Below are 70347 nucleotides of genomic sequence, written 5' to 3'. Positions count from 1 at the left end.
CGATCGCTAATTATTGTTAACGAGGCAATGGCCCAGAGTATTTCGAACCTGATATCAGGTCAATTTCGTGTCAAGTGCCTTTACCCTTCGGCAACTCTCACGGTTCGCATTAAGGAAAAAGATCCATAAATTCGCTCAAATCCTTGTACTAAAAAGATTTGTCTTCAAAGACTTCCAGAATTGAGACGTAAACCATTTAATTCGAGTCATCTCATCGAAGATACTTACAGTCATCGATGAGTTGCTAAGATTTCGTTCGCTCTCGAAAATATTATTGCCGACCGAATATCGGCCACGTACTTGTCATCTGTGACATGTACGCAAATCTGCTTGACTTGACACGACGGAGATCACACTGGTATCGTTAATGGAACTCGTGGGTGGGAAGGACCGTTTACATAGAACGGAATATAGCCTGTAGAGGCATGGACAGCGCTATTTACACAAACTCCACCACTGGGAGCATTGAGCTCCAGCGCTTTGGTGTCTGAGCACACACGCCGCGTAAAATGTCTTTAATGACGCGATTAACACGTTCATGCCCATCAACATCTGTTTGTAACAGAGCAGTGCCAATGATAAAATCTGATGCGTTACAGACGACACTGAAAGGCCAATTTGGGTTTGGCAGTGCCAGAATCGGGGCATGGATAAGACTATCCTTAACTGCTCGAAATGCATTATTTTCGGTGCTATTCCAGCACCACTCTGTATCCCTTTTAAGGAGATTAAAAAATGGCCTAGCCATATCAGCGTAATTTCGCTATATTTGACGAGACCCAACCACTTACGCAAATCCTTTTGGTTTTTAGGAACCGGCCAATCTACTATGGCTTTTACCTTAGCGGGATCCGCTCTAAGGCCTCGCTTTCCAATGAAGCATCCCGAAAAAGGAATTTCGGCTGCGCCAGAAATGCATTTACATGCATTGGCATACAGTTTATTTGTGCGCATACACTCGAGCACTGCTCGCAAATGGTCTAAATGGTTCTCCATATCCGGCCGTGCTCCGCACGACTATGGACAAAAATGTCATCGAAATAAGTCTCTGCATAACCTCGATGAGGGCGAAACAGTTGTGTCACTAGACGATTAAATGTTGCCGGGGCGTCGGAAAGCCCTTGCGGCATAACCAGCCACTCCCATAACATGCCGCTTGGGATGCTAACCGCTGTCAGCGGGATATCGCTAGCTCGCATGAGCAATTGGTAGTAACCATCGACTAAGTCCAATGACCATTCCGGTAATCCGGAATCGGAAGAAGCCTCGTACTGATAGTACGGGCGGAGACGCCTAACATAAAACGTAGGATGCGTACGAATTCTACGCATCGCCTTGGCGATGTACTGTACATTGTACATCCCACCATATTATTCTGAAGAACATCCTTTCTAGGAATGGGGGTTTGTGCTGGTATAGTGACAGCATTAAGCTTATTATGAGCGTGTACAATGCGCCATTTGCCATTTGGCTTTTTGACACAAAATGTCGGTGTCGAATGAGGAGATTTGCTCTCTCGTACCATTCCAACCTCGTGTTTAGCACGGAAGAAATCGTTAATGACGTTACACTGTCCCTTTGGTAAAGGCCACAGTCGTGTGACACAGTATTTGGTCCCCTGAACCATGTCAATTTCATGACAAACACCTCTATCTGGAGGTAAAACAGATCGTGGATAATTACATACCACATCTTAGAATTCCTTAATTAAGGAATAAAAAGGATCCGTAGGATCTTTAAGGATCGACGACCCATTTCGCGCACTAAGTGCAGCTTTTGTGTCATCCAGGACAGCTTCGTCTAGAAGTGACAATGAGTTTAACTCGATTGTTGGTTGAATGACCACCATCTCAGATAAGTCGCCAGCCTTTAAGGCTCGGCCGCACTCATCAATAGACACTTCGTCTAGCTCTAAAAGACCATGTAACGAAGGGATTGCCGCAAGGCTGACTTTTCCCTCAATGTTACCGGTAATACCATTAACAAGCATGTGTAATTGCTCACTCGTATCACTTCGGGAGGGAATACACGCTTCGTGTCTCTCCTGTCTTGGAATGGAGACAATACTTCTCTTAGAGGCCGGGACATTCACATCCCCGGGTTTTTCAGCCTGTATTGGTTCTATACAAGACTTGGTGTCTAATTTGACATCCGACAAGGAGTTAGATAACTCAACTTCCTTATCCAGCGAACGTTTACGTGTCGCTTCACGTGCATTAGGATGGTTTGACCCAAAACGTCCTGGCGAACTGCCAATAGTGTCACTATTGACACTCAGTATGGTGCCACCTCGGCCGACCACACTCGGTGGACTTAGACGTGCCACTCCACGTATCTAAGGGATATTGCACCCTTGATGAGTCGGCGTTAGGCCAACAATGCTTCCAGCATTCAGTTAGTCGTTATTATAACGAGTGTCACTCGACGGAGTATGTGCCGTTCCACTTCTTTCTGCCGAGGCGGACTCAGAATTGATGTTTTTAGCATTGGAGTATATTAATACAAACATTTTAAAGTCCTAAACACTGACAGGCTCATTTAATGATCCGCGCCAATAGCGCTTTTGTTGCCTAGCAAAGGTGGGTTCATGACTCTTCAAAACTTTGCTAGGAACATTGCGCGTGGCGCCTAAGGTCTTAGACCTCCAATCGATCCATAACATATGGGGTTTCAGCCAAGCAATACCAAGGATGAGATCATATCTCGAATCCAAATCAAGGACGAGACAGCGTTCCATACTATCAAAGTCCAGAAACTTTATGCCTAAATTCAATGGAACCTTAGAAACAGAAACGCGAGTCCCAGTCGCTAAGTAAACAGTGATTGTATCGCTTTTATGCGCTTAACCGCCTCAACGTATTGTTGACTTCCTTCACAGGAAAGACGTCGAGCATCATTGTAAGACGCCGCTGAGTCAATTAAATTTGACCATGGCTTACCAAAGCCCTTCACGGTCGCTTGAGCGAATAACAAGCCAGGCTTGTACTCACGCCCCGTGCCATTACGCACTGAGTTAATTGAGGCTAGGTCCTGTTTACTCTAACCTCCTAAAGGTCAACAGAGCCTAGCTCTTCCCCAGTAGGGCGCCCCGCACCTACTGGGTATCGACGTTTTCCCGCATCGTACCAGATCCCTGGTATAAGTCGGAATTGGAGCTCTTTCGGGCTTTACGCGAATTGCGTAGGGGGCAGGTCGGACGTAAATGTTTCGTGCTTCCGCACATATAACATATACGGATGTTCACTATGTTGTTCCGCAGATTGAAAGGTCTCTTCTCCTTCCTTAACGAGGCTTAGATCCATTGATTCCGGTCTATTAGACGGAATCCATGTGCTCGAAGAGCTTGTTCGGTAAACAGGCGTGCTAACGCGAGCAGACTTAAAGTCGAACATAGCGCGTAGCGCTATGACAACTGCCTCTTCGAAAGTAGCAGGATGAGATCGGAATAATTCCGTCCGGGCAACGCCCTCATTAAGACGCCCCATAAAGATTGTTACGACAATTCCATATTGCTCCGGGTCTTGATGCATAGATGCAATGAGAGTTCTCAACTCCTGGACAAAGTCCCCTAGGGTTCGTTTACCCTGTCGAGTCGTAGGAGCCGTGCTCGCATGCGAAAAGCCTGATCAGGCGGTGCAAACATGCTGATCGTTTGCTACTTCAGCGAATCCTATGAGGGAAAGCGTCGTTTATGGACGTGCTACACAATACTGCCCACTCCATGGCTCTACCTCCAATCTTAGAAATGGTCATAGCCACCTTTTGCCGTTCTGTTAAGAACAAGGCGGAATCAATTGACATTTTTATCTGCTTAATCCAAAAAGAAGATTTTCTCCCTCTTTCCCCTCAAATGTTATAACATTTACAGCTAGATGGCGAGCCCTCGGCTCTGAATCAGGTACAGAGATGTACCGGGTTGGCATAGATGCCGCTAATGGTCCTGTACCTGACCGATCAGGGAGGCTTCGTACCGCATGAAGGCTTCAAGCCTTGCATGCAGGACCTCTGGTCCCCGGGAGATAATAAATTTCACGTGCTCAAGCCCGAATAAGGTTTAGAGCTTGTCATAAGCGGCGCGTTGCGCTTCTGACAATTTTGGAACCTCTTCATTTTAGTGAGAAATAAGTCTTGTAAAGACTCAGGCGTAGATTGACTACAAGTGCTACCAGGTGTAGCGGAGCTCTTTCAGACTCAGAGAGTCACTTAGCTCTATTGAACTAATGGGTTTAACAACTCAGGGAGTCGTACAAGCTATTAATGCTTAAGGAATCCTAGTTCAAGGTATTAGGGGTTCGTAGAACCAAGTGACAACTATGCCCAAGAGGATATACCTTAGAAAGGCTTCTATCTCTTACAGATCAATGCGCAAGCCTTAGGAAGGCACTTAACGCTTTAAGATCAAAAGGGGAACTGCACTTTATTTAATAATTTAATCTAAAAATCTTACCCTGGCTAATTTTAAATAGATTTCGGCCGCCAGATATAAATCTGGCGGCGACCATATTTGTTACCCATAATAAATGGGATTAAAGTAATTAACTGTTTTAGAATAGGATAAAAGTGTATTTCCCATAAAGCAAATGTACCACAACAACGGTTCTCCAACCGATGTGTGCCCCATTACAAATGACGTGAGGCACCACTCGCGCTGAAGCACTTGTACTGAAGCAGTACAAGTCGGCAGTGCCCCGTTACATGCCCCGTTACATCTTGTCCCCACGCTATTTAAATGACAAGTTTGGAATGACGCAAGCAGTTTCTTATAAACTAACGTCATAAAACTTACGATATAGTCATTTCCAAAACATCACAAAAGTCAAACCGACTAGTTTACTTTACTGCATAGTTTAAAGCGATTTCTTTGAGGACAAGGTAACAAACAAGAAGCTTATAATGTTGCCCGCTAGCCATTTGTCGAATGAACGGATTGCTTTTTTTAACGTGGATTCTGAAAGAGACCAAACAAATAAGTATATGTTTTAATTGACCCGCCCAGATTTCGAAAGGGCCCAACTTAGGAGTGCAAAGCAAGTAGCGCAATTGCCAAGCATGGTCTGCATGATGCACATGTGGAAGGGACAACGCGTTATTTTCGTTGCCGTTTCTTTGCGCGTTCAATGAATTTTCACTGCATCTAAAATTGCCAGTATCAATATTTGTGAAGATCTGGTAGAGTAGGCTATCAGTCTTAATGTAATTCTTGGAAAAGTATCAGAATCACTATCTTTGAAGGTAAGATATTTATGTGTCATGTCCTGTATCATAAAATTGGCTCAAAATTGCTTCACCAGAAGAATTTTAGAGGCCAAAGCTAGCTATCGCCAGCATTGCCATACCTTTCCGTCGAGGGTCTAGTATTAAAGTTTTACTTTTGCAGTAAGCGTATAAAAACGCTCAGTAACTTCAATAAAGACATAAAGAGAAAAAGTGTCTTATGACGCAGCTTATCACACGACGTGTCCAAGTCGCTTTACCGATGCGATTGTGAGCGCTTTTTCATGCTGGTATCGTTCCCAAGATTCGAGATAAACGAATAGTTTGGTTCTGTGTGTCGATCGTCTTCACTATCATTAGCGTTACTCATTTCGTGTGAAAATGGGGGACACGCGACCTCACTCGGAGACTGAGGCTCAAACGCATCGCTTAAATTGTCTTGCAATTTGTTAACACAAACGACGGTGCGAGCTTCAGATATGACGCCGACTTCCTTTTGGTTGGCAAGATGAGTTCGTAGATCGACGCCGAGGAACGTACCTAGTGTAGCGACAAACATCCGTTTGCTGCGTTGGCATGCCGACCACGTCGTGGCAAATCGCACACAGTAGTCCAGAAACGTTTCAAGCATTTGCGATCGATCTTGAATGTCCTGGAGCCTCGGAGGAAACAAGGTTCGGTGTGGGAACTTGACCGCAGCAAGCTGGTGGTAAGTAGACTTGCATACGGTACACTGGGTGCCACGAGTGCGTGTCAGCAGGGAGACTAGCTCTGCTCCGGCTGATAGTGGCGGCTCGTCGTGAAGGCCCACACCGGCGCTTTTCTGAGATGGCCATTGATCATGACAGGTCTTCAAGATCGCAAGCAGACGCTTGCGTAGCAAATAAAAGCTTTGAAAGCGCTGGATGCAGCGAGTGTGTAGCTGCACGTCATCGACGGTAACGTCCATGGTATAACGCACATGCTTCGATTCCGTGGGGCCGCGAACGACGTAAAGTCCCGAGAATTGAACCATGTTGTCTTGGTCGTTTCGAAAATGATTTTCTTTATTTGATACATTGATCGCGGTACTTGCGTCGTGGGCTCGGACACCAAGCGCGCTTGTCTGATGAGTCCTCATCTTCGAGTCCGGCTCCCAGGTACTAAGGGAAGAGCTATGCACAATTGTATCAGCAGAACTTAGAGGCGGTGTGGAATTAACGACGATTGGCATAATTGTGATGTCTGTTGCAATTAAAGCAGATGGAAACTCCTTTGCCGAATAGAACAGGGATGTTGTACGCCGCTGAATGTTGTAATGTGAGGCGGAGGCACGACTGACTAAAGCATGAGGTGCCGTTTCAACTTCTCACGCTCTGAAACCTACGTGTCGTCCTCGTTACAACTGCTGGCGCAAACGTCCGTACAAAATAGAGCCGGAAAAATGTGTGTGATATCTTTGCCGTCAATAGGGTGTCTACCTTTCTTGATCCAGGTTCCTGATACAGTTCGAAATTTGCACTCTGCAATGCGTTTGCTATTCTACTGTACCTTTCCTTCAACTGCAAGTTCAAAAAGTATGCGGAACTTACAAATCATTTCTCACATAAAATTAAGTGTCAGGTTGTGGCTTAATGTGATTTTTAAATCTGTAACTTAAATGTTTATTATGTCACCTCAGAATCTTGCCTTAGCATAGGTGCGTGCCGTCAGTTGCACAGCGACATTGAAAAACCAAAACCTGGACTTCTCAACGGCTATAGGTACACCGTACCTTTCTTAACCATCTCATAGACATGCAGTGCGAATGAGCGTAGTTGAAAGTCAAATGAAAACAAAATCTTAAACTTTACGTGAAACCATAAGACCAGTTGCTCCTTTCCGTGAGTGCCCCGAGCACATTTTGATCAAATCACGCATGAGCTAATCGTGTCAGATTGTGAAGGCCATCACGGCGGTTTTGCTAACCGTTAATGTGGTGTGGTTCACGTTAGGGATATTATGGAATGATTTAGGTTAAATCATGTTAATCACCAGTTAGAGATCTTGGTGGCAGGGTCTGGTTTGTTTTGAGCATTGACAGCAGATTCTTCAGTAAATTTGAGTCATTTATGTGCTTCGAAGCTGTTTTTATTGCGTTGAAGTTGCAGGGAGGACTAGCAAGGAAATTCAGTGAGGTATTATTGTTTCAAAATTCCGGGATAAGAAGAAAAAATAGCCAATCAGAGGTGTTTTGTCTATGGCAATAGTCAAAACGTCTGTGGCACTAGTCGCACTTTTTTTTAAATAATCCAATGTAAAATACATACAAAAACGTATCTTATTAAAAATAAATTCCGATCAAATGGTCAAAAGCAAATAATATCACCGGCAGGCGAATTACAGCTCAAAACACCCTTTGCTAGTACTGCTAACAGTGCTAGACAACCTACACTGATTACCGTAAAGGCAATGTGGCTCGTTACATCACGTAAACGACGTGCAGAGAAAGATTACAAGTAGCTAAGTGCCTTAGCTACCAAAAGTCAGTTCTAAGGCTTTAAAATAGAGAAAAAGTAGAACGGTTTTAATACATTAAGTTCCTATATAACGGGGCACTGCCGACTTGTATTGTTTCAGTACAAGTCCACTTCGCACTGCTTCAGTGCGAGTGGTGCCTCACGTCACTTGTAGGCGGGCACGTCGTAATGTTGCCACGCTCAACTTAGACACACACCCTAGTAAGGCGAGGAAGCGGTTAGACGGATTCTCTTGCGTGCAGTGAGGTAGTTGAGGTGTGCGCCTTAGCAACCTCATCCAATGCACGATGTACTCTAGTAAAGTGTCGTCACGGGAGCGGTAATCCGGCTCCTTGTGCGCCCTTACTAAGTAGAAGTAGTTTTCAGACTGATTTGTATTTAATCGCATTAAAAATATAAATACCTATTTTTACCAATCAAAAATGTCATCTCCGTAGATAACACTTCTATGTTTTGCGAGCGTATCTTTCTAGATACCTTGCGTAACGGACGACGCTAGGCGTCATCACTCCTAATGTGAATGCACCTATGTGCATCACATACACAAGAATTGTTTTACGAATGTAAACCACACCCAAGTGGTTGGTCTAATTACTTTATTTAAGGAATTGACCATCCCCTTAAGTACACCAAGTTCACTTAACGGGGACTGTGTACATTAGGGCAACTTTAGCCCGTTACACCATCCCCCTTAAAGAATGAGTTTACGTTATAAATTCGTCAAAGAGAAGCGAGGAACTACGAGCAGCTTTACGCACCGCTAGTTCACTCAATCGCTCTAGCGACCTGTATTCACATGCCCAGCGGCAAAGATGCCATCGAATGGGTCTACCTTGGTGGGTCGTCTGCGAAGACGCCCACTCAACCTCGCACTAAGCGCACGCGCCGCATTAACACGGCAGCGTCTAATGCCGAAGTCTAAACACCAACAGCTACTGCTGCTGTTGCGTTAACAGGGCTTAAGGATCTATCCCACTTATATAGTGAGGATGTTAATCCATCGCTCATTGTCGACTACATTGAATCGACACCGTTGCCGTCACCTCACAGTAGTGATGCGGACAACGAGCTTATTAGGAAGGATGATGGCGCATTATTGCCCATCCAAACTTCTCTCATGGCTCACAAATGGAGACAGCAACATTTTCGAATGCTGTCTCGTCGTCTGCGCTGGATAGCGCAGCGACCACTAATGAGAGCGCTGCCCATAAAGGCGCATTCGCTTCTTCATTGGGTAAAAACCACGACGCCTTATGCTCAGACCATAATCTATAATGGTTCTGACTTTGAGGACTCCGAGCCTAAAGCTCCGCCAACGGCACGTGAACGTGCTCAGTCAGTGTCACAAGCCCGTCGTTTAGAACGTGGCTAATAGACGGGTGGTATATCACTGATGCCCCCTCCATCTAAACGACCTCATTTAAACAGGCCAAGAGCGTCGCTCCTAGAGCGCGCTCTTCTAGACGCACATAATTATTATGACGTCTTTAAGTCACGGACGGCTCAGGAAAATCGCTTGGGCGTATTTTCCCGATCCCGGTCGTGTTGCGATCAAATATAACGCCCGACCAGTACAAAGCAGAATTATTGCGCCGCATTCATCTGCATTCCGATGCGATGAAACAGCGGTCGCAGCGAATTAATTTCGCCCGCTTGCGTGTGAAAAAAATCATGGGCGGTACTGTACCCCCTGTTTCTTCTTACAATGCTGCTTCTGCTAGTCTTTATGAGACTAGCGAAGAGGCCTCAGCTGGTGCTACTTTTCATAGGCAGCCACCATGCCGGGCACATCAATACGTAGGATATCGATCGGTTCCCAAGAGTCAAAACTCTTCGGGTAACCTTTCCATCGACGAGGATCTGATACCTTTGTCTCACGGAGCGGTGGGCAAGCAACCTTACAACAAGAAAGCGTTGATAACCACCCGCATCCATTAGTGCATGCGGCGCCCGATAGGAGTGGCGATCTCGCCCACCTACTCGCGGCTGCCTTACCTTTGTCCGTTCAATCACAGGCGTTTAGCGCTGCTGAACGACGTATTGCCGATATCGTGGGTCAAGTCTCGCGTCTGACCTCGGATCTTTGTGATGTCCGAGCGAAGGCTCGTCAGGTTTATGAACGCCTGAAGACTCGCTTGGACCTTTTTGAGCGGATAATGCTGAGGGATCCGCGTTACTCGCGTGATGTTTCTCGCCCTCCGAGTCCTGTTCGTGGTGGGAGGAGTCGGTCGGCTGACAGTTTTTCGCCTTCTCTGCCGCCCTCACCCGAACGACGATCGAATTACAGTCGGCGTCACCATCGGTCTGCTTAGACGGACAGGAATATGTGACCTCATTTGGGTGTACACACCGTTTCAGACGACCCACGTAAGATACGGGGTGCGTCTGCATGTACGGGGGAAGAGTGAGCCTATAATTTAGGTCTCCAACCTCTTCTACCACCGTAAAGGGCCCAATGAAACGCGGCAGCAACTTCGTAGTATCTCCAGGTAGTACAGTAATTGCATTTTAAGGTAGGGTAGCAGTACTTAATAGTACGTTTTTTCACCCACTCTAAAGCGTTCATTATTTTTGCGACCCTTTCGGTCCGCATATTCTTTTTGCTTGTCCTGTGCGCTTGCCATCGTGTCACGGACTTTTCGTGTGATGGCTAATCGCTCATCCACAAAGCGTTGAGCTTCGTTCACGCTTTTAGCATCAAACTCGCCTATGATACCGCCAAGAGGTCGGTCATAAGACGTAGTTTTAATGACCACTGCAAAATTGACAGGGTTACTAGGGCAAGTTCTGTCGTGAAGATGATACCCTCGCGGGTCATCGTCATATTGACGAAACTATATCCCTCTTTCGCACCGAGCATAGTGAGGGGCACTCCCCCACTAAGACTCGGGCTGCGTACAAACGAGACTGGCGTCCGAGGATGGCGTCCGAGGATGGCGCAGTCCGTTAATATAAAACGGTGTCTCACCCGTACTGGCGTGGATATTGTTATTATAGCGAATTCCACAAAGGGCAATTGCTTGCTTCACTCTTTGGGGGTTGCTAAAGTGCGTAAGACATCCGCCACGACCCGATTGGCACGTTCTGTTTGGCTCTCGGTCTAGGGTTAATCTGCGGTCGACATGTGGAGCTTGTTACCTAGCAGCTCGAACACATGTCGCCAAAATTCTGGCGTAAAACGTGGATCCCGGTCCAATACTATGGACTCGGGCAGCTGCCTCCTTGCCTGTGATCGATGTTTTACATGGTGCGAAATGCATTATTTTGCTCAGTCTGTCTACAATGACGACGAGCCCCATCCGACCCTTATGATTGGGCGGCATGCTAAACATGAAGTCCAGGCTTACTGACTTCCAACAGTTTGTTGGAATTGGTAGCGGCTTTAGTGATGCACTGCTGGACGGTGCAGGCTTGGTGCGCTGACACTGGGAATATAGTTGGCCACCAAAATTCTGTGACACTCGTAAGAATGTCTGTTCACGGCCTTGATGCTCATTGAATGAAGCATCATGGAGCTCGTGAAGGATCATCAGCTTGACATCTGTGTCATGAGGCACATAGATTCTCAAGGGATCACAAGGTGACAGCTGATGCCATAACAGGCCATCGCTGTAGCTTAAGCGATTTAGCTTAGCTTTCAGGTGCGACGGAAGGGTTACCTTTTGTCCACCAAAGTGATCCAACAGCATGCGACAATGGTCGTCCTGACTGTAGCTCTCTTTTATTTCAGAGGCTAATGAGCTCGTCACTTGGTATGCTTTTATTGCTGCCAACATTGACGGCTGAAATTGTGCTTCAGTACTAAACAGACGCTTTTCTAAGGTCTTACCTCCAAGTCTGGTCTGCGCGATAAAGCGTCAGCCAAGTCATTCGACTTATTCGGCTTGTATTCAATTTTGAGATTAACAGAAAAGAATCTAAGCCATCTTACCATTCTAGGCGAGAGGTGCGGTGAGTTTATTGCGGTCCGCAGTGATGCGTGATCCGTATAAACCACAAATGCTTCGGTGCCCAATAGTTGCACACGAAATTTGACAAGAGCAAACTTTTTTTAAAGTAGCTCTTTGTCATGCACGGACTAATTCAGTTCAGCGGCTTTTAAAAGCCGGGACTGATAACAGATGACGCGGTCAACGCCGTCGTCATCCTTCTGCATGAGCGCGCTGCCGATTGCAAAATTACTTGCATCACAGACGACGCTAAAGGGTTTATCCGCGTCTGGCAATGCCAAGACCGGTGCCTCTACAAGAGATTGCTTCTCTGATGTGAACGCATCATCTCATTGTATTAATCAAACCCATTCTGCGTCCTTATTAAGGAGGTCAGATAATGGTTTAGTTTGTCAGCAAAATTCTTGCTATATTTATGCAAGTAATAAGCGAGCCGTAGATATTGGCGCAAATCCTTAACATGTCGTGCTATTGGCCATTCCTTTACCGATTCACCCTGTCTGGGTCTGTTCGTGCACCATGTGTACCTACGATGCAGCCCAGCACTGGTATCTTAATGACCCCTATGACGCACTTTTGCAAGTTGACGTATAATTGGGCGTCCTTCGGAGTCTGCAACACAGCGTCTAAATGACGCTTGTGCGACTCCATTGCGCTCAGCCCGTCCTCGGTCGTACTATGCACGAATACATTGTCAAAGTAATGGGGCGCGTAGGCACGGTGCTGACGCATCACGTAAGCCACCACCCGGTTGAATGTCGCCGGTGCGTTTTTCAACCCTTGGGTTATCACAAGCCACTCCCAGAGCATACCGCTTTGTATGCTTACAGCTGTTTTTGCTACATCGGACTTTCTCATGAGTACCTGATACCATCCTACAAATCCAACACGGAAACTGTAGTTTCCTTACCCGTGGAGTTCAACAAAACATCTTTCCGTGGGATTGGCGTTTGAGCCGGTATGGTCGCCGTGTTCAGCTTATTGTAAGCATGAACCACGCGCCGTCCGCCTGTGGCTTTACGCAAACAAAAGGTCGGGCTGCAGTGAGGTGATTTGCTCTCACGCACATGTCCCGCCTTGGCTCGCTTGTCAAAGAGCTCATCGATATAATCGACTTGTTCTTTCGGCAACGGCCATTGCCTGGTCACACAATACTTGGTGCCAGGTTCGAGGTCTATCTCGTGCCCGATGCCCCTATCTGCTGGTAGGCTGCTCGGCACTTCTTCTGGGAACACATAGCAATGTTTTCACACAAGCTCAAAGAACAAACTGTCTCTCAAGGCATTCCATCCTTGACCAGCGAGCTGTTTCTTTTTGTCCGATTCTAGGACGCTCTCGTCCATTGTGGACGACGAGCAACAGTCCACCAAGTTCTCTTCTGGAACTGGTGTGAATATTTCGTGGATCTTCCTTCATTTAATTCGGCAAGGAACAGATCACACGACATCTCCGGTAGATTAATTATCTCTCGGTAGATTTTAAGACTTGCCGGAGCACCCCAACTGAGGATGCTTCCGCAATTTCGTCTTTGGCGGCCTCGAATACCTCGTTCGAAGGCCCATCCTCTTTATTAGGAGCTGATCCAAAGGTCACACGTTTAGACGTGCCTCTGATCGTTTTAATCTGTCGGGTATTTGTTCTTCGAGTCACCACGACCTCTTTCTGGGAAGCGGGTGCCGTTGCTCTCCTGGCTAACGCACCCTTCACAGCCGCACCAGGCTCTAGGCACTGTGCCGGTTATGCGACGCATGACTTCCTGTCAGCTCGCTGTCTACTACCACAAGCTCTCAGCTCTGTGCAGGACTATGAGACATATGACTAATTGTCATTGCCATTTTCACTACCTTAGTCTCCACGAGCTGGGTAGGAATTGGTGACGTTTGACATCTCGTCAGCGCACCCACAACTGTGTTCGACACGACCCCAGTTGCATACGTCTCCTCTCCTGTGTCCTGCGTAGAGCTCGCAACTGTTCGTGTACGCCAGTCTATCTATTGTTGGTGTTTGCCAACCATGGCATCCTAGGATGAGGTAATACGAACTCTCCATTCCTAGCACAGTGAGCTTCTCTTTACAAGAGAAGTCACTAAAGCTGAAGGCGAGTTTCAACCTGAACTCCCTCAGACTTAACGAGCGCGCCGTTAGCTAAACGAACGGTCGCCTCTTCTCGCTTGCCATCCTGGCAAAGCGACTCAAACATCGCCGGTCTCTTTCTTAGAGCCGCGAGTTTCACAAAATTTTGTGATGCACCCGAATCCACTAGGAGGGTCATCACCTGGTCATAGCCTCTTACATGAGCGCTATAGACCAGCAGGGTTGAGGTCCGAAAAAAAAAAATTTCGAGACCTCAGGGACTATGCTACCCATGTGAACGACAACTCTGAACTTAGGGGTAGCTTCAGAGTCACCGTCAGTAGGGCATCCCGCCCCTACTGCGCACCTGCAATTCCCGATCCCTCAGTGGTCGATGCAGAACTCATGCGTCACGCTCGCTGGTTCTTGCCATCGCCCTTTGGAAAGGGAGTCCTCTTTCTGGGCATCTTTGCTCCAGCAAGGACCCTGGCATAGCAGCTAGCCATCATATGGCCGCGCTTGCCGCATTTAAAGCAGACAACGTCTGGATTGTCCAACTTCATGGGAGTGGCATCTGACTTCTCGGCCGACGGCTTAATACCAAGCTGTCGCCGAGGCAATGTTGTAGGATTGCTCCTCAACTAATGCAATTTGAATTGCCTCTTATATCGTTGACGGTACCTTTCTGAAAAGGACCTGTCGCAATGGCCATGCCGTAGTCCGTTCATATGCGTGGGCTCCTTAATGTGCTCCGGAATCGGACCTACGGTAATGGACGCCGACAGCGAGCGCATCTCTTGCCCATACTCTTGTAGAGATCGCTTCGCCTGTCGCACTCCAAAGAAGCGCGCCTGAAGCAACACTTCGTTGTTCGGCGGCTGGCGCAATTTTTTTTCTTAAACATCGCTCATGCAGGGAACGCCTTTCTGTCCGCCATAATCGCCGAGTAAGCCCACTCTAAGGAATTACCGCGCAGATGCGACATGGCGTACGACACCATCTGGCTGTCGTCCTCGATGAGCTGCGCGAAACCGCATCGCTCCACGGCTAAAAGCCAGTGAACAATCGTGGGCGCTGCAGTTCCATCGAACTTGGGCAGTCCATCCGAATAGGCCCGGTGGAGAGTATTTCAACAGTCCTGTTGAGAGCCTCGCTCCGAGCCTGCTCACGCCTTAGCTCATCCTGAGTCTGAGTGACGCACTCCGCCGCAGCATGGCTCTGTGCCTCGGACGCGGCTCTCCGCTGTCCGAGCACGAATGCGTCAAACTACTCCAACTGAGCAACATGTTGCTCAGGAGAATTGCCCATGAGACTTGTCAGGGCTTGTTCACCAAGTCTCTGCGCCATAAGCCCTGCCACCTCCCTATGAAGTTTGGAAAGGTGGAAGAAATGAGCCCAATCAATATTGAGGCTCATCCTCACGTACACACGCAGGGATGCGGGTCGTGGGAACGATTACAAGTGCTACCAAATGTAGGTGGGAACGTCGTAATGCGGCCACGCTCTACTTAGGCACACACCCTAGCACAGCGAGAAAGCGGTTTGACCGTCTTCTCTCACGTGCAGTGAGGATGTTGGTGGGCGCTTAAGCGACCTCACCCAACGAACTAAGTGCCTTAGTTTAAGTGTCGTCACGAGAGCGGTAATCCGGCTCCTCGTGCGCACTTGCTACGTAGAAAGTAGTTTTAAGACTTATTAATTTGTATTTATTAACATTAATAAAGAACTTTTATACCAAATCATGAAATGCCATCTCTATAGATGTGCATCTCTACATGGCGAGCGTTTTGTTCCGAGTCCTCTTGAAGACAGATCTCTATGACTTCAAAACACGCTTACTTTTGCGTGAAAGCCTTACCGTAACCACTTGTGCAACGGGAGAGCTGCCTCGTGCTACACTCCCGTTAAGTACACCTAACAAGGAATTTAGTTGCTTCATGTGAAGAAATTTATCCTGTCACTGGGGATGGTAACACAGTGACCCATTCTTGTGTATGCGATGCACATAGGTGCATTTCCATTGAAAGGGATGACATATAGCGTCATCCGCGAGCTTACGTATTTAAACAACCCAAAGTACTGTGAATGTGATAATCTCGCCGCAATTATGACTAGAAAAATAAATTATGACCGCTAGAATTTATTCAGACTGTCAACCTACTCCTGCAATTCGACAAGAAACTCCACAGCACGCTCGATTAAGATGTGCCTCAAGTTGTTATGAAGGTCTATCGATCGCATCATTCACGAGATATCTAGCGGAACGGTAAGTCCGATATCCGAGATATAATAAATCTTTCAAGGCGAATTGTTGGCAATTTTAGCGTCTGTCTCGCTAGCGTGTCGTTATAATAGTTCGGTATCGACCGAATTGAACATGCATATTTATTTATTACAGTATAAACAATAAACAGTCCATTTCCTAAGAGATATACCTGAATCTTATCCAGTGCATATTTCATTGTAAGGAGCTCCTTGTCATGCGCTGAACAAATTGCGTTCAAGTGATTGAAGCTGACGCGACTGATAGCAAACGACGCACTCTGCGCCGTCAATGTCTACTGCATTAATGCACAGCCGATTGCAAAATCGCTGGCGTCGCAGACCACATGGAAAGGTCGGTCTTAATCAGCAATCGCCAGGATTGGCAATGGCACCAAACTTTGCTTGTAACCTCGAAGGAACGCTGACAATCAGCGTTACATGACCACTTTACATTTTTCTTTGGTGAAGAAGAACGATACTATCATTTCGGCTTAATTCGAGAATACTTATGTGAGTACACTGCTAAGCCGAAGGATTTTCAAAGTAGCTTTAAATCGTGTGGCACAAGCCAGTCGGTGATCGCCTTGATCATTTCCGGACCATAACGTACACTAGGTTTACCCACGATGCACCCAAGAAGTGGTATTTTGCTTGCAGCGACATGCACATGCTGAGATTTGCATATAACGTATGCTTACGCATAAGTGTAAGAACATTTTGAACGTGGGTACGATGACTTTAAAAGTCCGACTTTTCGTTCATGGCTCGGCTATGTTCGAAGCCATTATCGAAAGTTGGGGATGCTGTTTCTGATTCAAGAGAAACCATTAACATATTCAAAAAGAGTAGCTGTAGATAACACGGGGCGAAATCTTGCACCTATCTCAACAGACTGGTTAGACACCTGTTGAATGTTGCAGAGGCATTACAAAGCCCATGTTACATAACTAGCCACTTCCATAGCATTTTGCTTGTATGCTAACAGCTGTGACAGGATATCCTGTTCGAATAAGGATCTGACACTGATCCATTAACGGATGGATGGTACCCTTTGGCATAGTACAATGATTACGTCTTTTCGTGGTATCGGTTTTTGAGCCGGTACCGTTGCAGCATTAAACGCATGCACAATCCCCCACCCTCCTGTTGCTTTTGCACACAAAAGGTCGGAGAGCTACTTGGAAGGCTGACTTCCTCACATGGTCAGCTGCGAAGCGATCGGCAAAGAACTTGTCGATCGCTAATTATTGTTAACGAGGCAATGGCCCAGAGTATTTCGAACCTGATATCAGGTCAATTTCGTGTCAAGTGCCTTTACCCTTCGGCAACTCTCACGGTTCGCATTAAGGAAAAAGATCCATAAATTCGCTCAAATCCTTGTACTAAAAAGATTTGTCTTCAAAGACTTCCAGAATTGAGACGTAAACCATTTAATTCGAGTCATCTCATCGAAGATACTTACAGTCATCGATGAGTTGCTAAGATTTCGTTCGCTCTCGAAAATATTATTGCCGACCGAATATCGGCCACGTACTTGTCATCTGTGACATGTACGCAAATCTGCTTGACTTGACACGACGGAGATCACACTGGTATCGTTAATGGAACTCGTGGGTGGGAAGGACCGTTTACATAGAACGGAATATAGCCTGTAGAGGCATGGACAGCGCTATTTACACAAACTCCACCACTGGGAGCATTGAGCTCCAGCGCTTTGGTGTCTGAGCACACACGCCGCGTAAAATGTCTTTAATGACGCGATTAACACGTTCATGCCCATCAACATCTGTTTGTAACAGAGCAGTGCCAATGATAAAATCTGATGCGTTACAGACGACACTGAAAGGCCAATTTGGGTTTGGCAGTGCCAGAATCGGGGCATGGATAAGACTATCCTTAACTGCTCGAAATGCATTATTTTCGGTGCTATTCCAGCACCACTCTGTATCCCTTTTAAGGAGATTAAAAAATGGCCTAGCCATATCAGCGTAATTTCGCTATATTTGACGAGACCCAACCACTTACGCAAATCCTTTTGGTTTTTAGGAACCGGCCAATCTACTATGGCTTTTACCTTAGCGGGATCCGCTCTAAGGCCTCGCTTTCCAATGAAGCATCCCGAAAAAGGAATTTCGGCTGCGCCAGAAATGCATTTACATGCATTGGCATACAGTTTATTTGTGCGCATACACTCGAGCACTGCTCGCAAATGGTCTAAATGGTTCTCCATATCCGGCCGTGCTCCGCACGACTATGGACAAAAATGTCATCGAAATAAGTCTCTGCATAACCTCGATGAGGGCGAAACAGTTGTGTCACTAGACGATTAAATGTTGCCGGGGCGTCGGAAAGCCCTTGCGGCATAACCAGCCACTCCCATAACATGCCGCTTGGGATGCTAACCGCTGTCAGCGGGATATCGCTAGCTCGCATGAGCAATTGGTAGTAACCATCGACTAAGTCCAACGCACTGTACATTGTACATCCCACCATATTGTTCTGAAGAACATCCTTTCGAGGAATGGGGGTTTGTGCTGGTATAGTGACAGCATTAAGCTTATCATAAGCATGTACAATGCGCCAAGTACTATTTGGCTTTTTGACACAAAATGTCGGTGTCGAATGAGGAGATTTTCTCTCTCGTATCATTCCAGCCTCGTGCTTAGCACGGAAGAAATCGTCAATGACGTCACATTGCTCCTTTGGTAAAGGCCATTGTCTTGTGACACAATATTGGTTACCGGAACCAAGTCAATTACATGACTAACACCTCTATCCGGAGGTAAAACAGATGGTGGATTATTACATACCACATCTTGGAATTCCTTAATTAAGGAATAAAGGGATCCGTAGGATCTTTAAGGATCGATGACCCATTTCGCGCACTAAGTGCAGCTTTTGTGTCATCCAGGATAGCTTCGTCTTGAAGTGACGATGAGTTTTACTCAACTTTTGGTCGAATGACCACCTTTTCAGATAAGTCGCCAACCTTTAAGGTGCGGCCGGATTCATCAATAGACATTTCGTCTAGCTCTAAAAGAGCATGTAACGAAGGGATTGCCGCAAGGCTAACTTCACCCTCAATGCCACCGGTTACACTATTTACAGGTGTATGTAATTGCTAACTCGTATCACTTTGTGAGGGTATACACGCTTTGTATCCATCCTATCTTGGAGTGAAGACAATACACCTCTTAGAGACCGGGACATTCACGTCCCTGGGTTTTCCAGTCTGTATTGGATCTATACAAGACATGGTGTCTAATTTGACATCCGACAAGGAGTTAGGTAACTCAATTTCCTTATCCAGCGAACTTTACTTGTCGCTTCACGTGCATTAGAAGGGTTTGACCCAAAATGCCCCGGCGAACCGCCAATAGTGTCACTATTGACACTCAGTATGGTACCACCTCGGCTGACCACACTCGGTGCCTTGATGATTCGGCCTTAGGCCAACAATGCTTTCAGCATCCAGTGAATCGTTATTACAACGATTGTCACGCGACGGAGTACGTGCCGTTCCACTTATTTCTGCTGAGTCGGGCGCAGAATTAATGTTCTAACATTACAGTTTATTAACTCAGACATGCCAATGTCTAAAACACTGACAGACTCATTCAATGATCCGCGCCAATAGCGCTTTTGTTGCCTAGCAAAGGTGGGTTCATGACACTCCAAAACTTTGCGAGGAACATTGCGCGTGGCGGCTAAGGTCTTAGACCTCCAATCGATCCATGGCTCATGGTGTTCTAACCAGGCCATACCAAGGATGAGATCACATCTCGAATCCAAATCAAGAACGAGACAGCGTTCCATACTGTCAAAGTCCAGAAACTTTATCCCTAAGCTCAATGGAACTTTGGGAACAGTGGCACGAGTCCCAGTCGCTAAGCGAACAGTGATTGTATCACCTTCATGCGCTTTAAGCGCCTCAACGTATTGTTGACTTCCTTCAAGGGAAAGGCGTAGAGCATAATTGCAATACGCTTCCGGGTCATTTAATATTGACCACAGTTTATCAAAGCCCTTAACAGTCGCTTGAGCGACTAGCAAGCCAGGCTTGTACTCTCGCCCCGTGCCATTAAGCACCGAGCTAATTGGGGCTAGGTTCTGTTTATTCTCACCTTCTAGAGGTTTAACAGAACCTAGGTCTTCCCCAGTAGGGCACCCCGCACCTACTGGGTATCGACATTTTCCCGCACCGTACCAGATCTCTGGTATAGGTCGGAGTTGGAGCTCTTTCGAGCTTTACGCGAATTTCGAAGAGGGTAGACCGGACGTAAATGTTTCGTGCTTCCGCACGTAAAACATCTACGGATGGTCTTATACTGTTCCACAGCTTGAAGAGTCTCTTCTCCTTCCTCAACGAGGCTCAAATCGATGGTGGTTTTGCTCTATTAGACGGAACCCAAGTGCTCGACGAGCTTGTTCGGTAAACAGGCGTGCTAACACGAGCAGACTAAAGTCGAACTCGGCGCGTAGCGTTATGGCAACTGCCTCTTCGAAAGTAGCAGGATGAGATCGGAATAATTCCGTTCGGGCAACGCCCTCATTGAGACCCCGCCAAAAGATGGTTACTGCAATTGCTTCTTGCACCGGGTCTTGATGCATAGATGCAATGAGAGTTCTTAACTCCCGGACAAAGTCCCCTAGGGTTCTTATACCCTGTCGAGTCGCTAGGAGCCGTGCTCGCATGCGAAAAGCCTGATCAGGCGGTGCAAACATGATGATCTTTTGCTGTTTCAGCAACCCCCATGAGGGAAAGCGTCGTTTTTGGACGTGCTGCACGATAGTGCCCACTCCATGGCTCGACCTCCAAGTTTGGAAATGACCATAGCCACCTTTTGCCGTTCTGTTAATAACAAGGCGGAATCAATGGACATTTTCATCTGCTTATTCCAAAAAGGGAGACTTCCCCCTCTTTTCCCTCAAATGTCTTCACATTTACAGTTAGAGGGCAAGCCCTCGGCTCTGAGTCAGGTACAGAGATGTCCCGGGTTGGCATAGATGCCGCTAAGTGGTCCTATACCTGACCGATCGAGGAGGTTTCGTACCGCGTGAAGGCTTCAAGTCTTGCATGCAGGACCTCTGGTCCCTGGGAGATAATAAATTTCACGTGCTCAAGCCTGTCATAAGCAGTTCGTTGCGCTTCTGACAATTCTGGAACATCTTCCATTTTCGTGAGGGTTTAGTCTTGTAAAGACTCAGCCGTAGATTGACTACGAGTGCTACCAGGTGTAGCGCAGTTACCTCGCTCCTAAAGTCAGAGGAAGACTTTCAGACTCAGAGAGTCACTTGATTCTGTTGAACTAATGAGTTAACAACTCAGGGAGTCGTACAAGCTATTAAAGCTTAAGGAATCCTAGTTCAACGGATTTAGGGGTTCGTAGAACCAAGTGGCAACTAGTGCCCAAGAGGATATACCTTAGAAAGGCTTCAATCTCTTACAGATCAATGCGCAAGCCTTAGAAAGGCACTTAACGCTTTAAGATCCAAAGGGGGTTTGCACTTTGTTTAATTACTCAAATCTAAAAACCTTACCCTAGCTAAATTTTGAAATAGATTTTGGTCGGTAGAATTATATCTGGCGGCGACCACATTTGTTACCCATAATAAATGGGATTTAAGTTACTAACTATTTTAAAATTAGATGAAAGGAAATTTTACCCATAAAGTCAATATACCACAACAACGGTCTTCCAACCGATGTGTGCCCCATTACATTACAAGCATACGATTATTTCAATTATATCAAATTGAGGAAATTTTAACAACAGCTGAGGGGAGAATAAGGATTCCCTAAGATGAATAGACATATTTTCATTCAGACAATTTACCCTAATCTGCAAAATTTTGAATTTGTTCCCATAAAAAGTAATTTCGAGTAATATTTTCCTTAACAAGAACATCGGTAACAACAAATCAAATAGTTAGATCGTTTGGTATCAAATTTGCCTATATTTAAGCTTGCGATTTGTCCATCATTCTGTTGGCATGATTTCTGAATTATTCAGGATCCACAAATTCCAAAAAGTATATAAAGTCGTTTTTTCGGTGAATAAAAAAATAAAAAAGTCACTTTGAAATTCGACTAGTTCGTCAGATGATTTTTTTTAATGGGTCCGACCGTTAAAGAGCATATGTATCGGATCAAAATTAAAAAAAAAAATCCTAGCATCGTCTTCAAAATAAAAGCCACCTCCTTTATGTTGTGGCCAATACAACTCGTACAACTCGACTCGAGAGTGACTTATCCCATATGAAAGTCGACGCGCTTACCCATTTTGCCCATGATAACAAGGTGATCAAAATGCGCAGCCAGCGCTTTCTGGAACGTAGGGAGCACAGTGTACTTGACCTTGTACTTTTCACAAACGTCCATGATAATCGGAGCAATGGCCGGGTAATGGTATTGCGAAATGCCTGGAAAAAGGTGGTGAGTCACTTGATAATTCAGCGCACCGGATAGAAACGCGGTAAGAAACGAGCCGTGGCTATAGTCCACCGACGACTTAATCTGTGAAATGGCCCATTCATCTTCCAAACTCTTCATATTCCCGTCCGCAGCAGGGTAGTCGCACGTTGTGGACACATGGCTCACTTGAAAATTAAATGCCAAGTACCAGCCCGTGATAAACTCTGCAAGGAGAAATACACCCCAGAACCGAGTAGGATGTACTTGCAGCACCATTAGAGGAATATACAGTCGATAGAAAGCCCAAAAAGCTTTCGATACGATCAATTCGACCCAGTCACCAGTTGTGTGGGGATTTACGCGCAATGGGCCATTGGTCAGCGCCCCAAAAGTCTCGACAATGTCTTGAACTCGGAATTTTAGACCAAGAATACCATAGAGTGGCGGCAAATAAAGATGTTGGAACTTGTACATTGGCAACAGCACTTGGCGAGATACAATACGACGTACGTCGCTTTGAAAGTCCACAGGCAGATCGGGATCCGCGCCTGCTACGTTCGTATACACGTGGTGGCCCACAACGTGCTGGTTAAGCCACGAGATCATGTTGGCCCCTGCGATCCAATCCATAACAATTCGTCCAATGAGTTTCCACCCCATAGGGCTACTCGTAATCGCCGCGTGGGACGCGTCGTGCATCACGTGAAGGAGCGGAAGCGCTTGGCAAACGCCAAAGAGTGCGCCCCATGCATACTGGGCGTACATTGAGTCGGAAAAGACTTGATTCATGCCACAATACGCGACTGAACCCACGATTGCTACAAGAAGCATACGCCATAGACCCGAGTATGGACTGCGAGGATCGAGGTGGTTGGCTGTGAAGTATTCCTGCACGCGTTCGCAACACTCTTTGTAGAAACCCGTGTCGGGTTTGTACATGGGAAATTCGGACTCGCCTACGAGTGTGCCGACGACATATTTGCTTAAGATTTTGTCGGCACGGTTTGAAAATGGATGGTACGAGTCGAACGTGTAGGTACACTCGCGACCAGCGTGGAGAAGCACGAGCTCCCGACCTCCAGGGTGGCGATCTGCCCAGTCTAATAGAAGCATGGCAGCAAAGCGTATGAGTACTTGTTGTCATGAAGACAGGATGTGACGGACGTACCAGTGACGTCGTAGACAACGCCACGGATGATGACCCAAGCACTTGTGGCTGTATTATGCTGCGCCACGTCTTGCCACGTGTAAGTGGCGGATTTTGTGTCGACGGCGCTGGTGGGTTTGCGCTGGTGTAGACCCTCTGAACGAGAATAAATACTTAGCTTCGTGATAGCGTAGGAGGCATGGACGGGTAATTGTACGCACCGTTAGTGATCATGTCGAGGCTCTCAATCGGAGCCATGGGAATTGGGTAGTATTGCTCACGGAGCTCTTTTGGTTTTAAACCAAATTACAATATGAGAAAATCACTACGAGGCGAAGATCGCGGCGCGAATAAGTGGCGACAAATTAGTCGAGTAATTCGTTGAATTTTATTTATGAAGATGCAGGTTTTGTTTATTTGTAGATGGCTACAATTTGATACGGATATTAATATGTTGCAGCATGGTAGCTACCACAGAGATTAAAAGCATGTACGTCAGCAGCACGCCACATGAAACTTCAGGACTTGAGTTGATGGTGTGCATGCTTAGATTTATAGCGCCTGTCATGAGATTGGCCTGATATAGTAATTGTAAAGATTGTAACATGAATGTAATGGAACAAGACGATACACATGTGGCTTACCACGATAAAGACAAAGAGCTGGTTGTTATTTACGCCACGACAAAGAAGTGGCATTCGCGGGAGCATGCTAAAAACCGTATAAACCGTCAGCCTTAATAAGTGATCCACAGATATCTTCGCTGAATGGCTCACGTACCAGACAATTTGGATTCCGCTATACAGAGCGATCAAACTAAGAGACTGGGCCATAACCCACAACATGTAGGATATGTTTAACTAAGAAAAAAAATCCAACATGAGTATAGGTGAAAAAATGAAAGAAATTGGTGACAAGAAATAAGTCACTTGCCATTCGACGGGATGGTTGTGCAATGAGGCGAATCGAGAGAAAAGTTGCGGCCCACAAGAGCCCGGAGATGCAAAAGAGTGAGATCACGAGCCATCTCATATTTCGATGTGATTTAAAAGTGTTTGGCTCGATAGCGCCAAAAATACACTGGCCTGTGTAAATCGAAACCAGGTAGAGCGATGTGTACCCTTGACAACAAGTCAAAGTCAGCTTGCTTGCGCTCGACAGTATTGATATATGAACAAACCTGCAAGACTTAGGATTCCTTCTCGATTTTGACTCAATAACGAATTTCGTGGTGATTCTAATATATAATCTTCACCACCAAACTGCGATAGATATAACTGATATCCTATCAAGAAGAGCAGGTGTTATGAGTCAATTGATACTTTCTTAGATGCGCAGCCTACGTACCAAAGGCAATTAAAAGCGCAACGATAGGACTCACAGCCCACTTCCCACAGGCACGAAGAAGGGAGTACACGAGATAAACTCCTGCAAGAGTAAAATAAAAGTTCCAATGAACCCCGTACTCAGTCACATGCTCCTACGCAAACAAGATCAATATCGTAGCTCTTGAATCGCTTAACATGTCTTTTTACCTGGTAATTGACACCCTTTACAGTCACAAAACGAGCAACTCCAAAGATCAAAACTAGGGCAATCGGTCGAAGAAAATTGTAGCTCTTCTTTATAATGCCATCGGAATTCAACCTGCAGTAGTTAATGTAGTTTAACGTTCATACTCTAGGCGTTATCACAAGAACTTCAAATGTGCCTTGGTTTGTCTGCGATTTGACGGACTTTACGAGCAGGCGCTGACACAATCGCCGATGAAACGATAAAGGCACCCACTCCAATATCCATCTAGGCCAATTTAAAGAGCAATTTATATAGTATTGACAAAGTGCAGGATAGCTAAGATGAAAGTGGCTTTGCTTACCACACTGAAGCCGTAAGTCTCTGTCTTTGCGAAACGTCGAGGAAAGACACTAAAGTCAACCGCTAATATCGCGAAGCATCTGCAATTTCTCGAGTACGAGATGAGATTACATCACCATTTTGTGTGTATAACTCACGTAGAGATCATGATTTGTGCACGAAAATTTGTGAGGAACGGCAACTCCTTGTCGAGAAGTTGATTTCTTTTTTCCTTTCGACAATGCTTTCGAACAAAGTCTTTGGCATGATATCGGGACAGCGCACATAGTATGGCTGATAGCGTGTACACCACCGCAAGTATTGGAATTGTGTACTGGGTGTAGCTCAAACCGATCATTGTTGGCATCACCGTTACGATGAACTCGATCAAGATCGTCTCCACCAAATTCTACCAATTTTATTTCGATTCATTCGCAATAGCAAGCTTAAGATATTGTAATTAACGTTGACAAGCACCATGTCGATATTATGAAGCGCTCACCAAGTGGTTGGACCCAATTTGTCGGACACCCAGGACCTCGAGAACAAGCATATGCTCTGAATAGAGCCACAGACATCCCTACATTACAGCCATTAATACATTAGCTGAAGCTGTTTACGCTACACCTTATAGCCTAGCACCCTTTACTTACGGGTGCAATGGCAAAAACGAGAAAGACTTCTAGCACACTAGTTCCATGGAGGCCTGCTACGAAGGCCTCCTTAGCCAGCTTGTAGTCCTCGTCCATCCCCGACGTTTAATCCAGCCGTTGACCCAATCAAATACTACTTAGGTTGACATTTGACCAATAAGCAGTGACAAGACATATTGTAACTTCACACGCATATCGCACGATGACTGGTACGCAAAGTGGAGCTGTGCAGCGCTCTTTGTAAGCTGATGGCAAGGCTAAAGAAATGGTAAAGTACCCAATATTATTTTGCTCTGAATTGGTTGGCAGATTACCAGGAGGAGCAGGCTATGGAAGTGGAAGCTCTAGAGGCCATTTATATGAACGACTTTACCAGTGTGTAGTGGGATTTTTTTAAAATTTTATACAAAACCCAGTTGGTACTTATAGCAATCGTTGATAATGTGACAGAGCTGTCAGATACGCCATTAGCGTATCAAATACATATTGTGCCCAATCAGGACGGAGACAACAATTTCGGTGCGATGAACTTTGTTACTAGAGGTCGTGCGTTATTAATGATATTGTGATGCAGTTGGGTTACTGCTTCAGGCAGAAATTCCGAAGACTTACCCGGATTCGGAGCCAAAGGTATTAATTGATGGAGTTTCAATTGTTAAAAGTAATAAATTGCTCAAATGGATGAATTGATGTAAAGATTGAAATTATAGTAAAAAAGGGGTTGGCGAGCGGGCAAATAAAGGAAATTGAGGAGCTGCTGGAGCGTCAAATTAAAGAAAATATGGGCATGGCTATGATATACACGCTGTCAGAGGCTGCACGGGAATATTTGGTGGAAAATAATCGTGAAGACAATGTATGAGGCGCAGTGAATTGTGAGAGGCAGAATTTATTTAATAAAATTCGAATTGGCAGGATGGTTCGGAGCACCAAGAGATGCTGCGTCGCATGGAGTTAAAGAAAAAGCTTGATGACAAGGTGGAAGCGGACAAATTAGAACAAGTGCGTTATAAGTTTTTAGCGTGTTTGAGGATATAACTTACTAATGGGTTTCTGTCAAGGTTAATGCGACAGAAGAAAAGAAACGTGTCTTTCAAGGTCCCAATTACTGATACTTCCTTCTTTTGTAATTTAACTAAAGTAAGTAATGGCTCTGATAGGAACGCCTGTAACCGTTGAGACGTTTGCTGTGTGGAAGGCCAAATTCGACGCTGAGATTACAACAACCAAGACAATTTCGGTCAAGGATGAGGTTACCGCAAAACTTTCAGGTACGAGTTTTAATGAGTGAATAAAATGTAGCGAATATAACATACTCCACTGGAAGGTCGCCAATTGTGGAGCAAGGGCTTGGTCACAGAAGATGAAGCATTGGAGGCCGAAGTGGACGATCTAAGTGAAAATGTTGCCGAGAATAGCGACCTACAAACTAGTGACGACCAAAAGTAGTAAGGACTAAAATAAACAGTAGTAATAAGTTCTTGTCCATTTTTGTGTGATAGTACATTCCGTATGAAAGGTTTGGATAAAAAGTCCGAGTCGGTACAAAATTTCGACGTCATGGCGATCTCGAATGGATCCGCTATCACTACCGCAAGCAAAGCTTGCATTGGGTCGCCTAATGCAATTGCACTGGACATACCTCCATTTTGTCAATGTTGCCACGTTGCGTGTCATCGCTTTCGGCTCGCAAAACCTTGCAGTGTCAGTGCCGTTTCGACAATTTGTGTTTAATTTTGAATCATTGAAAGTATGCTGCTTCATGGACGTATTGCGACAGTTCTGCCATGCGTTGGTCTGTCCCTTTTGCTCGTGTGGACAGGAGCCACAAGTCCTGTGCAAGAATTGCCAGCCAAAAGTGCGTGGTGCACAGCCCATCTTTTCATTCCGACAGCTGCTCTGGCGCATCAAAATGCTACCATTCGGTTGTCAAGGCGAAAAGTGGCTCTTTTTAGTGCGGAAGCGCCAATCAACCATACAACTGAGCGACATTCCAGGAAGCGAGTACAAGTGGCTTACGCAACAGCTGCCGAAACTGCGCAGTTTGCAGGGACCGTATCTGGAGCAAAAACAGACTCTTGACAAAGTGGGCGAAACAATCGATCGAGTTAGCACGAAAAGGACTGATATTAGTGCTGTGGCTCTATAGGATGTTGATCGACTGTTCCAGACCTTGCAAATACAAATGACTCATTCGAAACGACCACCTTTTTGGAGTAAGTCGAAGTCTTCGAGCTCCGACTTCATACAATGGAAATACAATACACAACAGCTACTCCATGTCTTCCTCATACTTAAGCCACAGATTGGATACTGTCAGGTTAGCTATAGCTCTAAAAGCTGTACCTTTCACTTGAATGTTGCTAAAATGGCTTTATAATCAGGGTATGTCGTCCGTGGCAGCTGTGCTTGTTGACGAGTCAAAGATGAATAGCGAGATTGCGTTTCGCTTGTTCTTGGCTCTTTCCGAAAAGTATCGACTCGATAATTTGTATCGTCCTGACATGAAAGATATGAATTTGCGGTACTTTCAACTCGATGAAGCGCTGCGACTGTATCTTCCACGCCTACATGCCCACTTGTCAGATCTTGATATTCACCCTTCAACCTACGCGTCGTGGTGAGCTTGTCGTGTACTATCTACGTTTTTCCGACGCATTATTGCTCACATTATGCTAGCTGGATCCTGACGTTATTTACAGAGTGCCGACTATTCCCTCGCCGTTACGTCATTGCGTTTTTGGATTTATATTTTGAATTTGGTTGGAAGGTGTTCTTTCAAACTTGTTTGGCGATTTTTAGTATCATTGAGGTATGCTTCAGAATTCGATTGATTGTCGAATGTTTAACAAATTGGTCAATGGCATTGGCAGATTCCACTTCTTCGGCTATCGACCTCCGATGCTATCTTTAGCTACCTCGCAAAGATCAATTGGTTTTATCAGCACAAGGTAAAATGCGTCAGATGATGTTGCTCGTATAGAATAAGTGTGCGAAAAAGTAATTTGTAATTCATCAGTCGGATAAAGATCTCGATCAGTTCTTCGCAACTTCAGAAGCCTATAATGTACGTAATTTTCGCTACTACGCTATGAAAAGGTATTATCAAGTCTACTCGTTTAGATCTCCAGCTCCTTTCTAGATGTGCTGCAAGACGAATACTCCACTGAGGCCAGCATGAGCATTAATGACAGCAATCGACTTCTCCAAACTTGAAAACATGATTATGGAGCCATATATTGTGCCCTCTTACAGTACAACATAGCTGCTTGCTGTCTTGTTCAAGAAGATTGACCGTGTGCATTAAATTATAAGCAAACGGACAAGCCCATTCATCATTCAAGAAACTAATGCAGTAGTCGAATGTACTAAAGTTGCGATAATCTACATATGTTGCGGCTAAATACTTCTACCGCAGCCTCATTAAACTTCCCCATGGCCTTCCAGTGTTGTTTCAAACGTAACGTGTTGGGTAAACGAAACTCGTTTTCGCTTGCGCAACGAAGCCGTCAAAGCGCGTGGCTTGGCACGCTTTGCGGCAATGCCGGTTTGAGATCCCCACTTTAAATGATTAAAAAGCGCTTCCGTCAATAAATGTTCACGAATTACTCCTTCGTTCACTAATGGACGCACTTTACCATAGAGATCACTGACACTCATCGTGGGGAAGCGTACAAACTCCATCATGTCGGCTAATAACTCACAGACCGATTTATTCGTGTTGGCAACACGAGACTCACCCCACATAACAAGGGCTTCCATTAGCGCCAGCTCTCGAATCTGAAGCTCGTCTTGTGGAATCAATTCAAGCAGTATTTTCTCTGGTAGACGCACAATTTGGGGATCACAAAACACTTCATGCGCATACTTTAGCACGAAACCTTTACACATTTCTCGGAGCGCAACGAGTTCATACATTTCCGCCGAAATGAGCAATCCCAATACACTCTCTAGATCTAGCACAACGTCTCCAGTATACATAAAAAGTAGCATCTTTTGCACAATAGCGGGCTCAACTTCATAGAGTTCCACATCACGCAACGACGATTCACGCATGTTTCCAGTCAGCATCGCACGAAATGGCGGTGAACTTGCCGCTAGAATAAATCGATGAGCGTAGAATCGTCGGACAATTCCGACGTTGCTGCCATTACGAGCACTGGTATTGCCACTACATCCTGGATGATGCTCATTATACTGGACACACAGCACGACGTCGGCACCAATCATGGATTCACTAAAGCTCTCGACGCTGAGTGCCTTCTTCATCCTCGCAGCGAGATCTTGGTGGTCCGAGCACGCCATTGACACACGTTTTCTCGTTCCACGACGTCTTTCAGGTCGACCAGACCCCATACTGACTTCAGACGATGTCTCAGACCTTGAGTCGTCGTCTTCGTTCGACTGTGGTGTCATTGACTCGACGTCGGCAAGAGGCGATGTATTGACGACCAAAGGGCCCGTTGGAGAAGCAGCTAATGCTTCATTCATTGGAAGCGGCGGCGAAGTTGGTGGCGACGGTCGTTGGGCTGGTGGAGGACTCATGTCTCGATCAGTTGTCGGCAATTCTTGCGTCATCAGGTCGTCAACGGGAATTTGTGTCTCCTCTTCGTCGTCTGAGTCTTCCATTTCCAATTCCTCTGAGCTATTAACCAATTGTCTTTCAACTGGAAATTGGTGACGTATTTGTCCAACATCACTATTCATGGCTGGTGGCTGGGACAATGACGAGTGGCGAGCAATGAGGCCATTTAAATCCGAGGCACTTGTACTTCCATGTTCGACCATTGACATGGAATTAACGTAAAAAAATAATTGTTGCAAAGTATAGTAAATGCTTATAGAGGGTGGTCTCAAACTTGAAATTATCGGACTAATTGAGCCCAAAAACTTTTCTTTCTTTTCATACAAAACACGTCAATGATTAAAGGAATCTTGATCGTAAACAACCACGGCAAGCCGCGCATCGTCAAGTTTTACGAACACGTGGTGCACTGCTGGATGAGAGGTTTATATAACCTTGATGTATCGTTTTGCTGATATACTGTCTGAAATTAGTAGCCGGATGCTGAGCAGCAGGCCGTGATTCGAGACATTTACACCCAAGTGTCCAAGCGCCCCGATACACTGTGTAACTTCCTTGAGGGCACGTACGTGTTTCATTTTAGTAATAAGTTGTTACAACTGCATAAATGGCTGATAGAAGTTGAGGTCGCATAGAGTGCGGTATTGGGGGGACGGCGTTAAGCTTATCTACCGCCATTATGCGACGCTGTACTTTGTATTTGCGGTAGATAAACAAGAGAGCGATCTCGGCATTTTAGATTTGATACAAGGTGCACTTTGCTACGAATTTTCTTGAAGGATTCGACTGTATTGTGACGGACTAAGCTGAGATAAAATAGTCTTTGTAGAGACACTCGACAAGATTTTTGAGAACGTGTGCGAGCTGGACCTAATTTTTCACAGCGACAAGATTCACTATGCGCTGGATGAAATTGTTATGGGTGGTATGGTACTCGAGACCAATATCAATGAGGTGCTTACGGCCGTAAATGAAATGAATCGCATGGAAAGTGTGTCATCGAGACGCTCGCTGCAGTCAACCATTAAGAAATAAAGCGAAATTAGTGTCTTAATTTGGGCAATTATTCTATTTTCTCGTTTCTAGATTAATTTGCTCTTTGGTCTAGTTTCCACAATTATGGTCTCATCCTTGCAATCGCGGAGCCCCTTGGCATTTGCCTCTACTGCGGCTTCTTTCGCTCTCGAAAGTGCCTCGTCATCTGGCAATTTACCACCCAGACCGAGCACGATCTCCTCTAGCACGGCCACCTTCTCACCAATAGATTCCTTTTCCTTAAGCGCTATTTCATAGCGCTGCTTGTACGATACCATTTGAGAAGACAAGGACAGCGTCAAGAAGGCCACGCCAATATTAAACACGTTAAGTTTTTGTGTGCGCAGGTGCGAGATAAACGAAGTCGGGTACTCTATACCCAAAATCAACAACATTTATTTATGTAATCGTGAAAAGCCCAGAAGGTGGATCATAATGACAAACCCTTGCGCGGCCTTGATGTGGAGAAATGCCGGAGAGCAAACATTTAACTGAGTGGTGCAACGTTGAAAAAAAATACTCAAATCTTCGCTAAAAATACAATTAGCTTATTATTTATTTAAATATGCATCCAAAACCTAATAATGTTTTTTTGCAAACAATTAGCAAAACTACGTCTATTAGCGTTCCTAAAGTGACGTGACTATAATTCAGCGCTTATCGTCCAGCACACAATGGACATATGTACTTGTCTTCGGTGTTGGCCATCGCTGCAATACTCTCTCTAAATACACAAAGAAACATGAGTCTCATCGATCGATTTCATTTAATCGCCAACATACACGGACGTACGCGGTAAGACTGGAATCGCAGGTTCCATGAACCCATAGTTCGCACGAATCGCAGCAAACAAATGTATTCGGATCATCGTCTTCATACACTTCATTGCACACTGGACAGTATTGACCAAGTGCACGCAACTCGCGCTCACGTGCGAGCTCTTTTTTCGACCGGGACCGTTTCTTCACAGAGGAGACTGGAGGGACAGAAGTCGTTGCAGGAGCGGGTGCGACACTTGTTGATGTGCGTTTAGATCGTGCCGTTCGAGATGAGGACGATGCCTTGCGATTCTTTAAAGCACTTGCAGGTGCGTCTGCTACAACAGGCGACTCAGTATATTGCACGCTCCTTCGTTTTCGAGATGAAAACCTTGCAGGAGCTAGTAGCTCCTCTTCAAAAGCACTATCTCCTGCTTCTGGCTCATCAGGTGCCAGTACTTCGACATGCCTGTCAGCATTCATTTCAACCGCTGATGTTTGGGGCATTGTGTACTGATATGCAGGGACCACTTCTTCTAGCGACGCAGGCAATGCATTCAAGCTCAAGTTGTCGCTTTCCGACTCGTCGAGATGGTCACGCTTTCGACGATGTTTTTTCTTCTTTTTCTTGTCTTTTTGACGATGATTTCGATCCTTTTTTCGATCCCTCGACGATCCTTTGGCTGCTTCAATCTCCTCTTGTGTTAAGTTTAAAACAACTGCGCCAGATGCCGCCCCATTCTCGTGTCCTTGGTCCACTGCTGCAGCTTCGTTAGCCTCGCTGATTTCCTGTTTCTTCTGTTTCTTTAAGCCATGAATTGGATGTCTTGAACGCTTCTTCTCCGATAACGCTGCACTCGCGGAAACGCTTTTCTTTGATCGCTTCCGTCGCTTCAGTTCTACCCGCTTTTTATCAAACAAATCTGCTCGTTCGAGCTTTAAATAACACTCCAAGCACACATCCACGACGACATTCTCGTTCACGACTCGCATTTCAGTCATTAACGGCTTAAGCGTAGCCATGTTCTGCGCCATAAACGAATTCGCCAAATTCATGGCTACGTTATTCATGGCTACATTCTTTACTACCTGTTTCTTGGTTTTTACAGTCCGTGTCTGTGTACGCCACAGCGGCGTCGACTGTGTCTTGCACTCGCGACACGTCTTGGCCAGCAACGGCAGAGGTTCTAATATCGCTGCCATGGGCGCAGCTTTGCGCTTACCAATGCGGCCTCGGGAAGTTTTGGCCACTGGTTTTAACGCAAATTCTTGCGGTGGCCACGGTCGATCCCGGACATACTCGACCACGTCCAGATCCTTCTCGTGCGTCGTTTCGGGCGGATAAAACTCTCTACCGCTCCCATCAAATGCCCCATGCATCTTCATTTTACGCAATAAAAGCTTATCGTTTGCAGGATGGGGCGTCCAGGCGTCGGATGGCGTCGGCTTGAACTCAAACTGGTCCGGCGTGACGTTCCCCCACAACGCGTTGCGCTCGGCAAAGCATTTGCGGCGTAGAAGCTCCATCTCAGTGTCAATGCGCAGTGTCATTTCGCTCACTTGATTAAGTTGCTGCGTGCGGCTGAAGTGCGCCAGGAGCTGCGTGCGCACGTTTTGTGTCGTGTCTACGTGGCCGAACAGCGTCACGGCGGTTGGGCAAGGTGCCGGGGGAGGCGCCATAACCACGGGCGCATCGTGGCACGGAAGGAGCGGCAAACCGTCGCTGCCCACGCTTAAGGGACGGCCAGACGCGGAAGCTTGAGGCACTCGAGTACGAGTAACAAGTGAAGACCCAGTCGCTGTGGGAGGCATTGGAAGCAGAGGACGATCGAGGCCAAAACAGACCATAGAGAAGGGGCAAACCCAAAGAGACAAAATTCTTGAAAAACCATAAAAGTAGTCACGTCGTTTGTATACGACCAAGGCGTTGAATTTTTATTTTTTTAATAATTGAAAACAATCTTTGGAAATTTAAATTGATCGATGTCTACTTACATACTCAAATACTTGCGAAAAAGGGTAGTGTTTACCCATTTTATTTATATTATTTAATCTTTTTGTTTTCAAAATATATTCTTAAGATCTAAGTATCCTGTTAAAATGAAAAATGAAAGTGAAAAGTTTAAGGGCGCAAGGTAATTCATATACTTAATCAGCTTTTCAGGTGCAGTAATTAAAATCGTAAAGATGCTATTTCACGTCGAGCTCAGACGTTAAAAAAAATAAATAAAAGGAGAATGTGAACATTAACACGCGACGCAAATACTTTATAGAGGATCAAATTTTTCTAGGGCCTCGTTGCAAGACCTTTAGAATATCCTGAGCCAGATTAGAATCGCCGGTGGACCTGGTGTAATGGGGCACACATCGGTTACAGAACCGTTGTTGTGGTACATTTACTCTATGGTTAAATTAATCTTTTATTTAATTTTAAAATAGTTAGTTACTTAAATCCCATTTATTATGGGTAATAAATGTCGTCGCCGCCAGATATAAATCTAGCGGCCAAAATCTATTTTTAATTAGCTAGGGTAAAGTTTTTAGATTTATACATTTAAACAAAGTGCAGTTCATCTTTTAATCTTAAAGCGGTAAGTGCCTTTCTAAGGCTTGCGCATTGATCTGTAAGAGATAGAAGCCTTTCTAAGGTATATCCTCTTGGGCACTAGTTGCCACTTGGTTCTACGAACCCCTGGATCCGTTGAACTTGGATTCCTTAAGCTTTAATAGCTTGTACGACTCCCTGAGTTGTTAAACCCATTAGTAGAATCAAGTGACTCTCTGAGTCTGAAAGTCTTCCTATGACTTTAGGAGCGAGGTAGCCCCACTACACCTGGTAGCACTCGTAGTCAATCTACGGCTGAGTCTTTACAAGACTAAACCCTCACGAAAATGAAAGATGTTCCAGAATTGTCAGAAGCGCAACGCGTCGTTGATGACAAGCTCAAACCTTATTTGGGCTTGAGCACGCGGAATTTGTTATCTCCCAGGGACCAGAAATCCTGCATGCAAGGCTTGAAGCTTTCAAATGGTACGAAGCCTCCCTGATCGGTTAGGTACAGGACTACTTAGCGGCATCTATGCCAACCCGGTACGTCTCTGTACTTGACTCAGAGCCGAGTGCTCGCCTTCTGACTGTAAATGTGAAGCCATTTGAGGAAGAAGAGGGAGAAAATCTCCCTTTTTGGATTAAGCAAATGAAAATGTCGATTGATTCCGCCTTGTTATAAACAGAGCGGCAAAAGTGGCTATGGCCATTTTCAAACTTGGAGGTTGAGTCATGGCGTGGGCACTATCGTGCAGCACGTCCATAAACGACGCTATTCTCTCATGGATCTCGCTGAAACAGCAAATGACGAGCATGCTTGCACCGCCTGATCAGGCTTTTCGCATGCGAGCACGGCTCCTAGCGACTCAATAGGGTAAAAGAACCCTAGGGGACTTTGTCCAGGAGTTGATAACTATAATTTCATCGACGCATCAAGACCCGAATCAAGAAGCAATTGTAGCAACTATCTTTATGGGGGATCTCAATGAGGGCGTTGCCCGGACGAAACTGTTCCGATCTTATCCGGCTGCGTTCGAAGAGGCAGTTGCCATAGCGCTACGCGCCGAGTTTGATTTTAAGTTGGCTCGCGTTAGCACGCCTGTTTACCGAACAAGCTCTTCGAGCACATGAGTACCGTCAAGTAGACCGGAACCTATGGATCTAAGCTTTGTTGTGGAAGGAGAAGAGGCTCTTTAAGCTGTGGAACAGAATAACACCATCCGTAGATGTTATATGCGCGGAAGAACGAAACATTTACGTCCTGCCTGCCCTCTTGGAAATTCTCGTGAAGCTCGAAAGAGCTCCAACTCCGACCTATACCAGAGATCTGGTACGGTGCGGGAAAACGTCGTTACCCAGTAGGTGCGGGGCGCCTTACTGGGGAAGACCTAGGCTCTGTTGAACCTCAAGGAGGTGAAAATAAACAGAACCTAGCCCCAATTAGCTCGGAGCGAAATGGCACGGGGCGAGAGTACGAGCCTGGCTTGCTAGTCGCTCAAGCGACTGTAAAGGGCTTTGATAAGCCGTGGTCAATTTTAATTGATTCAGGAGCCTCTTGCAATTATGCTCGACGCCTTTCCCTTGAAGGAAGTCAACATAACGTCAAGGCGCTTAGAGCGCATGAAGATGATAGAATCACTGTTCGCTTAGCGACTGGGACTCGTGTCACTGTTCCCAAAGTTCCATTGAAATTAGGTATAAAGTTTCTGGACTTTGACAGTATGGAACGCTGTCTCGTCCGTGATTTCGATTTGAGATATGATCTCATCCTTGGTATGACCAGGTTAGATCACCCTGAGCCATGGATCGATTGGAGGTCTAAGACCTTTGGCGCCACGCGCAATGTTCCTAGCAAAGTTTTGGAGAGTCATGAACCACCTTTGCTAGGCAACAAAGGCGCTACTGGCGCGGATCATTGAATGAGTCTGTCAGTGTTTTAGACATTGGCATGTCTGAGTTATTATACTCTAATGTTAAAAATATTAATACTGAGCCCGACTCAGCAGAAATAAGTGGAACGGCACGTACTCCGTCGAGCGACACTCGTTGTAATAACGATTCGCTGAATGCTGAAAGCATAGTTGGCCTAAGGCTGAATCATCAAGGGTGCAATATCCCTGAGATACGTGGAGTGGCACGTCTAAGTCCACCGAGTTTGGTCGGCCGAGGTGGCATCATACTGAGTGTCAGTAGTGACACTGTTGCCGGTTCGCCATGACCTCAAGGGTGCAATATCCGTGAGATACGTAGAGTGGCATGTCTAAGTCCACCAAGTGTGATCGCCCGAGGTGGCACCATACTGAGTGTCAATAGTGACACTATTGGCGGTTCGCCAGGGCATTTTAGGTCAAACCCTTCTAATGCACGTGAAGCGACACGTAAAACGTTCACTGGATAAGAAAGTTGAGTTACCTAACTCCTTGTCGAATGTCAAATTAGACACCATATCTTGAACAAAGCCAATACAGGCTGGAAAACCCGGGGACGTGAATGTCCCGGCCTCTAAGAGGCGTATTGTCCCAACTCCAAGACAGGATGGACACGAAGCGTGTATTCCCTAACAAAGTGATACGACTGAGCAATTACATACGCTTGTAAAATGGTGTAAATGGTAACATTGAGGGGGACGTTAGCCTTGCGGCAATCCCCTCGTTACATGCTTTTTAAAGCTTGACAAAATGTCTATTGATGAGTGCGGTCGAGCCTTAAAGACTGGCGACTTATCTGAAATGGTGGTCTTCGACCAACAGTTGAGTTAAGCCCATCGTCACTTCTAGACGAGGCTGTCCTGGATGACACAAAGGCTGCACTTAGTGCGCGAAATGGGTCATCGATCCTTAAAGATCCTACGGATCCCTTTTATTTCTTGATTAGGGAATTCCAAGATGTGGTATGTAAGCATCCACCATCTTTTTTACCTCCGGATAGAGGTGTTCGTCCTGAAATTGACTTCGTTCCGGTAACCAAATACTGTGTCACAAGACAATGGCTTTTACCAATGGAGCAGTGTGACTTCATTGACGATTTCTCTTCCGTGCTAAGCACGTGGCTGGAATGGTACGAGAGAGTAAATCTTCTCATTCGACACCGACATTTTGTGTCAAAAAGTTAAATGGTAAATGGCGCATTGTATATGCTTATAAAAACTTAATGCTGTCACTATAACAGCACAAACCCCCATTCCTAGAAGGGATGTTCTTCAGAACAATATGGTGGGATGTACAATGTACAGTGCATTGGATTTAGTCGACGGTTACAACCAATTGCTCATGCGAGCTAGCGATATCCCGCTTACAGCGCTTAGCATCGCAAGCGGCATGTTATGGAAGTTGCTGGTTATGCCACAAGGGCTTTACAACGCCCCGGCAACATTTAGTCGTCTAGTGACGCAACTGTTTCGCCCTCATCGAGGTTATGCACAGACTTATTTGGATGACATTTTTGTCCATAGTCATGCGGAGCAGGGTCGATCGGATATGGAAAACCATTTTGACCATTTGCGAGCAGTGCTCGAGTGCATGCGAACAAACAAATTGTATGCCAATGCATCTAAATGCATTTTTGGCGCAGGCGAAATTCTTTTTTCAGGATGCTTCATTGGAAAGCGAGGCCTTAGAGCGGATCCCGCTAAGGTAAACGCCATAGTAGATTGGCCGATTCCTAAGAACCATAAGGTTTTGCGTAAGTTGTTGGGTCTCGCCAATTATTTACACAAATATAGCGAAAATTACGCTGATATGGCTAGGCCATTATCTAATCTCCTTAAAAGGATACATAATGGTGCTGGACTAGCACGGAAATAATGCTTTTCGAGCAATTAAGGGATAGTCTTATCCATGCCCCGATTCTGGCACTGCCAAATCCAAATTGGCCTTTCAGTGTCGTCTGTGAAGCATCGGATTTTGCCATTGACAATGCTTTGTTTCAAACAGATGATGGTAGGCGTGAACGTGTAATTGCGTTCGAATCTAGACAGCTTATAGCTGCGGAAAAGAACTAATCAGTTCATGACAAAGAGTTACTTGCTATGAAGTATGCTCTCGCCAAATTCAGAGTTCGTCTGATAGGCTCTAAGCCGTTTGTGATATGGACAGATCACGCGTCATTACGCACGGCGACTAAGTCGCCTTAACCCATGCAGAGAATGGCCCGATGGCTATCTTTTTTCATCAAATACAACTTCGAGGTTTAGTATAAACTTGACAAGCAGAATGCTTTGGCCAATGCGTTATTACGCAGGCCGGATTATGAGCTCTCTCATTTAACGACTATCATGTCGCCTATTGCTGACTTAATCCGTCTGGCTTAAGCCAAGGATGAACAGTGTGTAGCTCTGCTACGAGCTTTAAAGAACTCTGACTCGGGTTTTAAATTGCCGGCACGTTTGCGCGCAAGGTTATGTCGATTGTTTATCGATAAAGACCTATTGCTTTATTGCGCGGACGCTGTGGATCCTCCACCTGTCGTTGTTCCTCATGTTGAGAATTTAAAGTACCGAATCTTCTATGAGGCACGATACAGTCCTTGGTGGTCATCTCGGTAGAGAAATGACCTACGGCTCTGTAAGGCAGATTTATTGGTGGCTCAAACTTTATAAATGGGTCAGCACATAGGTTCGCACGTGCGAAACTTGCCAACGGGTTAAGCCCTCGGCGCATGCTGCTGCGTCACTGGCAAGTCTGTCCGTACCCATAGGGTGTTGGAAGTCCATTAGTATGGATTTGTTTTCGGTCCACCGAAAGATTCGACCAGTAACACCGGCATAGTTGTCTTTGTTGACCGATTGAGCTAAATGGCACACTTAGCGGCCGTGCCGGATACTATTGATGGTGAAGGTACAGCAAGGCTGTTCATCGATCGTGTATTTCGACAGCACGGTTTGCCAGTGGCAAACGTTTCTGATCGGGACCCCCGTTTCACGGGTAAATTCTGGCAATCGATTTCCGAGTGCTGGGTACCAGATTGGATATGTCCACTGCAGACCATTCGCAGACCGATGGTCAAACTGAACGTGTCAATTGCGTCATTAAAAACATTTTACGCAGTGTGTGTGTTCCAACACCAAAGCACTGGAGCTCAATGCTTCCAGTGGGATAATTTGCGTTAAATAACGCTGTCCATGCCTCTACAGGCTACACTCCGCTCTATGTCAACGGCCTCACCCACCCACGCGTTCCGTTAACGATACCACTGCGTGGCTTAGGGCTGGTAGGGGAGAATAAGCCGATGAGCTTGCTGATATTAGCCCTATTTACCATTTGGAAACAAGTAAGCGAGTTTATCGCAATACAATTTAGTGTCTTAAGACATGTACGTGACATGATGGCTGATAGCCAAGACAAACAAAAAGAAAAAGCATATGCCAAAAGCAGAAGCTGTATTAATGCTTATGTGGTCGGAGATTACCTTTAATTAAAAGCTAAGAATTAACCTATTAACTTGGTTTTCGCGATCTTCAAGACCAAATTGCGCCCGCGCTTTATTGGACAATTTACGGTCATGGCCAAGAAGACCCTAGCTTACACGCTTAACCTTCCTAGCAAGCTGCGTACACACCCAGTGTTCTACGTCGGCTTGCTTAAGCCATATCGGGATCCTTCCCACATGGACTTAACGCGGTTGCGCCGAGACAGGCGGTTAAGCCGCAGATTTCTGCATCCTCACCAGGATGTCCAAATGGCCCTCTAAACGAGGTTGCTGATGTTCTAGCATCGAAAGAAGGTTTTGAACCGCCTCAAAAGTGCCCTCACCCGAGCAAGGCTCTCACGAAGAAGTTGCACTTCGTGCTCTTGAGCATCAAATGCTTCCATCCAGATTTCGGCCCCCTCCCGCGATGCTTAATGCGCGAGGGTACCTTCAGTTTCACGTGGAGAAACTTTTAAAGCGACGTCGTCGTAAGGGCCAATACCAGTATCTGGTGAAGTGGCAGGGGTACCCCTCTTTTGAAAGCTCTTGGGAGTTTGAGGTACCTCTTCAGCAAGATTGCCCGTACGCCGTTGACGTTTTCGATCGCCAAGCTCAGAGTCAACTTGCGTCAAAGACGCTTTTCACCACTAGAAGTGGGATTAGGTGGATCTATAGCCTCAGTGCGGCTTTATCCATGGTTATACGGTCAATCGAAGCACTGAAATATCGGCTAGGCCTTTCCTCGTTTTGTGGCTTAAATGCCGGACGTAACAGGCCTTTGGTCTTAAGCTTGGCGTAATCAAAGCGAAGCTTCCGTTCCAAACGATTATCAGCCACGTCCAAGACTCTATTATTCCAAATACTGCGGAGGCGGCGGGCCTGATGGACGCAGTTCTCAAATGAGACCTCGTTTTCGTTTTGACTTTTAATTCGTTTCGAAACAAACGATCGGAATTTCCCTCATTGAAGTCACCGAAGCCCCACGGGCCTGATCACGCAAATGCGTTAGATTCTTCGCGTCATTTCCTTTGGCGTAAGGTATTGCTCATGAAGAATATCGCGAGCAGCGAGCTCCTCCGACGTCCTGGCCGTGTGACCAAAAATGCATTTAGATGCATTAGCATACAATTTATCTGTGCGCATACACTCGAGCACTACTCGAAATGGTCTATATAATTTTTCACATCCTACCGACCCTGCCCCGCACGACTATGGACAAAAAATTCATCAAAATAAGTCTGTGCATAACCTCAATGAGGGCGGAACAGTTGCGTCACTAGACGATTAAATGTCGCCGGGGCGTTGGAAATCCCTTGTTGCATAACCAACCACTCCCATGGCATACTGCCTGAGTTGCGCTGTAAGCGAAATATCGCTAGCTCGCATGAGCAGTTGGTAATAACCATCGACTACGTCAAGTGCACTGTACATTGTACATCCCACCACAATGTTCTGGAGAACATCCTTTCTAGGAATGGGGGTTTGTGCAGGTATAGTGACAGCATAAGAAAAGCTTATTATAAGCAGTACAATGTGCCATTTGCCATTTGGCTTTCTGACTCAAAATGTCGGTGTCGAACGGGGAGATTTGCTTTGTCGTACCATTCCAGCCTCGTGCCTAGCTCGGAAAAATTGTCAATGTTGTCACACTGTTTCCTTGGTAAAGGCCACTGTCGTGTGACAGAGTATTTGTTTCCAGGGATTAAGTCAATTTCATGACGGACACCTCTATCCGGGGGTAAACAGATGGTATATTTGACAGATCACATCTTAAAATTCTTAATCAAGGAATAAAATGGATCTGCGGATCTTTAAGGATTGATGATCCACTCCGCGCACTAAGTGCAGCTTCTGTGTCATCCAGGACAACTTCGTCCAGAAGTGACGATGAGTTTAACTTAATCGTTGGTCGACTGACCACCGTCTCAAGAAGCCGCCAGCCTTTAAGGCTCGACCGCACTCATCACTAGACATTTTGTCTTTCTCCAGAAGAGCATGTTACGAAGGGATTGCCGCAAGGCTCAATTCGCCCTCGATTTTACCGGTTACACCATTTACAAGCATATTCTATTCCTTACTCGTATCACTTTGTGAGGGTATAGATACTTTGCATCTCGCCTGCCTTGGAGTAGAGACAATACGCCTCTTAGAGGCCGGCACATTCACGTCTTCAAATTTTCAGCCTGTATAAGATCTATACCAGAGCTGGTGTCTACTTCGACATCCGACAAGGAGTTAGAAAACTCAGCTTCCTTGTCCACATGTCACTTCACGTGCATTAGAAGAGTTTGACACGAAATGCCCTAGCGAACCGCCAATAGTGTCACTGCTGACACTCAGTATGGTGCCACCTCGGCCGAACAAACTCGGTGGACTTAGACTTGCCACTCCACGTTTCTCAGGGATATTACACCCTTGATGACTCGGTCTAAGGCCAACAGCTTTCAGCATTCATTGAGGCGTTTTTACAACGAGTGTCACTCGACGGAATACGTGCCGTTCCACTTAATTCTGTTGCGGGCTCAAACTTAATGTTTTCAACATTGGGTTTATTAACTTAGACATTCCAATGTCTAACCCACTGACAGATTTAGTCAGTCATTCGCACCAATAGCGTTTCTTGTTGCCTAGCAAAGGTGGGCTCATTACTCTTCGAAACTTTGCTAGGAACATTGCGTGTGACGCTTAAGGTTTTAGACCTTCAATCGATCCATGGCTCTTGGCGTTCAAGCCAGGCCATACCAAGGATGAGATCATATCTCGAATCCAATCAAGGACGAGACCACGTTGCATACTGTCAAAGCCAAGAAACTTTATGCGTAAGTTCAAAGGAACTCTAGGAAGAGTGACACGAGCCCCAGTCGCTACGCGAACAGTGATTGAATTACTTTCATGCGCTTTAAGTCCTAAACGTATTGTTGACTTCTTACAATCAAAGACGTCGAGCATAATTGCAAGACGCTCCTGAGCAAATTAAAACTGACCATGGCTTATCAAAGTCCATTCACAGTCGCTTGAGCGACTAACAAGCCAGGCTTGTACTCACGTCCCGTGCCATTACGCAAAGAGCTAATTGGGGTTAGGTCATGTCTACTCTCACCTCCGAGAGTTTTAATAGAGCCTAGGTCTTCCCCGGTTACTGGGTACCGACGTTTTTCGCACCGTACCAGATTTCTGGTATATGTCGGAATTGGTGCTCGTTCGAGCTTAACGAGTATTTAGTTGGGGACAGGCCAGACGTAAATTTTTCTTGCTTCCGCACATAAAACATCTAATGATTTCATGCTGTTCCACAGCTTGAAGTGCCTCTTCTCCTTCCTCAACAAGGCTTAGATCCATGGGTTCCGGTCTATTAGATGGTACCCATGTGCTCGAAGAGCTTGTTTGGTAAATAGGCGTGCTAACGCGAGCAGACTTAAAGTCGAACTCGGTGCGTAGCGCTATGGCAACTGCCTCTTCATAAGTAGCAGGATGAGATCGGATTAATTCCGTCCGGGCAACGCGCCTTCATTGAGACCCCCCATAAAGATGGTTCCTACAATTGCTTCTTGCACCGGGTCTTGATGCGTAGATGCAATGAGAAATCTCAACTCCTGGACAAAGTCTCCTAGGGTTCTTTTACCCTGTCGAGTCGCTAGGAGCCGTGCTCGCATGCGAAAAGCCTGATCAGGCGGTGCAAACATGCTGGTCATTTGCTGTTTCAGCGAATCCCATGAGGGAAAAGCGTCATTTATGGACGTGCTGCACGATAGTGCCCGCTCTACCTCCAAGTTTGGAAATAACCATAGCCACCTTTTGCCGTTCTGTTAAGAACAAGGCGGAATCAATGGACATTTCCATCTGCTCAATCCAAAAAGGGAGATTTTCTCCCTCTTTTCCCTCAAATGTCTTCACATTTACATTTAGAGGGCGAGCCCTCGGCTCTGAGTCAGGTACAGAGATATACCGAGTTGGCATAGAAGCCGCAAAGTGGTCCTACCTGACCGACCAGGGAGGTTTCGTTCCGCATGAAGGCTTCAAGCCTTGCATTTAGGACCTCTGGTTCCTGGGAAATAATAAATTCCACGCGTTCAAGCTCGAATAAGGTTTTAGGCTTGTCATAAGCGGCGCGTTGCGCTTCTGACAACTCTGGAACCTCTTCCATTTTCGTGATGGATTAGTTTTGTAAAGACTCAGGCGTAGATTGACTACGAGTGCTACCGAGTGTAGCGGAGCTACCTCGTCCCTTAAGTCAGAGAAAGAATTTTAGCCTCAGAGAGCCTCTTCGTTCAATAGAACTATTGGGTTTAACAACTTAGGAATTCGTACAAGCTATTAGAGCTTAATGAATCCTAGTTCAAGGGTTCAGGGGTTCGTAGAACCAATGTATCTCAGAAAGGCTTCTATCTGTCACAGATCAATGCGCAAGCCTTAAAAAGACACTAGACGCTTTAAGAACAAAAGGGGAACTCAACTTTTTTAATTAATTAAATCTTTAGACCTTACCGTACCTAATTTTAAGATAAATTTTGGTCGCCAGATAAAGATCTGGCGGCGACCACATTTGTTACCCATAATACAATGGGATTTTGATAATCAACTATTTTAAAGTAAAATAAAGGGTATTTTACCCACATAGTAAATGTACCACAACAACGGCTTTCCAACCAATGTGTGCCTCATTACAGAGGCAGTCAAAAACACGTCCATTTGGGCGAGCGCGCGTAGACAGGCACAACCGCGTCCCTGATTGCGCATGAAATGCAACGTCAACATTTGTTGGTATTCCTTATGTCTAACATTAACACCATTTTGTTCGGTATTGAGGTTTCGACCTCCAAGCGATACGGAGCCTTACATTCGACCAGCACCATTTGTTGGACACATTGCTGAGCTCTATATGTAGGCGGGCACGTCGTAATGCGGCCACGCTCTACTTAGACACACACCCTAGCACAGCGAGGAAGCGGTTTAACCAGCTTCTCTTGCGCGCAGTGAGGTAGTTGTGTGGGCGCGCAAGCGACCTCACCCAACGCACTAAGTACTCCGGTTAACTGTCGTCACGGGAGCGGTAATCCGGCTCCTCGTGCGCACTTACCAAGCAGGATGTAGTTTTCAGACTGGTTTATATTTTTAATCATATTAAATACAAGTACCTATTTTTACCAATCGAAATGTCATCTCTATAGATAACAATATGTATTGCGAGCGTATCTTTCTAGATACCTCGCGTAACGGATGACGCTAGGCGTCATCCCTCGTAATGTGAATGCACCGATGTGCATCACATACACAAGGGTTGGTCACAAATGTGCACCACACCCGAGTGCTGGGTCTAGTTACTATAATTTAGTAATTGACCATCCCCTTAAGTACACCAAGTGTACTTAACGGGAACTGTGTTACATTCGGGCAACTTTAGCCCGTTACACTCTAGGCACGTTTTTTAAATTGTTATGACATAGGCGGCCAATATACTAATGGCATAAGGCCTTTCGGTGCGCGTTCTCTTTTAGCAACGCCAAATAGGCAGCCTCCGCATGTATAATTAGCTGTACTCGAAATAGCGGGACCAAGCCGGGCACATTCTTAGACTCGGCTTTGATATTGTCGATTACCAGATCAGGAGCAAGCTTGGTATGAGCGAGCGTAAATTTTTATGCATACGCCAACAGCTGACGCTTACCTAAATGTAGCGATAGTGTGAACGACTATCAGTAGACAGCGAAGGCCTACATGATACCTGCATCTTCCTACGATGTTCCGCTATAAAAATATGCTGCAGCGAGTGTATGCTCGAGATTTTGCTCGACCTCTAAAATGAAGATTGCGTGGGCTAAAATTGAAGCTTCATTGTAAGGGTGGTCGATTTGGTCATTTTCGCCTCGCGAACCAGATGCGAAGATTTTCATTGATCTTCCTATCCGACGAATTTAATTAAACCGATGATAGGATTCAATTCAGGCATCAGTAAATCAGCCTGAGCCGGCACGTTGATCTTAGTGTAGGCTTTAATCAAGAGCATTCTCATCGACATGCCTCTAACTGAGCGCTTTTCACTGGGATGCCCTGCGTAAACATGTGACGGATTCGCTCAGGAACAACTTACCATGCATCTTACGCAGTACTCATAATAAGTGTATTTTAATCGGGGGGAATTACCTCAAACGTCGCAAATGAATCTCGCGCTGGAACGGAGATAGTGTGCAGCACAAGGAACACCTGTTTATTTTACTTAGCTAGCTCTACGTCGTAACTAAGTATACTTACTAAACAATGTAGAGCAATAAGAAACTGTTTCTTGTCGTCATTATTTTTAATATTGATATCCTTCTATGGCTATTATGGCGGTAGGCTCCGAGCCACGTAGACCTTTATCCAAATGTAAACTAGAATCGGTTGCCGCACTCGATCTTTACAGCCTTACCAAATATACATCAGCCAAAGGATCATACTTCCCTAAAATTTTACTTAGTTAAATTGTATACCAACTGGCATTCTTTCTTAATTTTAATAACGACCTGGCAATAAAATTCAATTTAAATAACTATATAAAATATTCAAAACATAACTACCCTACGTTCTTCCGATCACTTTCTTAAAATGGACCCGCAGCAGTCGACAATGTTTACAACGTTATCGGAATGGCGCCGGGACCTCTTGTGTGGAATGGGGGTAAATTACGACTGAATTAATTTAGTTTTACTAACCGATACTTTTGGTTCACTCCTTAAGGTATCGCCTATCCTAAATCTAATTCTTACGAAGTATCATATCTCCTAATTGCGCAAACCTTATACTTGTTTTAATTATGGCGCATATGTAAATTTGAATTAAAGAAAATGAATGGTTCAATAGATGAATCGAAATGAGTGGCCAAGGGCTTAGCGAGTTAACTGGTCCTGACATCCTCCCCGATTTGATCTCTCGTTGACGCTGATTGAAGTCGGCGACGAGGTCCTTCCAGTGGGAGACATGGCGAATATTTTTCTCTTTTTCTTAGCTTGCTTCTTCCTTAGTTTCGCCATGCCATTGTACGAGCCAGTATGGTTAGCGATTGAGTTGGCTTTCTTCAACAGACGTTCAATAACTTGAAAATGATCCGCTGTGCCATTATCCACGAATTGTGATGCTTTCGGTATCGGGCGACTTCGAAACCTTTCCGGTGTCGGTTCATACTTGATAGAACATCAACATTAAAGGTTGGAATAATCCTATTCATAGTTTGTGGTAACTCAAGCTTGCCACATTAGAATTAAACATTTTGATAGTTTCGAATGGTTCCACCTTTCTTGCCGCAATCTTGGCTCTTGGTGTCCCATATTTTTCGCAGCGTGTTTAAACGATATTTTGCGAGTATCAAGTATAAGTAGATCTCCAACTTTGAATTCGACCTGATTTATTCGGCGCTTTTGATCGTAATATTGCTTTTGCGAAGCTTGTGCTATCAACAGATTTCTGCGAGCCTGATCGATGATATTTGCTCGTACTTCGATAAACTCTTTTGCGTAAACGTCAATATCCTTTGGTTGACTAGTCCAGCCCAGTGACTTTTGCCATGCAGAGCGTTCCCTTCTTCCCGTATCTATTTCAAAGGAAGAGTATCCAGTAGATGCACGAACCAGTATAGACGCATACTCTATGCTTCCCAAGTGTTCGGTCCTGTCAGTGCCATGGTAAGATGCTATGCGATTGAGTGCGTCTTCTACCACAAGGTTCTGGCGCTCGGTCTGTCCATCGGCTTAAGCCCGATAAGCGGTTGTAATACTTAGACGAACACCGATGATCGTCATCAATGACTTCGAAAACATGGACGTGAACTTGCTATCTCGGTCACTGATATTAACTGCGGGAATACCATGGTGTCGAATGACAGCATCAAAAAATACTTTTGCTGTGGTGCATGCATCGTCCTTATCGTGCACTGCTGCATACTTCGTGCGTTTGGAAAACTTATCGACAACAGTTAGGATGGCAAATCCATTGGAAACAGGAAGCCCTCTTATAAAGTCCATTGATACCACTTGCCAGCAAGCATCCGGTATTGGAATTGGCATAAGTAATACGTTGTTTTTTTGTTAATTATCATGTTTCCGACGTGCGCAGGTTTCCCAAGTTTTGACATATTCCTTGACGTTTCTCTGCAACGATTTCCGGTAATACCACTGAGCAACTCGCAAGAATGTTCTGCGATTGCCCGGCAGAGCAGCTATTGCCGAATTATCATATTTCGATATTACATTCGTTCGCAAGCGGTTGTTGTTGAGCACGCAAAGACGTTTAATGTGCGCAAAAACAACAATTTCTCTTGCTTCACAATCAATAAACTTGTTTCGGAGCTTTTCCATGCTTCTTTAGGCAATTCTGGCAAAGCCTTATTGAAGTAGCTTACGAACTTCTGTTGACAACTCGCCATACGACACTGTCATTAAGGCAGCAACTTGCAGAGTCTCAGCTTCCTCCCGGGGCAGAGTTGGCACCGAGGGCGAACAAAGTAAACGTGTACCTCGTTGTTGGCAACTAGAAAATCGCACTTATGAAAGCGGATATTGTCCACGACAGAATCATCAGGCCGGCGCGAAAGCGCATCAGCTACAACGTTTAAAGCACCATTAATGTGGTGTATAGTAAACGCGTATTGAGCGAAGGTGGTCAAGTATCGAGCCAACTTCGGCGAGACTGACGGATGATGAAGAAGCCAAGAGCAGGCGCTATTGCCCATTTTTCTAACCCCTCTTTTATTGCAAATAGATCCTTCTCACGAGCAGGCCAACTAATCTCACGGATTCCAAGTTTCTTTGAGTAAAACGCTACTGGATGGTCATGTCTATTGATAAATTGCGATAAGTCGCCACCAATGCACGACCCCGATGCATCCGTAGTGAGAACAAACGGGCGTGAAGAGTTAGGCAAAGTCAGCACAGGTGCAGCTTGTAAGGCAGACTTCAGCCTTACGAGCAAATCCTCTTGTTCTGCATTCAAGACCCATGAAAAATCTTTCCTAACGAGATGGCTCAACGGCAGAACTATTTGCGCAAACTGATGAATAAAGCGGCGATAATAACAAGCAAGACCAAGAAAACTTTGCGATTCCTTTACAGAGGTAAGTGAAGGCCACTTCGCGATTGCTTCCGCCTTTGTTTTCGATAAATAATCCGTCACCAGAAACAGCGTGCCCCAAAAAGCTGACCTCTTGACGCGCGAACTTGCACTTACCAATGTGAGCGAAGAGTATTCACTTGCGTAAGACGTCGAACACGATAGCATGAAATAATTGACCCCAGTATTACATTAAAAGTAATTAATAGCCAATGGTGTCAGGGTTATGAATGTTCAGATAATTTAGAATTTTCAGAAGTACCTTTTTTTGAGACGGAAAAGATGCATGTACCATCCAAATATACAACAACGAATGAGAACTTTTCAAAAAGAACACGCATCAAGCGCGACGAAATGCGAGGCATTCCAGCAAGGCCCATCGGCGCAACGCACCACTGATATGTCTCATTTGATTTACGAAACGCAGTGTACGTTTTGCTATCCGGATGAATATGCCTCTGATGGTACCCTTGAGCTAAGTCAATGACTGTGAAGTAGCTCATACCATACATCTTATCGAATAATTTATCGATTCGCGGCAAAGGTATTTTAGGGACGACTGACGTTGAGTTGACGTAACGAAAGCCAATCACCCAACTGAGCAAAATGTTCGCGTTTCCGGATCGAATCCATTCCGAACGAGATACACCTCGTACCGATCGTTGGGTCATTTTAAGGAATGCCGAAGATGTTTGATACCCAAAGCGAGTCTGAAAGCTCGATCTATCCGCATGAAAGGTTCTCATCGACGAACTTCTGTAAAGCCTTTTGTTCAGCTTGTGAAAGTCGAAATGGCGAACGATTACTCGGTTGCACACCGGGCTGTATATTGATACCAAACTCCACCGACCGATGAGGAGGCAATGAATTCGGTAACTTTTCTGGGAATACATCTTTATAGGAATCGAGTAAAGCCTTCAATCGTTTTCACGAGGTTTTGTAAATTCCGACTCTTGATAAATTTTGACACGATAGACTTCTTCAAATTGTGATGTCTTCAATTTCCTTAAGAAGTCAGCAGAGGAATAATGACCGATTCACAACCTCATCATATGGTATGTCACCACTTTTGAACGAAACTTGATGAGTACGTCAATTAATGATTGGCTCGTGCGCAGCACACCAGGGCTTACCCGGAATTACATCATGGCAATTGCTCATTGGCCACTCAATGACCGGAACGTCAGAAATTCGATTATCATCAAATGGGCTATTGGCGACTCCTTTCTTCACTTATTTTTGGTGTTATTAGTGCCTTCGAAACGAGTGACTTGAAAGCCATTTCAGGACATGACGCATTGCAGCAAACTCGGCTTCACCCCATTGCATGTGGCGCCAGAATCGAGTATCATATTGACAGCACGATCGTCAAGATGACCCTTTTAGATGATCAAATCTTTTCCCGTGAAGGAAGCAAAGTCAGCTTCACATAGTGTGGTGATAGCTTCGTTTGACGCAGTCGCGATGGTTTCTTCTTTAACTGACTCATTCACGAAATAGTTGGCGTTCGCACGATCGCGACGATATCCGTTGCCGCGATTATTTTGCTGGTTCCTGCGCTTGTAACACTGCTGAATCGTGTGCCCCAGTATTTTGCAGTATGCACACTTTCGTTTATTTCGACGTCGATTATGGACGCAAGAAGACCTATTAAATGGCCGAGCATTGCCGATTTCCATCGGCTCTGGCTTCTTGTTTAATTCTCTGGCCACATTTTGTGGACCAGGACGAGGTTTTGTAGCGTTGTGGTGATGATAAACACCCGAATGTGTGCGTTCAAAATCGAGCGCCACAGTAATAGCATCCTACAGTGCGTTTCCCCGTCGATATTGAACTTCTTCTTGAGTTCTTGCTTTAAACCCTCGTTGAAAATAGATGAAATGTCAACTCGAGTCATGTCCTCAACTTGCGAAATAATGTGTCGAGATTTCGCAATGTAGTCCGTTAAGCCTTTGCAATTGGCTTGTCTCAGCCGATGCAGATCGTCTCGAAGACGTTGTTGCAGATCCGCAAAGACGAATTGTTTTTTTTTCACTGCTAGAGAAAACTCATCGGCTGAGTGAATTTCTTTTTTGATGCAGCAAGAGCCATTGTGCTGCTGGTCCTCGCAATGAGCTTCCTAGTACGGCAAGTACTTGAGGAGCCTTTGCGTCCTCTTTCCACTTCTTACCGTGCGCAATAAAATATTGCTGTACTTGCGCGTAATAAAGGCGAACCGACTCTTCGCTTTTTCCGCTTTACGTCGGCATCCTTAGCCCGTCCACCTTAAGCCCACCTATCTTTTAGGAATTAGCGAATGTTTTGATTAACTCTTGTTGTTGCTGTAGCATGTGCATCATTTGCTGCATTAGCTCGGCGTTTGAGGGTTGCCCATAATGGAAGAAGAATGTGTTCGGAACTATAAAAAGACTAGGCTCTTAAGTTGAACCGAAGATCCTTAAAAATGGTGCGCTCGGCTTCTTCTAAAAGCGCGTATACCTCGTGTAACGGAGCTGATAAGGTGGACTCTTGCTTGGGCAGGCATCCTTTCTCCTTGGTGAGTTGCTTTGCTAAGATCTTTGCAATGCGTCGGGCCTTTTGTAATGCGTCGGGTCTTTTGTAATGACGCAGGCAAATCGTTCGCAGTCTTTGCAGACTTTTCACCGTACTCAAAGAGGAAAGCCTTACTACAGTAGTATGGAATCTGATTATTAGCTTTTAGCTTTTTGCTCATAAATCTCAACGACTTTCTTTAGCCATTAAGCGTAATGGGTAAGAGATTCAATCTTATTCCAGATGGATTAACTGTTTCACCGTGTTAAGCCGGTCCCAACCTCACACAGACTAAGCGACTATATCTGTCAGGCAGACGCTTAGAGTTACAGTGGATACTGAAGCCACACAATCAAAACTGCTACGCAGCGCTTCCAAAGGAATGGAGCAGTTGACTGCGAGCGGAAATTCCCACGCTACAAGCAGTACGTTACTGGCTGCGAGTGGAATCCCTTACGCTACAAGTAGTGCTGGGCAATCCAACGCAGTGCAATCCAGCGAAGCGCGAACGGACGGCAAAGAAGCGAGCGGACGGCGAAGAAGCGAGCAGACGGCGAAGAAGCGAGTAGACGGCGAAGAAGCGAGCGGACGGCGAAGAAGCGAGCGGACGGCGAAGAAGCGAGCGGACGGCGAAGAAGCGAGCGGAAGACCAACAAGTGGTACCACTTGTGAGGAATGAGGGTAAATTACGACTGAATTATTTTTTTTGCTTTACTAGCCGATACTTTTGGCTCATCCTCTAAGGATCGCCTATCCTAAATCTAATTATTACTAAGTATCATCTCTCCTTATTGCGCCAACCTTTTTACTTGTTTTTATTATGGCGCATATGTAATTTGAATCAATAGAAAAGGAATGGTATAAAAGATAAATCGAAATGAGTGGTCATGGGCTCAGCGAGTTGAATGGTCCTGACAATCTCGCGCTGGGACGGAGATAGTGTGCGGTACAAGGAACACCTGTTTATTTTACTTAGCTAGCACTACGTCGTAACGAAGTATACTTACTAAACAGTGTAGAGCAAATTAGAGACTGTTTCTTGTCGTCGTTATTTTTAATATTCATATCCTTCTATGGCTAGTATGAAGGACTTAGACCTTTGTCCATCTGTAAACTAGAATCGGTTGCCGCACTCTATCTCTACAGCCTTACCAAATATACATCAGCCAAAGGATCATGTTTTCCTAAAATTTTACTTAGTTAAACTGTTTGCTAACTGGCATTCTTTTTTTTAATTAATAACGATCTGGCAATAAAATCCATTCAAATAACAAAATAAAAATTTCCAAAAAATAACCTACCCCCCGTTCTTCCGAACACTTTCTTGAACAGGATCCGCAGCAGTCGACAAAGTTTAGCAACGATGTCGGACTGGCGCCGTGATCTTCAGCTCGTGGGCGTCGTTTTCATAGTCACCACGGCGCTATTAGGCGTGATGTTGCACTCGCTGGTAATCTCGACGCTCACAGACACCGAGTGGCTCGCGCTTCGACTGCCTACAACGCTCGAGGCAGCTCAAGAGCTAGGCAAGACCCTTCAGAGCTTCTCCGAGCGCCAACGAGGTTCACTTTTGCTCGCACACATGGGCTGCTATCTATACCTGCAAACATTTGCGATTCCGGGCACCGTATTTTTCAATCTATTGGGCGGCGCGTTGTTTGGGATGACGCTGGGATTTCCTCTGTGCTTGGCTAACAACACACTGGGATCGGTCTTTATGTTTCTCCTTTCGCGGCGTTTTGGCTACCGCGTCGTCACGCACTTTTTTCCGCAAAAACTCGATCGCTTAAGAAGTATATTGGACGCACATCGCGACGAAATGGCGCTGAATATGATATTCCTGCGCGTATTTCCATTCACCCCCAATTGGTTTATTAACATGGCGTCGCCCCACTTGGCCATTCCGCTAGGCCAATTTACGTTAGGCCCGCTATTTGGGCTCGTTCCGTACAATTTCCTGAGCTGCAAAGCTGGGCTTATTCTGCGCGAGCTACGATCGCGTGGAGACATTATTGATAGCGCCACGACGATGCAGCTTATAGTGGTTGCTATCGTAGGTGGCCTTGTGCTCCCAAGACTAAAGAGGCGTTTTGCCACGACCACTGGTACCAAGCATGATTAAATTGAGTGTTTAAATTACGTTTGTCTTGTCCAAGTTTTTGCTGAATTGAGTAAGTTTCAGATAATTAAAAAAATCTAAAAGCTATCATTCAGCGTGTATCAAACGCACTATTTTTTTTTTTGTTCGTCGGGACCAAGCTAGACAAAATAAATGTCAGAGATACTTCTTATTCATTCGACGCCAGGCCAATTAGGTCTGCAGAGCTCTTATTGGGTTTGACTATCACAAGGTGCGTAATTAGATCCCGAATTTTCAGTATTTAAAATGCTAGACACGGGCGGATTTTAATTTTTTTCTGACAGACTGTAATCGTGAAGGTCTTCTTTCGTTGGAATGGATATGCAAATCTTTTAGATTATTATTAGAGTATACAATTATACGAGTAGTCTGCGCTGGTGCTCCCTCGCACTGCAGCAGCAATTTTCAATTATTTTGTTTGGCGGGAGTTGTTATACCTTTTAACGATTACTTTCAAACAGAAAAAAAGTTATCGCGATTACAACTTAAGATTCTGGAATGTGATGCTAAAAATTAATGGCTAGAACACTGCGATGTAAGAAATAGCTAATTAATTTCAAGGGAAAGCACAATATCGTTCAAGCTAATGCGAGGTTTAAATCAAGCTGTCGACGTCCTAACTGCAATAAGCCACGAAAATGCAGGCTGTTTTCCGTATCAAAACAAAAGCAGCCGACCGGCCGTGATGGCAAAAGGTGGTTCTACCAAGAGAATTCAAGGTGCCTTCCTCTAATATTTTAAGCGCAAATAGGTTTTCATCCGACTTCTATACAAACACGTAAAAACTCGCGGTACTCAAAAGTGATTAGCAAGCAACTTAACGATTTAGAGGTATGCCAGCGTCGACGTCCTGTCATGTAAAAAGACGCATTCTTCACATTGCCGTATTAAGACGCAATTTTTTTTGCGAAGTCTTCGGGGCCGTGTAGGAGTCACTTAGCTTGCTCATCACCAAATAAAAAAATGCTCTTCGATCAATCGCTGCAAACTTTCATGTTCCTCGCGAAACAAACTTTTGCGCAATATTGGACGCATATTCCCAAAAACAGTTTATTATTTGCGACTGAACTTCATTGCAATGTGCGCTCATGAATGTGTTGGAGGTCTCCGCATTGCATAATTCAGAGGAGTGCTATTATGTAAGGCACGAAAATATTCTAGATCGTGTTTTTCTGTCACATGCAACAGGCTTTCTAGCTACTGGTAGCGTTAAAGACTTGCATTGGCCTTGTATGCAAATTGCCTGAGGTCACTTTAGGTTTTCCGACACTATTTAAATAACTCATGTTACAGCTCTCCCGTGACCTCAAGAGCAAACGGTTGTATCAGACGATGTACTGTATGTACAGTATTATTTACGCTACTTTTTTTTTGCAGTTTCCATTTTGAGGTTGTCAAGGATGTAAGAAACTATTTTAAATTTTAAATTTGAGCTATTATGGAGTATTAAGCGGCTAAAAAAGCATCTTCGGCTACTATTGCTTGTCAGCTTGAAAATAAAAAAAGTTTTGAAGCAATAATGGACTACGTACCTAATATCACGCTGTACAAGAAATGACTCAAAACCAATAAAAACAACACTCTTCGCCTTGCGTCATGGCCTTCATGTCGGTAGCTCGTCAGGCACGCGCCACTTCTCGATTCCTCTATTCCCGTATGCGCGTTTGTCCTCTTGTAGCTAATGAGCAATTCTTGCAGCGAACGAAGTGGCAGCGCTTGCCCTGTGCGATGGAGTCTCCGATCCTATCGACTCGAGTAGGCTTTTTGCGAACAAAGGTGAGCGAGCGTGTGGTCCTGCCAGAAGAGAACGAAATTGAACCTACGCTAGCATTTGACGACAGTGAAATGACAATTGAAGATGCTTCGATTGAAAACTTGCTGAAAGAGCTCAATGAAGTTTTTGAAATTATTGCTGCTGTGCCACTGATGGATGAAGAGGAGTATGGGGAAGTGCGCCAACACTTTGAGAGTGGCAGTGGTCTTGATGAGATTGATGAACGTGGGTATAATATTAAAGCTGGGACGCATAAGATTTGGAAGGGTGAGCGCGACCTTACAAAGATTGTTGAGGGATTGGATACCGATTCGGCCCAGATTCTGCAGCGTATCCTGCTCCACACGCTTAATATTGAGAGAAAAGTGCGTGAGATGCTCTCGAATGGTGGAGTTGATCCCGATGACAAAGATGAGTTGCAAGAAGACAATCAGGTCATTTGAGATTGTCCGTTAAAAAAGAAGTCATCTCGACACCATCAAGGTATTGCGGAGATCTTGGTCGAGCCCGCGTGCTTTGCTTTTGCTCTTAACTTTTGATTCGACACAGGCAATCAAGACGTCTAAGTCCCGTATAAATGATGTACGTATACTTGCACCATTGATAAATTCTCCTTATCTTATGTTAGAAATAAAGAACGATTGTAAGAATACCTCGCCGTAAAATGCACAAGAAAATGGGCAACATGTAATTTCAGGCATGACCCGAATTTGTGCTCATTACGAAAAACGCATATTTTGCTCTCAAAAAAAGTGATAAATAATTTTATTCATTCTTGCCTTCAGGGCTCTGAAAAGCGGTGGTAATGGGCTTCGTCGCACTAGCTCGTCAGACGCTTATCGTTTCTCGCTTCCAAATGCACGCGTCTACACGCTTAAGCACAGCAATTCCCTGGCAACAAATGCATAAGCACCGCGTGCCTTGCTCTATCGACCCTCCATTCCTATCAACCCGAACCAGCAGCATTAGTTTTGTACGAACAAAAGTCAGCGAACGCACGCTCCGTCGGAAGAAATTACGCGTCAACAAGAGCCAAAAAGGAGTCAAGGTGCCAATTCTTAAAGAAACGTTGCGCAAGCTCTATTTGCGTACGCATCCGGATCTCTTTGGACAGTATCCAACGCAGCAGCGCGCAAATGAGGAATCGTACAAAGAGCTCTTGGGCATCCTGGACGCCATTGAGAAACACAATCAATTTCCCCCAGCCAAGACCTTAAAACTTCCATTTTTTTTAAAAACACCTATCGAGGGTGAATTTAAAGAAGTCGAGTTGCAACTACGCACGACGGGAGGTGCATGTAATACGTTGGTAGAGGAGGCATTGGGTCAATTTTTCAGCAACTGTGGGCTCCCTGAGGTCTTTCAATGGGACAAAGGAAGCTGGGGCAAAAGTGTAGGTAAACACGCAGTAGAGAATCCAAATTTAGGCTTTGAAAAGGAAGATGAAACGCATGAGAACGACCGTCACGAGGCCAAGCGCGAAGAACGGCATTCTTCAGCTCCGGCTTATAATCCCGTGGATCGTAAAGCACCAGAAGATCATTCGATTGAAAAGGTTCTGAATGAGTTAGACGACACGTTGCAGCTTATTGCTGTCGTGCCATATCTTGACGACGACGACAAGCAACAGCAAGCTATTAAAACTCATTTTGAACACGGATCAGGTCTCGATGACCTCGATGCTCAAGGGTATTCACTGAAAGCGGGAGTTATTCAATTGTGGCAAGGCGAACGGAATCTACAGGCACTGATTCCTGGATTAGATGGCGACTCGGCGATTCTAATGCAGCGAATTTTGCTTCATACCGTCGATATTGAAAAGCGTCTCGAGAACGTCATTGCTCAAAGCTCCTTGGACGTTACGAGATTCACTGCGGAAGCTTGTAATCAACAGAGCGAGTAAAGATTCTTGGATGACTTTATCGATAAAAGATTATCGCGTTATGTGGGCATTTACAATGAATTAATTGTTAAGCACTGAACTTACATGCCCAAATGCACAAAAGATGACACGGCACTAGGACCTGCACCCAGGATTGGAAAGAATAGTGAATTACTTCTTTGAGTCGCTGTCCTAGACAGGAATTAGCTCTTACATAACATCGAGTGACCCGGGGCCGTCAGTTTAGCACGAAATGGAACGGGGTGTACCGTTAAAACATGAATATTATTTCTGTAAGAGAAAATAATAAAGAAGTATTTACGTTGGAATTGTTATATTCAACTTAAATTCCTAGGTACTTAATTGAAGTAATAAAAAAAAAACCTACCACTTAAGTGTGCTTCATATATATGTGACCCACCCTTATGTATGTGATGCACATTGGTACATCCTAGCGTCATCCGCTATGCGAAATACCCAAAAACGATACGCTCGCAGCACATATTAGTCTATCTACAAAGACGGCATTTATGCTAGGTAATAACAGAAATTTATATTTAATGCGATTAAATATAAATCAGTCTTAAACTTACAATATACTTGATAAGTTTGCACGAGGAGCCGGATTACCGCTCCCGTGACGACACTTTTATCAGTGTACTTCGTGAGTTGGGTGAGGTCGCTAAGGCGCCCACCACAAACCTCACTGCACGTGAGAGAAGGCGGTAAATCGTCGAAGGTGTGTGCGTGCGTAGTACGTGGCAGCTTTAAGTAGCGCCCGTCTACACTTGGTGGAACTTGAAATCCTTCCCACGACCCGCATCTTTGAGCGTGTACGTGAGGATGAGCCTCAATATCGATTGGACTCATTTCCCCCCACCTCCGAACATCATCGGGAGTTGGCTGAGCAGACGGCGCAGGGACTTAGGGAACAAGCCATGGCCAGGGTCTTGGGTAGTCTCCTGAGCAACATGTTACTCAGTTGGAGCAGTTTGACGCACTCATGCTCGGACAGCGAAGGGTCGCGTCCGAGGCACAAAGCCATGCTACGGCGGAGTCTGTCACACAGACTCAGGATGAGCTAAGGCGAGAGCAGGCTCGAAGCGAGGCTTTCAACAGGACTGTTAAGATGCTCTCCGCTCTCAGCCGAGGCTTATTCGGATGGACCCGCCCAAGTTCGATGGAACTGCAGCGCGCACGATATCCATCGGCTGTTAGCAGTAAAGCAATGCGGTGTGTCGCAGCTAATCGAAGATGACAGCCCGATGGTGCCGTACTCCATGTCGCACCCGCGCGGTAAAGCCTCAGAGTGGGCTTACTCGGCGGGTATAGCGTATTCAAGGTGTTCCCTTCATGGGCGATTATAAGACAAAGACTCGCGCCATGTGCCAGCCACCAAACAACGAGGTGTTGCATAAGGTGCGCGTTTTCGGGGCGTGGCAGGCGAAGCGATCTATGCAAGAGCATGTGCAGGAGATGCACTAGCTGTCGGGATCAATTACCGTAGGTCCGATTGGGGAGCACATAAAAGTGCCCAAGTTTATGAACGGAATACGTCATGGCTCATCGTGACAGGCTCTTATTAGAAAGGTGCCGTCAACGATGGAATCCAAATTGCCTTAGTTGAGGAGAAATTTTACAACAGTGCCTCGGCGATAGCTTGGTATAAGCCGTCGGCCGAGAGAACAGGTGTCACTTCCATGGAGTTGGGCAATGCAGACGTTGTCTGTCACAAATGTGGCAAGCGCAGTCATATGAGCGCTGCTATGCCTGGGCCCCTGCTGGGGCGAAGACGCCCAGCAAGAGGAATCCCTTTCCGAAGAGCGATGGCAATAACCAGCGTGCGAGACGCATGAGTCCGCATCTACCACTGAGGGGTCGAAAAAATGCAGGAGAAAGCTGAGGTAAATCGCTTTAGCTTCATCGATGGCCTGTTATGGCATCAGCTGTCACCTTGTGATTCCTTGGGAATCTATGTGCCTCATGACACAGACCTCAAGCTGATGACCCTTCACGAGCTCCATGATGCGCCATCTAGTGGGCATCTGGGCCGTGAAAAGACATTCTTACGAGTGTCAGAGAAATTTTGGTGAACGCACTTATTTAGATGGGTGGCCAACTATATTCGCTCTTGCGAACAGTGTCAGCATAAAGCCTGCACCGTCCAGCAGTGCGCCACTGAAGCCGCTACCGATTCCAACCAACTGTTGGAAGTCAGTAAGTCTAGACTTCACATTAGGGTCGGACGGGGCTCGTCGTCTTCGTAAACGGTCTAAGCAAGATGGTTCATTCAGCACCATGTAAGACATCGATCAAAGGCAAGTAGGCAGCTCTCTTGTCCTGGATCGCGTATACCGATTACACGAGATGGCCGAGTCCATAGTATTGGACCGGGATCAATGATTTACGTCTGGGTTTTGGCGACAAGTGCTTGGGCTGCTAGGTGGCGAGTTCCCCATGTCGACTGCAGACCATCCTCAGATCAATGGCCAAACAGAACGTGCCAATCAGGTCGTGGTGGATAAATAGATATAATGGCCTATACCTATTTATGGATAAGATTTCTGAACATTACTATGTAAGTAATATTCTCCAAATATTCTCTACCTTTTAGATAATATATTAATAAACTATTTATAAGTGTTAATTTTATGTAACGATACACCCCGTCGTAGCATGCGTGCGGCCCAGAACATCTAAGGGCATCCCAGACCTGTTATTGCCTCCAACTTCCTTTGGTTTGATTACCCAAAAGTCCATCTAAGAAGTCCACACACCTACCAAAAATGGTAAGCGGAACTATTTAGCACGAGCCGGATTACCGCTCCCGTGAAGACACTTAATCAAAGTACTTAGTGCGTTAGGTGAAGTCGCTAACGCGCCCACCGCAACTACCTCACTGCACGCAAAAGAAGCTGGTTAAACCGCCTCCTCGCTGTGCTATGGTGTGTGTATAAGTAGAGCGTGGCCGCATTACGACGTGCCCGCTTGCAGTTTACTGATGCCTGAATTGAGTCCTGAGCATTTATCGTTTAATTAAAATTCATCAGATAGGAAGATCAATAAAAATCTTGAGTCTGGTTCGCGAGGCGAAAATAGCCAAATCGACCACCCTTACAATGAAGCTTAAATTTTAGCCCACGCAATTTTAATTTTAGAGGTCGAGCATAATTTCGAGCGTACACTCGCTGCAGCATATATTTACAGCGGAACATCGTAGGAAGATGCAGGTATCATTTAGGCCTTCGCTGTCTACTGAAAGTCGTTTACGCTATCACTACATTTAGGTTAGCGTCAGCAGTTGGCGTATGCGTAAAATTTTAACGCTCGCTCATACCAGGCTTGCTCCTGATCTGGTAATCGACAATATCAAAGCCGGGTCTAAGAATGGGTCTGGCTTGGTCCCGCCTTTTCGAGTACAGCTAATCACACATGCGGAGGCTGCCTATTTGGCGTTACTCGAAGAGCAGCACGCGCACCGAAAGGCCTTATCAAATTACTATAGTGGCCGCTTATGCCATATACAACTTAAATAACGTTCCTATAAAGCTCAGCAGTGTGTCCAACAAATGGTGCTGGTCGAATGTACGGTTCCGTACCGCTTGGAGGTCGAAACCTCAATACCGAACAAAATGGAGTTAACGTTAGACATATGGAATATCATCAAATGTTGACGTTGCATTTTATGCGCAATCGGAGACGCGGTTGTGCCTGTTCACGCGCGCTCGCCCAAATCGACGTGTTTTTGACTGCCTCTGTAATGAGGCACACATTGGTTGGAGAACCGTTTTGTGGTACCTTTATTGTAATGGGGCACACATCGGTTGGAGAACCGTTGTTGTGGTACATTTACTTTATGGGTAAATACCCTTTTATTCTATTTTAAAATAATTAATTACTTAAATTCCATTTATTATGGGTAACAAATGTAGTCGCCGCCAGATATATATCTGGCGGCCGAAATCTATTTTGAATTAGCTACGGTAAGGTTTTGAATTTAAATTAAAATTAAAAATGCTGAGTTTTCCTTTTGATCTTGAAGTCTAAAAGTCTTCCTCTATCTTTAGCAGCGAAGAAGCTCCGCTACATCTGGTAGCACTAGTAGTCAATCTCTGAGTCTTTATAAGACTAAGCCTTCACTGAAATGGAAGAGGTCTCAAAACTTATAGAAGCGCAGGGCATAGCGTATGACAAGCTCAAAACTTTATTTGGGCTTGAATATGTAAAGTTCAGTATATTCAGGGACCAGAGGTTTTGCATGCAAGGGTTGAAACCTTCATGCGTACGAATCCTCCCCGATCGGCCAGGTTCAGGATCACCCTTGCGGCATCTATGCCAACTCGGTATATCTCTGTACCTCGAAGATAGAGCCATGGAGTGGGCACTCTCGTGCAGCGTCCATAGACGACGCTTTTTTTTCTCATGGGATTCGGTAATTCAGCAAATGACCAGCATGTTTGCACCGCCTGATTAGGCTTTACGCATACGATCACGGCTCATAGCGACTCGACAGGGTAAACGAGCCCTAGAGGACCATGCCCAGGAGTTGAGAACACTCATTGCATCTATGCTTCAAGGCCCGATGCAAGAAGCAACTATCGTAAATTTTTTTGGGGTTTCTCAATGAAGGCGTTGACCGTTCGGAATTATTACGACCCCATCCAGCTACTTTCGAAGACGCAATTGCCATAGCGCTACGCGCTGAGTTCGTCTTTAAGTCTGCTCGCGTTAGCCCGCCTATTTACCGAACAAGCTCTTCGAGCACATTGGTACCGTCTAATAGACCGGAATTCATGGATCTACGCCTCGTTGAGGAGGGAGAAAAGGCACTTCAAGCAGTGGAACAGCATGAAATCATTTGTAGATGTTGTATGTGCGGAAGCACGAAACATTTACGTCCGGCCTGTCCCCTACAAAATACTCGTAAAGCTCAAAATAGCACCAATTCCGACCTATACCAGAAATCTGGTACGGTGCGGAAAACGTCGATACCATGTAGGTGAAAACCGCTCTACTGGGGAAGACCTAGGCTCTGTTAAAACTCTAGGAGGTGAGAATAAATAGAATCTAGCCCCAATTAGATCGGTGAGAGTACAAGCCTGGCTGCTAGTCGCTTTAGCGACTGTAAAGGGTTTTGATAAGCCGTGGTCAATTATAATTGACTCAGGAGCGTCTTGCACTTATGCTTGACGTCTTTCGCTTGAGGGAAACTAATGCGTTGGGGACTTAGAGCGCATGAAGATGATAGAATCACTGTTCGCTTGGCGACTGGGACTCGTGTCACTGTTCCCAAAGTTCCATTGAAATTAGGTATAAAGTTTCTGGACTTTGACAGTATGGAACGCTGTCTCGTCCGTGATTTCGATTTGAGATATGATCTCATCCTTGGTATGACCAGGTTAGATCACCCTGAGCCATGGATCGATTGGAGGTCTAAGACCTTTGGCGCCACGCGCAATGTTCCTAGCAAAGTTTTGGAGAGTCATGAACCACCTTTGCTAGGCAACAAAGGCGCTACTGGCGCGGATCATTGAATGAGTCTGTCAGTGTTTTAGACATTGGCATGTCTGAGTTATTATACTCTAATGTTAAAAATATGAATACTGAGCCCGACTCAGCAGAAATAAGTGGAACGGCACGTACTCCGTCGAGCGACACTCGTTGTAATAACGATTCGCTGAATGCTGAAAGCATAGTTGGCCTAAGGCTGAATCATCAAGGGTGCAATATCCCTGAGATACGTGGAGTGGCACGTCTAAGTCCACCGAGTTTGGTCGGCCGAGGTGGCATCATACTGAGTGTCAGTAGTGACACTGTTGCCGGTTCGCCATGACCTCAAGGGTGCAATATCCGTGAGATACGTAGAGTGGCATGTCTAAGTCCACCAAGTGTGATCGCCCGAGGTGGCACCATACTGAGTGTCAATAGTGACACTATTGGCGGTTCGCCAGGGCATTTTAGGTCAAACCCTTCTAATGCACGTGAAGCGACACGTAAAACGTTCACTGGATAAGAAAGTTGAGTTACCTAACTCCTTGTCGAATGTCAAATTAGACACCATATCTTGAACAAAGCCAATACAGGCTGGAAAACCCGGGGACGTGAATGTCCCGGCCTCTAAGAGGCGTATTGTCCCAACTCCAAGACAGGATGGACACGAAGCGTGTATTCCCTAACAAAGTGATACGACTGAGCAATTACATACGCTTGTAAAATGGTGTAAATGGTAACATTGAGGGGGACGTTAGCCTTGCGGCAATCCCCTCGTTACATGCTTTTTAAAGCTTGACAAAATGTCTATTGATGAGTGCGGTCGAGCCTTAAAGACTGGCGACTTATCTGAAATGGTGGTCTTCGACCAACAGTTGAGTTAAGCCCATCGTCACTTCTAGACGAGGCTGTCCTGGATGACACAAAGGCTGCACTTAGTGCGCGAAATGGGTCATCGATCCTTAAAGATCCTACGGATCCCTTTTATTTCTTGATTAGGGAATTCCAAGATGTGGTATGCAAGCATCCACCATCTTTTTTACCTCCGGATAGAGGTGTTCGTCCTGAAATTGACTTCGTTCCGGTAACCAAATACTGTGTCACAAGACAATGGCTTTTACCAATGGAGCAGTGTGACTTCATTGACGATTTCTCTTCCGTGCTAAGCACGTGGCTGGAATGGTACGAGAGAGTAAATCTTCTCATTCGACACCGACATTTTGTGTCAAAAAGTTAAATGGTAAATGGCGCATTGTATATGCTTATAAAAACTTAATGCTGTCACTATAACAGCACAAACCCCCATTCCTAGAAGGGATGTTCTTCAGAACAATATGGTGGGATGTACAATGTACAGTGCATTGGATTTAGTCGACGGTTACAACCAATTGCTCATGCGAGCTAGCGATATCCCGCTTACAGCGCTTAGCATCGCAAGCGGCATGTTATGGAAGTTGCTGGTTATGCCACAAGGGCTTTACAACGCCCCGGCAACATTTAGTCGTCTAGTGACGCAACTGTTTCGCCCTCATCGAGGTTATGCACAGACTTATTTGGATGACATTTTTGTCCATAGTCATGCGGAGCAGGGTCGATCGGATATGGAAAACCATTTTGACCATTTGCGAGCAGTGCTCGAGTGCATGCGAACAAACAAATTGTATGCCAATGCATCTAAATGCATTTTTGGCGCAGGCGAAATTCTTTTTTCAGGATGCTTCATTGGAAAGCGAGGCCTTAGAGCGGATCCCGCTAAGGTAAACGCCATAGTAGATTGGCCGATTCCTAAGAACCATAAGGTTTTGCGTAAGTTGTTGGGTCTCGCCAATTATTTACACAAATATAGCGAAAATTACGCTGATATGGCTAGGCCATTATCTAATCTCCTTAAAAGGATACATAATGGTGCTGGACTAGCACGGAAATAATGCTTTTCGAGCAATTAAGGGATAGTCTTATCCATGCCCCGATTCTGGCATTGCCAAACCCAAATTGGCCTTTCAGTGTCATCTGTGACGCATCAGATTTTGCCATTGGCAGTGCTCTGTTACAAACAGATGTTGATGGGCATAAAGGTCTTGTTGCGTTCGAGTCTAGCCAGCTTAAAGCTGCGGAATTGAATTACCAAATTCATGACAAAAAAAACTTGCTATGAAGTATGCTGTCGTCAAATTCCGAGTTCATCTGCTCGGCTCTAAGCCGTTTGTGATATATACAGATCACGCGTCATTACGCACGGCGACTAAGTCGCCCCATCTCTCACAGAGAATGGCCCGATAGCTATCCTTTTTCGCGGAATACAACTTCGAGGTGAAGTATAAGCCAGGCAAGCAGAATGCTTTGGCCGGTGCGTTATCACGCAGGCCGGATTATGAGCTTTTTCATTTAACGACTATCTCGTCGCCTATTTCTGGATTAATCCGTTCAACTTACGCCAAGGATGAATAGTGCGTAGCTCTGCTACGAGCTTTAAAGAACTCGAATACAGGTGTTTAATTGCCGGCACGTTTGCGGGCAAGGTTACATTGATTTTCTATCGATAACAACCTGTTGCTTTATTGCACAGACATCGCGGACCCTCCGCGTATCGTTGTTCCTCATGATGAAGTTTTGAAGTATTAAATCCTCTATAAGGCACACGATACTGTCCTGGTGGTCATTTCGGTAGGAAAAAGACCTACGGCTCTAGAAGCCAAAGTTATTAGCGGCCCAAACTTTATAAATGGGTTGCGAAACTTGCCAACGGTTTAAACCCTCGGTGCATGCTGCTGCGCCACTGGCGAGCCTTCCGGTCCCCATAGGTTGCTGGGAGTCCATTAGTATGGATTTTCGCTTTCGGTCCACCGAAAGATTTAGCCGGTAACTCCGGTAAAGTGGTCTTGCTTGACCAATTGAGCAAAATGGCTCACTTAGCGGCCGTGGCGGATTCCATTGATGGAGAGGGTACAGCTAAGCTGTTTATCGATCGCGTGTTTCGACAACATGGTTTGCCAGTGACAATTGTCTCTGATCGGGACCCCCGCTTCACGGGTAAATTCTGGAAATCCATTTTCAGGGTGCTTGGCACCAGATTGGATATGTCCACTGCGGACCATCCGCAGACCGATGGTCAAACTAAACGTATCAATCGCGTCATTGAAGACGTTTTACGCAGCGTATGTGCTCAGACACCAAATCGATAAGGCTCAATGCTCCCAGTGGTGGAGTTTGCGTTAAAAAACGTTGTACATGCCTCTACAAGCCATACTCCGTTCTATGTAAACGTTCTTACCCACCCACGCGTTCAATTAACGATACCACTGCGTGTTTCAGGGCTTGGTGGGTGGAATTAGCCGATAGGCTTGCTGATATCAGCCCTGTTACCGTTCGGAAATAAGTAAGCGAGTTTTCGCGATGCAATTTAGTGTCTTAAGACACGTAAGGGATACGATGGCTGATAGCCAAGACAAACAAAAAGAACAAGCAGATGCCAAAGGTAGAAGCTGTATTAATTCTTATACGGTCGGAGACCGAGTTTTACTAAACGCTAAAAATCTACCTACCAACTTGGTTTCCGCGGTCTTCAAGACCAAATTGCGCCCGCGTTTTATTGGACCATTTACGGTCGTGGCCAAGAAGGGCCTAGCTTATGCGCTAAACCTTCCTAGCAAGCTGCGTACACACCCAGTGTTTTACGTTGGCTTGCTTAGGCAATATCGGAACCCTTCCCACGTGGACTTGAAGGCGATTGCGCGAACACAGGCGGTTGTGCCGCAGATTGCTGCATCGTCACCAGGATGTCCAGCTGGCCCTCTAGCCGAAGTTACTGACGCTCCAGCGTCGAAAACGATCCCGAACAGCCTCAAAGGAGCTCTCAACCGGAGTAAGGACCCCACGAAGGCGTTGCACCTCGTGCTTCGTAGCATCAAATGCCTCCGCCGAAATTCGGGCCCCTCTTGCGCTGCTTGATGCAAGCGGGAACCTTTAATTTCACGTAGAGAAAAAAATTTAAGCGACGTTGTCGTAAGGGCCAATACCAGTATATGGTGAAGGTGCTAGGGTACCCCTATTCTGAAAACTCTTGGGAGTTTAAGGTGTTTTTTCGGCAAGATGCCCGTACGCCGTTGACGTTTTTGAGCGCCAAGCTCAGGGTCAACTCGCGTCAAACAACGCTTTTCACCACTAAACGTGGGATTAGGTGGATCTAAAGCCTCGGTGCGGCTTCGATCCTTGGTTGTACGGTCAACCGAAGCACTGAAATATTGGCTTGGCCTTTCTTCGTTTTGTGGCATAAATGCCGAACGTTTGGCCTTAATCGTAGCAAAGTCGAAGCGAAGCTTCCGTTCTAAAGAACATCGCCTCTATCCGCAGACTCTCTGATATTCCAGATATTACGGAATTTGCGGGCCCGGTGAACCCATTTCTCAAATGAGACTTCGTTTTCTGTTCTTGTTTCGTTTAGAACAAAACGATCGGAATTTCACTCATGGAGGTCACCGAAGCCCCAAGGGCTTGATCACGTAAACGCATCAGATATTGACTTCGCGTCACTACCTTTGGCGTAAGGTATCGCTCATGACGAGCGTCGCGAGAAGCGATTTTCTTCGGCGTTCTCGCCACGTCTCCGGAGATCCAGATGGCCAAGCCATGACCCGCTATTTCTTTGAAACGCTCGTCCGCAGTAAGCGAAGTGAATTTATATTGCCTATGAGCTTTGGCTTTCGCTATCTCGGCAGCTCGACGACAAGCTTTTTTCTCGATGAGGATTACTTGCTCTTGATCTTCATCGAGCGGATCACGGTTCCGTGTCTTACTCAATGCAGTTAAGAAATCAGCGGCACCACGTCCTGGCTGGCCGACGTTCATCCGGAGGAATCGGCGCGAAAGAACAACACTCCTTCTCATTCTCCTCTGATGGAGAGTGACTTTCAAAGTCTACCATTCCATCATCGGCGAGGAAGGTGCTAAGAGTCTGTGACTCACGCTTTATTGTCATGAGACAAAGGAAGAAACAAAACGAACGGTTAGCTGTTTAGGTTCCAACTTCAATGAAGAAATGAAGCGAATGTTGTCACTCGGTATCAACAGTCCGATGGGGGAAAGTGTAATGGGGCACACATTGGTTGGAGAACCGGTATATTTACTTTATGGGTAAGATACACTTTTCTCCGATTCTAGTATAGTGAGTTACTTAAATCCCATCTATTATGGGTAACAAATATGGTCGCCGCCAGATATAAATCTGGTGGCCAAAATCTATTTTTAATTAACTAGGGTAAGGTTTTTAGATTTAAATAATTAGATAAAGTGCAGTTCGCCTTTCTATGCCTTGCGCATTGATCTGTAAGAGATAGAAGTCTTTCTAAGGTATATCCTCTTGGGCACTAGTTGCCACTTGGTTCTACGAACCCCTGGATCCGTTGAACTTGGATTCCTTAAGCTTTAATAGCTTGTACGACTCCCTAGTTGTTAAACCCATTAGTTCAATAGAACTAAGTGACTCTCTGATTCTGAAAGTCTTCCTTTGACTTTAGGAGCGAGGTAGCTGCGCTACACCTCGTGTCTATTCGTGGCGTCTGCTCCAATAGCTGGATACATGGCTTCGAGCTCGACGATTTCGACTCGGTGGTGTTCGCGTTTCACTGTTGCCCTCTAAATGGCGAATACTTGCTGTCCAGTATTGCACGACGCTTTGCTGCACTGTCCGCTTTTCGTGCAATCGATAGTTGCGGTCCAGTCTCCCGGTAAAGATAAGACCGAGTAACAAGTAGCTTATCAGCATTGGCCAGAAGTTTAGCGAAGCGTTTCTCGTTACTGGAAGGTTGTTTTTGCTGCACATGAATTGTGTGTACACCCGTGCAAAGAGATTTCCGAGAGTCACGCGCCATGCTTTTACTTGTCCAATACCTAACGAATGGGACATGACTTTGACAAACGCGTTAACATCACTTCTGAAGTTGCCCTTAGTTATTTTTTGGGTACAGCTTGCGTCACTGCCGACTATAAGGGGGACTGCCCTTCAGTCCTTGATGTTGTTGCTCGTTTTTGAGGTGAGATTTCCCATTGAGCTTGTCCGTTTAGCGAGATGTTGGCTCTGTGAGCACTGGCCACTGGCCTCTCTCCCCGGTATTGTCTTCGTCCAATTGTTGCTAAGACGGCTGTGAGTCTGGTACGATTGAGTCCATTCACCTGTCCTCCCGGAGCGATTCCACGTCTTCATTTGGTGCTGATCCGGTCGCTGGTCCAACGCTGCTTGCTTCCTTCCTTATCCAGGCGGCAGCAGGTACGATGGTACTATGTCGCATTCGTCTAACACTTTAATGGGTTGGCTTAAGCTTATTTGTACTCGGCCTTGTTCGGCGCTGCGAAAGCGAAAAAACTTGCTATGAAGAAAGGCTGGCGTCATTGTCGGTTCCGACCATACTTTACCAGCCAAGAATAGCAAGAATTTTTCACTTCGACTAACCTCGAAGTTAAGGTTGTAAAGTTCTAGTTCGAGAATTGCAATGTCAAGCACAATGCTGTTACCGCTCGAATTAAAATATAATCAATAAATTTACTTAATTATAAACGTTGTCACACTCTTTAATATCGCACACGAGAGGACCATTGGTTCTTGTTACGGGGCACTGCCAACTTGTACTCCTTCAGTACAAGCCCACTTCGCACTGCCTCAGTGTGAGTGGTGCCTCACACGTCACTTCACGTACACTAGTACGTTTAGAGGAAGACTCTCTTTATAAACACTTGCCTTAAGAGGGCTAATTAAAAGCTGTTTTAATATAATTAAGTTCTTTTTGTCTATCTACTTAATACTAACTAAATATAAACTAATACAAAACATGTAATATAAGTCTTATCCGTCTTTCTCTTTGCGCGCGTCCAGCGCTGACTGGACCGCGGAGAAAGTAGATATAATAATCTATATCTACCAATGGATGAGCTTTTGGAATATTACATTGTAAAGTAATATTCTCCAAATATTCTCTACCTTTTAAATAATTTATTAATTAACAACCTTTAAGTGTTAATTTTATGTAACGATACACTCCTTTATATCACCTCTCCCAT

The 70347-nt window shown here is 45.5% G+C and overlaps 12 protein-coding genes across 12 annotated transcripts; 6 read left to right on the top strand and 6 right to left on the bottom strand.

Moving 5' to 3' along the window:
* Positions 1 to 5470: 5470 nt before the first annotated feature.
* On the bottom strand, positions 5471 to 6427 carry CCR75_004553 (uncharacterized protein; the record flags this gene model as incomplete). The annotated part of the gene is made up of 1 exon (XM_067962639.1): positions 5471 to 6427. One exon carries the CDS (start codon positions 6425 to 6427, stop codon positions 5471 to 5473), a length of 957 nt encoding a protein of 318 aa, XP_067821629.1.
* Positions 6428 to 22075: 15648 nt separating this feature from the next.
* On the bottom strand, positions 22076 to 23820 carry CCR75_004554 (uncharacterized protein; the record flags this gene model as incomplete). The annotated part of the gene is made up of 3 exons (XM_067962640.1): positions 22076 to 23515; positions 23584 to 23718; positions 23784 to 23820. The coding sequence occupies 3 exons, from the start codon at positions 23818 to 23820 to the stop codon at positions 22251 to 22253; spliced, it is 1437 nt and encodes a 478-aa protein (XP_067821624.1). The 3' UTR covers positions 22076 to 22250.
* Positions 23821 to 23917: 97 nt separating this feature from the next.
* CCR75_004555 (uncharacterized protein) lies at positions 23918 to 26165 on the bottom strand (the record flags this gene model as incomplete). Its single annotated transcript, XM_067962641.1, has 13 exons — positions 23918 to 24139; positions 24207 to 24273; positions 24343 to 24422; positions 24583 to 24683; positions 24743 to 24811; positions 24910 to 25042; positions 25098 to 25184; positions 25242 to 25298; positions 25321 to 25362; positions 25439 to 25517; positions 25575 to 25825; positions 25919 to 25996; positions 26070 to 26165. 13 exons carry the CDS (start codon positions 26163 to 26165, stop codon positions 23990 to 23992), a joined length of 1290 nt encoding a protein of 429 aa, XP_067821623.1. The 3' UTR covers positions 23918 to 23989.
* Positions 26166 to 26271: 106 nt separating this feature from the next.
* CCR75_004556 (uncharacterized protein) lies at positions 26272 to 27290 on the top strand (the record flags this gene model as incomplete). Its single annotated transcript, XM_067962642.1, has 8 exons — positions 26272 to 26278; positions 26379 to 26444; positions 26520 to 26588; positions 26644 to 26699; positions 26767 to 26925; positions 26985 to 27071; positions 27131 to 27209; positions 27268 to 27290. The coding sequence occupies 7 exons, from the start codon at positions 26272 to 26274 to the stop codon at positions 27179 to 27181; spliced, it is 495 nt and encodes a 164-aa protein (XP_067821626.1). The 3' UTR covers positions 27182 to 27209; positions 27268 to 27290.
* A 387-nt stretch (positions 27291 to 27677) lies between these two features.
* On the top strand, positions 27678 to 29507 carry CCR75_004557 (uncharacterized protein). Its single transcript, XM_067962643.1, has 8 exons — positions 27678 to 27773; positions 27850 to 28155; positions 28219 to 28389; positions 28454 to 28689; positions 28749 to 28881; positions 28943 to 29020; positions 29089 to 29136; positions 29193 to 29507. The coding sequence occupies exons 2-8, from the start codon at positions 27982 to 27984 to the stop codon at positions 29283 to 29285; spliced, it is 933 nt and encodes a 310-aa protein (XP_067821625.1). The 5' UTR covers positions 27678 to 27773; positions 27850 to 27981; the 3' UTR covers positions 29286 to 29507.
* On the bottom strand, positions 29493 to 30857 carry CCR75_004558 (uncharacterized protein; the record flags this gene model as incomplete). The annotated part of the gene is made up of 1 exon (XM_067962644.1): positions 29493 to 30857. The coding sequence occupies one exon, from the start codon at positions 30855 to 30857 to the stop codon at positions 29493 to 29495; it is 1365 nt and encodes a 454-aa protein (XP_067821632.1).
* Positions 30858 to 30989: 132 nt separating this feature from the next.
* Positions 30990 to 31689, top strand: CCR75_004559 (uncharacterized protein; the record flags this gene model as incomplete). Its single annotated transcript, XM_067962645.1, has 4 exons — positions 30990 to 31058; positions 31131 to 31219; positions 31290 to 31405; positions 31484 to 31689. The coding sequence occupies 4 exons, from the start codon at positions 30990 to 30992 to the stop codon at positions 31687 to 31689; spliced, it is 480 nt and encodes a 159-aa protein (XP_067821631.1).
* CCR75_004560 (uncharacterized protein) lies at positions 31020 to 34295 on the bottom strand (the record flags this gene model as incomplete). Its single annotated transcript, XM_067962646.1, has 2 exons — positions 31020 to 32413; positions 32482 to 34295. 2 exons carry the CDS (start codon positions 34293 to 34295, stop codon positions 32347 to 32349), a joined length of 1881 nt encoding a protein of 626 aa, XP_067822014.1. The 3' UTR covers positions 31020 to 32346.
* Positions 34296 to 53374: 19079 nt separating this feature from the next.
* Positions 53375 to 54133, top strand: CCR75_009659 (uncharacterized protein; the record flags this gene model as incomplete). Its single annotated transcript, XM_067967698.1, has 1 exon — positions 53375 to 54133. The coding sequence occupies one exon, from the start codon at positions 53375 to 53377 to the stop codon at positions 54131 to 54133; it is 759 nt and encodes a 252-aa protein (XP_067817876.1).
* Positions 54134 to 55747: 1614 nt separating this feature from the next.
* CCR75_009658 (uncharacterized protein) lies at positions 55748 to 56368 on the top strand (the record flags this gene model as incomplete). The annotated part of the gene is made up of 1 exon (XM_067967697.1): positions 55748 to 56368. One exon carries the CDS (start codon positions 55748 to 55750, stop codon positions 56366 to 56368), a length of 621 nt encoding a protein of 206 aa, XP_067817877.1.
* A 362-nt stretch (positions 56369 to 56730) lies between these two features.
* On the top strand, positions 56731 to 57828 carry CCR75_004563 (uncharacterized protein; the record flags this gene model as incomplete). Its single annotated transcript, XM_067962649.1, has 1 exon — positions 56731 to 57828. The coding sequence occupies one exon, from the start codon at positions 56731 to 56733 to the stop codon at positions 57826 to 57828; it is 1098 nt and encodes a 365-aa protein (XP_067822017.1).
* An 11087-nt stretch (positions 57829 to 68915) lies between these two features.
* CCR75_004564 (uncharacterized protein) lies at positions 68916 to 69164 on the bottom strand (the record flags this gene model as incomplete). Its single annotated transcript, XM_067962650.1, has 1 exon — positions 68916 to 69164. One exon carries the CDS (start codon positions 69162 to 69164, stop codon positions 68916 to 68918), a length of 249 nt encoding a protein of 82 aa, XP_067822010.1.
* Positions 69165 to 70347: the final 1183 nt, after the last annotated feature.

This window comes from Bremia lactucae, linkage group LG11 (assembly GCF_004359215.1).
Source record: "Bremia lactucae strain SF5 linkage group LG11, whole genome shotgun sequence".
Lineage (NCBI taxonomy): Eukaryota > Oomycota > Peronosporomycetes > Peronosporales > Peronosporaceae > Bremia > Bremia lactucae.
Note: the sequence above shows the minus strand (reverse complement) of the source record. Positions and strands in the feature narration are given on the sequence as shown.

Coding starts and splice junctions, on each gene's coding strand:
- CCR75_004557 (XM_067962643.1), top strand. CDS start 27,982: ATGCTACCATTCGGTTGTCAAGGCGAAAAGTGGCTCTTTTTAGTGCGG. Junction 28,882..28,942: donor CGATTTTTAGTATCATTGAG/GTATGCTTCAGA, acceptor TGGCATTGGCAG/ATTCCACTTCTTCGGCTATC. Junction 29,021..29,088: donor ATTGGTTTTATCAGCACAAG/GTAAAATGCGTC, acceptor GTAATTCATCAG/TCGGATAAAGATCTCGATCA.